Source organism: Erythrolamprus reginae, chromosome 3 (genome assembly GCF_031021105.1).
Source record: "Erythrolamprus reginae isolate rEryReg1 chromosome 3, rEryReg1.hap1, whole genome shotgun sequence".
In the NCBI taxonomy this organism is placed as follows: Eukaryota; Metazoa; Chordata; class Lepidosauria; order Squamata; family Dipsadidae; genus Erythrolamprus; species Erythrolamprus reginae.
Window position 1 is genome coordinate 21,570,979 of NC_091952.1, and position 72,089 is coordinate 21,643,067.

The following is a 72,089-nucleotide window of genomic DNA, read 5'->3' on the forward strand; positions in this document are numbered from 1 at the left end:
ACCCCTGGTGCCACCGAAAGAGCTGGCTCGAGAGCATGGCCAGCTGGCCATCGCTGCCAGTTTGATGAACGGGGGAAAATTCCCACTACCAGTTCTATAGAACTGATCCAAACCAGTAGGACCTCCACCCAAAAATTCTATCAATTGCTCTATCCATTATCCAAAGTTAAAATGCCAGCAATTGCTAACCTGGAACCTAATGGGCAATGAATAGAGAGACATCATCAGGAGTTACCTGGTGGTACCATATAATTTCCACTTTCCTAATGCTTACAATAACAAAAAATATACAGTCTCAAAATGGGTGAACAGTGCAGTCAGGCGGGAGGGAAAGCAAGTAGGATGCTTGGCTGCATAGCTAGAGGTATAACAAGCAGGAAGAGGGAGATTATGATCCCGCTATATAGAGTGCTGGTGAGACCACATTTGGAATACTGTGTTCAGTTCTGGATACCTCACCTACAAAAAGATATTGACAAAATTGAACGGGTCCAAAGACGGGCTACAACAATGGTGGAAGGTCTTAAGTATAAAACGTATCAGGAAAGACTTAATGAACTCCATCTGTATAGTCTGGAGGACAGAAGGAAAAGGGGGGACATTTAAATATGTCAAAGGGTTAAATAAGGTTCAGGAGGGAAGTGTTTTTAATAGGAAAGTGAACACAAGAACAAGGGGACACAATCTGAAGTTAGTTGGGGGAAAGATCAAAAGCAACATGAGAAAATATTATTTTACTGAAAGAGTAGTAGATCCTTGGAACAAACTTCCAGCAGACGTGGTAGATAAATCCATACTAACTGAATTTAAACATGCCTGGGATAAACATATATCCATCCTAAGATAAAATACAGAAAATAGTATAAGGGCAGACTAGATGGACCATGAGGTCTTTTTCTACCGTCAGACTTCTATGTTTCTATGTACATGCATATTAGATTATTTTTTTAGATTATTACAATATCATAATTCCAATTGTTGAATCTGGTCAACGCACCTCAAGAAGGATATAATGAAACTGAAAAAGGTGCAAAAAAGGGCAACAAGAATGATCAAGGAAATGGAGCACCTCCCTTATTATACCAGGTTGCAACGCCTTGGTCTCTTCAGCCTTGAAAGACGGCGTTTAAGGGGTGACTTGATCGAAGTGTATAAAATCATGTATGCAATAGAAAAGGTACATAGAGAAAAATTATTTCTCCATTATTAGAGAAAAATTAGAGAAAGATTATTTCTCTATTATTATTATTTTCTCTATCACACAATACTAGGACAAGGGGGCACTCCTTAAAAGTTCATAGGTAAGAAAGTGAGGACAAATCAAGGGAAATATTTCTTCACTCAGAGGATTGTTGGTTTATGGAATTCACTTCCAGAAGAGGTCATGACTGCTGTCAGCCTTGATAGCTTCAAGGCAGGATTAGACAGATTAATGGATGCCAAGTGTATCGGTGGTTATTGAAACGGACGTACATGTGCCACCTCTATGTTGATTGAGGCAGGCAGGATTCTCTTGAGTACCATTTGTTGGGAGTCAGGGGAAAGGGAGGGTCTTGCCTTCTCTTTCTGGTCAAGATCCCCATGGACAATTGGTGGGCCACTGTGTGACACAGAATGCTGGACTCGATGGGCTTTGGCCTGATTCAGCATGGCTCTTCTTATGTTCTTATTCTTTCAAGGAAGCCACTTGTGACTTATAGGCAGACTGCCCATGTTCAAATCCCAGTAAGGATACGACTAAGCAGGATGTTGGATTCTAAGGCCTCCAAGGTCCCTTCCAACTTTGTTATTCTAAATCAGTAGTCAAACTCATGTTGTCACGATGGCATCACATGATGTATTGGGGACTTTTTCCCCCTTTGCTAAACTGGGCATAGCTGTAGCCAGTGTATCATGCATCCAGCCTGCAGACCCTGAGATTGACAGTCCTGCACTAGATGATAGCCAAAATATAAAGAAAACTCTCTTTGCTTCCACTTGGTAGACTTGTGGATTTTTGTAAACCAGATATAATAGATCTAATTTAGAATATATTCCATAAATAATGTTGGCACTAAGTAATTAGTAATGAGTCATATGCTCTCACTAGGATATTATATAAAAGAAATCATTTATTTTTGATTCCTGGTTGAAATGTAAGATTTGTTGAGATTGATAAAATAAAAGGATAGAACTTCAAAGTTGTATAGAACTATTCAGGCATTACCTTTATCTTTTAAACACGATTCAAGAGTAGGAATATCAAGATACACTCTTGTTTTCTAGTGGTATTGATGCTATAAATAAACAGTTTCCATGCTCACGGATTGATTGTTTGCAGTAGAGAGCCTAGGAGTACAAAAAATCACTACCAATGAGTTGGAACAGTAATAGCGAAAAGTTGTTCTCTTTTCAAACAATTGTGTGGGGACAGTTCTTCATTTATCGAATTGGCACAACTTGGAGAGGAGGTGGTTCACTGTTTTCTTGAATGTTAGATTGAAAATGTGAAGATCAACCTGAACAGGGATTTAGTGACTTGCAATATAGTTAAGATGTTCCCTTTTTCCTGAAGTGCCAGCAATCTCATTTCGTAAATATTTTTTTATACTTCTTTGCATCAGGGTGGGCTGCTGGGGGTTCGCAGGGGTTTGGGAGAACATTTATTTATTTATTCATTTGTTCAATACACAAATACATAGGAAGAAAAATAGACATGTAGTAATATATATAGGGGTAGAGTGAACTTAGAGGAGAGGATATATGAAAGAAAGAAAATGTATATGATAAGTGAGAGAAAGGAAAGACAATTGGATAGGGGACAAAAGGCACTCCAGTGCACTTATGTACGCCCCTTACTGGCCTCTTAGGAACCTGGAGAGGTCAATCGTGGAGAGTCTAAGGGAGAAATGTTGGGGGTTGGGGGTTGACACAATTGAGTCTGGCAATGAGTTCCACGCTTAGATAACTCAATTGTTGAAATCATATTTTTTACAGTCAAGTTTGGAGCGTTTCGTATTAAGTTTGAATCTGTTGCATGCTCTTGTGTTATTGCGGTTGAAGCTGAAGAAGTCATTGACCGGTAGGACGTTGCAGCATATGATCTTGTGGGCAATACTCAAATCGTGTTTTAGGCGCCATAGTTCTAGGCTTTCTAGGCCCAGGATTGTTAGTCTATTTTCGTAGGATATTCTGTTTCGAGTAGAGGAGTGAAGGGCTCTTCTGGTGAAATATCTTTGGACATTTTCAAGGGTGTTGATGTCTGAGATGTGGTATGGGTTCCAGACAGATGAGCAGTAGTCTAGGATGGGTCTGGCAAAAGTTTTGTAGGTTTTGTTAGCTAAGATTCTGTGCAGTTCTGAGAACTCCCAAATCCCACTCCTGGCTGGCCCTGCCCCCTCACACTCACCCCTCCCAGGAGTCCCAAAGTGGCCCATTTTGGATGCAGATAAGTGCATAGCATGTATGCACTTATCAGGGAGGGTGAAAAACAGGCCTAAAGGAAGTTCAGGAAGGCTGAAAATGGGCCTGTTTCTGACCTCCAGAGATCTCCAGAGCCTGGGGTGGCCTTTTTCACCCTCCTGGAGGCTCGAGGAAAGCCTCCGGAGCCCAGCAGGGCAAAAACGCCCCCATCCATGGTTCAGAAGGCTGACTTAGCCATGTCCACCATGGCCATGCCCACTCAGCAACCAGGCAGAGAACCCCTTGCTAAAAATTTTTGAAGCCCACCCCTGCCTTGGATTGTTTAGAAAAATATTGGTCCTGTTCAGGCAGGGGTTCCCACTCACCGGTGCAATCCGAGTGCAGCTCCGGGTGTTTGGCGGGCAGGCAGGCATGTCCCGGTGAGATTTAGCTTCTGTGCATGCACAGGAAGCAAAAATCTCATGAGGGGACCATGCATGAAATTGGTTTTGATGATTTTTTGTTTCTGCACATGCGCAGGAAGCACAATTCTTATGAGGGGACCATGCGTGAAAGAGGTTTTGGTGATTTTTTTGTTTCCACGCATGCGCAGAAGCAAAAATTTGCTTAAATCTCATGCATACCTGCGTCCTCTCATGAGATTTTGCTTCCTGCACATGGGGAGAAGCAAAATCTCACCAGGATGTGTGCCCTACCCTGCCGGTCACCTGGAGATGCGTGCGCATTGCCGGTTTTACTACCGGTGCGCAGTGTGGCCCATATCAGCTAGTAACCCAATGCAGGTCCTGTTTAATCTCTCTCTCATTCATTTATTTTCCAACTTTAGAAGATTTGTTTGTTTGTTTGTTTGTTTGTTTGTTTGTTCGTTCGTTTATCTATCTATCTATCTATCTATCTATCTATCTATCTATCTATCTATCTATCTATCTATTTATTAGATTTGTATGCCGCCCCTCTCTGAAGACTCGGGGAGGCTAACAACAATAAAGAAGACAATGTAAACAAATCTAATATTAAAAATAATCTTAAAAACCCCAATTTAAGAAACCAATCATACAAACAAACATACCATGTATAAATTCTATAAGCCTAGGGGGAAGGGAAAAATTTCAATTCCCCCATGCCTGACGACAGAAGTGGGTTTTAAGGAGCTTGCGAAAGGCAAGGAGGGTGGGGGCAACTCTCATATCTGGGGGGAGCTGGTTCCAGAGGGTCGGGGCCATCACAGAGAAGGCTCTTCTCTTGGGTCCTGCCAAATGACATTGTTTAGTCGACTGGACCCAGAGAAGGCCAACTCTGTGGGACCTAACTGGTCGCTGGGGTTCGTGCGGCAGAAGGCGGTCCCAGAGATATACCTCAAAATGTTCATTTCTACTATGAATGGTCATCTAATCTTTATGGGGACATGTGATCATCTTTTGTGGCCTTTTTACAAGCAAAGTCAGTGGGGAAATCAGATTCATTGAGCAACCATGTTAATAACCTAACAACTGCAGTGATTCACTTAACAACTCTAGAGAGGAACTGAAGAGGCTTAAGTGCTTAACAGATTAAAGATGATCACATAAACCTAAAGTATCTACAAATAAAGTTTTGTTTTATTACACCTACATCACCAAAAATGGCAAGCCTACATAGCAAGTCTTCTATTACTTCATCAGTCTGTTGCAGAAAATAGTTCAGTCATTGCTTTTCTGTGAATAGCACAGTAAAAAATGTTCCTTTTCAAGTTTGTGCCTATTCTAACATTGAAGTGGTCGTCTAATTTTATAAGCTGGACTTAATGCTTTTATTGGGACTCCCTTTAGACTTCTTTTCTGTATATCATGTTTGGGAATAAATATAAATTTTATTTTACAAAATTTGATCTACAGTTGCGCAACATGCCTAGCCATCTGAAGCTTTAGTATAAAACAAGACATGGGAAAAAAGATTAAAGCAAAATCTCAAAGTGTTTATTTCATTTGAAAAAAAAGCTCAATCTGATCATAACAATTCAAATCAATTCAGCTCAGTCACTTAAACTGAATCACAAAGCTGAACCAATTCAGTTTGGACTTGGATTTCCAAATCTGTTGAGAAAAAGCCATTTTGGATGCTGAAGCATCCAAAATTATCCAAATTAATTTAGAGGCATCCAGTTTGATTTAGTCAGCTTGCCAATTCAATTCCAAATGCCAATTAGATTCAGAGATACATTTGAATTGCTTTTTTAATCAAATCTTCATCTATTCTCCTTGTGCAAACCTATGTTGCGGGCAAACTATCATCAGAGTGATTGGTATTTATTCTCTGAAGTGTAATTTAACCTGTCCTAAATTGAGATCCCAGCCTAGCTGCTAAACTATTATCTATCTATGTAATATTTAGACATGATGTGAATGATGCTTCTGTATCAATCTCTTGCATGATAAATGTTATGGACGATATCAAACCAATCTAATGTAGATTGGTAGATGGACTTTTGTTTCAAACTTCCCAATTTTAGGGTGTATTTGTGAGCATGTGCCTGCGTACCCTTTTGAATGGATACGCAGAGGGTATGTGTATGTTGTCAGAGTTGCGTTCAGAAGCTGCCCACCCAGAATCAGACACAATATCAGAAATTGGAGACGTTTCAGAATGAAGACAATACAGCAGGAATTATTGAGAAGACGTTTAATTCTTCTTTGTAGCAAAACTATACTCTCTATATTCTATTTATATAACGCCAACACTATCTTATTAGACGACGCTAACCACAAGCATAGACTAACCACAAACTAACTACAAACCCCACCTGTGAAAAGTTCATTACAGTATATACAGTTCTTAACCAATCAGGTCGTAGCACATTCTGCTGATCCACCATGACTCAGCATTCCTTTTAATTTATACCAATTACATTCTACTCCACTGTAACTGGACTATTACCTCAGATACTAATCCAGATGTGTGTGTGTGTATGTATGTGTGTGTATCTATAGATAGGTACAGATAAAGATAAAGATATGTGATGTTCATCCATCGTGTTCGAAGAGGACCTTGACATCTAACAGGTTCTGGGTTGTCTACAATTTGACCAGAGGTGGCTGGTAAGGCCTATACCAATGGTGGGTTGCGACCAGTTCAGTAGGCAACTCCGCACTGGTAGCGCCCACCAGATTGCACAATTTGCATGTGACCATTCTGGTGCCAGTCCTTCGGGTGTCACCATCTTTTTTCTTGAATTTTTGGTCCTTTTTGTTTCCTGCACATGTGCAGAAGCAAAATCTCATGAGGGAATACTTGCATGTGCGAGATTTCAGCTATTTTTTGCTTCTGTGCATGCGCAGAAGCAAAAAATTACCAAAATCTCTCTCATGTGCATGTCCCCTCATGAGATTTTGGCACATTTTTTTCTTTTTTGCACATGCGCAGAAGCAAAATCATGCTGGGAATGCATATACACATGCGCATGTTGAGCAGATAAGAGGAATCTACCCATGGCCCATATGGGCAAGAAATATTCTGCCACATGTTGGATAGATATATGTGGGCACCATTGTTGCTGTATTTGCAGTTCTGGCTTTTCAGAGTGCTCGCTTCTCTTCTACTATGGTTGTTCTTCTGTCCTCAGATATCTGGCAGGCTTGGTGGATCAGCATGCGGCATCTTGGTCGATATTGTACCAGGGTTTCCCAGGAGATGATGTCAATATCAAGAGACTTGAAGGAGGCTTACAGCAGGTCTTTGTATTGTTCCTTTGCCCCCCATGTGTTTGCTTTCCTTTAGACAGCTCACCATAGTGGAGCTGTTTAGGGGTGCAATGGTCTGGCATCCTAGCATGTCTGGGCTTTCATCAGCAGGGTGGGAGTTTGTTTGTTCATTTTTGTGCAATACACAATAATACACAATGAAGGTAATAGAGGATACCTTTGAGGAAAATATATTAGAGAAATAATAGAGGAGAGAATATAGGAATAAAATATATCAATGAGAGAAGAGAAGAAAAGATATAGGGATAGAAGAGAAGATATATGGGATATAGGAGAGTCAAGGGTCTGGCGAAAGTTTTGTAAGCTCTGGTAAGTACTGTAGTGTGAGATTGCCAGAGCATTAGCTACGTAGGATTAGATTAACAACTCTTGAAGCCTTTGTGGCAATGTTGTTGCAGTAGGTTTTGTAGGCTTGCTCTGGAGAGGACTTCGGTGTCTGGCACCTTATCCTGACACCAGATCCTCAGGATTCTACGGAGGCAGGTCATGTGGAAGTGATTCAATTGTCTAGCATGTTTACTGTATACAGTCCAAATCTCACTGGCATACGTCAGGGTAGTTAGCGCTACTGCTCAGTAGACTTTGAGTTTTGCGGCAAGGTTTATTCCATGATGATTCCACACATTGGTCAATAATCTGATAAATGAAATATTTGCCTTGGCGATTCTGCAGCTCAATGTCAATTGACACTGCATGGGAGAGGAGGCTGCCAAGGCATGTAAATTGATCCACTGTTTGCAGCTTTTGTCCCTTCACTGTGATGGTGGGCTCTTGGTATTTGGCTTTTGGAGTTGGCTGATGCATCACTTCGGTCTTCTTCATGTTGATAATGTTGCATGCTGCTGCAGGTTTGTCCACACTGACTTGCTTTTCCTGCTCTGTTTCTGCATTCAATAGATATAGACACACAGATATATATATATATATATATATATATATACATATACATATACAAATACATATACATACAGATACAGATACACATACAAATACACATATTTATTTATTTATTTATTTATTTATTGGATTTGTATGCCGCCCCTCTCCGGAGACTCAGGGCGGCTAACAGCAACAATTACATATACAGTAATACCTCGTCTTACGAACTTAATTGGTTCCGGAAGTAGGTTCGTAAGGCGAAAAGTTTGTAAGACGAAAGATTGTTACCCATAGGAAACAATGTAAAAGCGATTAATGCGTGCAAAGGGGAAAAAAATTGCAAAATGGCGCTCCGCTGGGCGCCGCCGCCCGGCTGTCACCTTTTAAAACAGCCATGGGGCTTCTCAGCATTCTCCCGAACCTGAACCTGAATTTTTCGGGTTTGGGAGGCCGCCGAGAAGCGCCGCCGCCCGGCTGTCACCTTCTGAAACAGCCGAGGGACTTCTCAGCATTCTCCCAAATGCCTTCCTCCAGGAAGGATGTCTTCGTAATGTCAAAGCTCCGCCCATGGAATTCCCTATTGGGATTCCCCACCTCCTTTCCGGCCTCCAGATCGGCCGAAAACGCCGCCGCCGATTGCAAAAACAGCGCTCCACCAGGCGGTGGCGCCTGGCTGTAACGTTCTGAAACAGCTGGGCACTTCTCGGCGGCCTCCAGAACCCAAACCCAAAAAGTTCGGGTTCAGGAGAACGCCGAGAAGCCCCCCGGCTGTTTTAAAAGGTGGCAACCAGGCGGCGGCCAGCAGAGCGCCATTTTGCGATCTGCAGTGGGTTCATAAGCCGAAAAAAGTTCGTAAGAAGAGGCAAAAAAATTTTGAACCCCGGGTTCGTATCACAAGGGGTTCGTATCACGAGGAACCACTGTACATATACATGTACATGTACATATACATATACAATCTTGAAAAGGATACACAAACACGTGTACACAAGCACATCCTAAAATTGGGATGTTTAAAACAAAATTCCTGACCTGATTATTCCGCATGTTGCTTGTTTAAAAGCACTTTTAGCAATGAATATTTCCTGAAAGGGGGAAAAAAGACCTTATTAATTTAGAATTGTACATAGATTATACTGAGCACGGATGTTAATTTTCTTTTCCTAATGTGAACTTGAAAAAAAAGCACTTTTGATTTCACTTTGGCTCTAAATGAGACAATAGAATAATAAAAACATTCTCCCTCTCACTCTGTCTCCGTGTCAATTACATTAGTGAATCAGAAGGCAGTGTTAAATAGCAATCAGCAACAATCAATTTGGATCTGTTCCTAACTACTATTAATTGAATTCCTACTTCTTAGAGGCTTTCTTTAATGAACTTTTAAATATTAAATGGTGAATTTTATTGATTGTTTAGGATCATTCAACTGTAAGATAGAGGTTCTTTTCCCTAGCGAGAACCACAGAGAAATATGCAGAGCATTTAGCAAGCTGTCAACTTGGTGGCTTTTAAGCCATTTTTTTTCCTCCACTGAAGTCTTTTGCAAAACTGACATAAATTTTATGCAATGTAAAAATTCAATACAGGTAGTTGACCAAATTTTTTATGGAACTGAACAAGCGGCAACGATAACTGGTCCTTGAAGCTGTCCCACCACCTTTCTTTTTCTTTCTTTCTTTCTTTCTTTCTTTCTTTCTTTCTTTCTTATTTTCTTTCTTTCTTTCTTTCTTTCTTTCTTACTTACTTACTTACTTACTTACTTACTTACTTACTTACTTACTTACTTACTTACTATTCTGTCGGGCTTTCTAGTAGAATCCTCCCAAAAATTCACAGCTACAAATTTCAGACACACACACGTTTGAAAATTCAAAACAATGTTCTTTATAATGAAAAGTCACTTAAACTAAGCCCTCTTTTGGTATAGCAAAGAGCACTTGTCTCCAAACAAACTGGTAATTTGTACAAGTCCCTTATCAGTTCTGTGATACTTAGTTTGCAGCTGTGAAGCAATTCACAGTCCTTCTTCTTTCACAAAGTGAAACACACTTTGCTCTGGTTTAGTTTCAAAGCGGGGAAAAATCAGCACACAAAAGGTCAAAGTTAGTAAAGCAGTCACGAAACACAACGATCAGATAATCCTCCACAATGGCCAAACCCACAGGCTGCTATTTATAGCAGCCTCACTAATTACCACAGCCCCACCCAACCGCAGGTGGCCTCATTTACTTTGATAATAATCTCTCAGTTGTTGTTGCCTATGCATCGCTCTCCGCATGCGTGGCTGTATCATTAACTCTTGTTCTGAATCCAAGGAGGAGCTAGATAATTGATCTCCTTCTGAGCTGTCTTCCATACTCTCCTCCACCCTGTCACTCATGTCTTCTTGGTCAGAGGAGCCTTCATCAGTAGATTCCACCGGGGGCAAAACAGTCCTGCAGCATGTGGATGTCTCCCCCACATCCACAGTTCTTGGGGCAGGAGCTGGGCCAGAGCTAACCACAACACTTACTTACTTACTTACTTACTTACTTACTTACTTACTTACTTACTGACTGACTGACTGACTGACTGACTGACTGACTGACTGACTGACTGACTGACTGACTGACTGACTGACTTATTTATTTATAGTTTTTTACAGCAATGGAAATACGTTGAAAATATGAAACTTAAGCATGCTTATATAGAAATAAGTCACACTGAAATCAATTATAATTGATTTTGTTTTACAATATTTATAAACAGACATCTATATTGAGTTAGATCTTTGGTTCATCTGGGTTAGTATTGTCAGTTGAAATTGGCAATGTTTTTTCTTTCCCCTGTACTTTCAGATGAGAATTTTCTACACTCCGCAAGGAAATATTAAGGAACGGTATGGACAGATATAGACATACACACTAACATGTCTATAAGACTGATGGTAGACCAATCAAGCAGAAAAGGTTCAACGTCAGTTTGGAGAAAAATGTAGCGAAAGGGGGACGAGTGACTGCATGCCTTCATATAACTTGCAGCAAGGGTGGAAGTGAGATATATCAAGGTTGTTATTCATGAGGAAGATAGAATTATTAAAAACAAAAAAGTGAGCAAGAAATAGAGCTTTCTCTGAAAATAACAATGTCAGACCCAAGAGATTATAAATTAAGCTTCAGGGTTTTGCCATTTGAATGGTGGTGTGTACAAGGTATGATTAATCTTACAGTGATGGCTGCCCATGTCATGTTTATATATATTTTTTGCAATTTATAATGACTAGTTGACTTTGGTCTGAACTGTGAAGGACAGGAGAGTGACAGCTTCCTTCAGTGCCAAAAAAGTAGCAACAAAACATAAGATTGAAGAAGACAGACCAGCAACCAAAGATACAGGAGGAATGCCTGCCATACCTCTGACTAACCTTGTTATTCCATAGGTTCAAATCTTAACTGTTTGCTTTAAATGAATTTAATTAATTAATAGTTGTATTCTTAGGGTCCTTATCTGCAAGAATGTTCAGGAGGCAGTTGCTATTCAGAGTGGATGTTATCACAGATCTAAAGGATTAAAGACTTTAAGAAAAACCCTTCCACCCTTCCACCTCTCACAATACTAAACAACACAGTATCAACAGTAGAGACCTTCAAATTTCTAGGTTCTATCATATCTCAAGACCTAAAATGGTCACCTAACATCAAAAACATCATCAAAAAAGCACAACAAAGAATGTTCTTTCTGCGCCAGTTCAGGAAGCTCAAACTGCCCAAGGAGCTGCTGATACAGTTCTACAGAGGAATCACTGAGTCTGTCATCTGCACCTCTATAACTGTCTGGTTTGGTGCTGCAACCCAACAGGACCGACACAGACTTCAGAGGACACTCAGAACTGCAGAAAAAACAATTGCTGCCAACCTGCCTTCCATTGAGGACCTGTATACTGCACGAGTCAAAAAGCGGAGAAAATATTTACTGACCCCTCACATTCTGGACACAAATTGTTTCAACTCCTATCCTCAAAACGTCGCTACAGAGCACTGCACACCAAGACAACTAGACACAAGAACAGTTTTTTCCCGAACGCCATCACTCTACTAAACAAATAATTCCCTCAACACTGTCAGACGTTCTACTAAATCTGCACTTCTATTCTACTAGTTTTTCTCATCATTCCTTTCACCCATTTCCTCCCATGTTGACTGTATGACTGTAACTTGTTGCTTATATCCTAAGATTTTTATTAATATTGCTTCTTCATTGCTTATTTGACCCCTATGACAATCATTAATTGTTGTACCACATGATTCTTGACAAATGTATATTTTATTTTATGTACGCTGAGAGCATATGCACCAAGACAAATTCCTTGTGTGTCCAATCACACTTGGCCAATAAAAATTCTATTCTATTCTATTCTATTCTATTCTATTCTATTCTAATTTATTCTATTCTAAATAAATAGTACATATCATTTTACTTCATAATTATTATGTTTTCATTGCTATAATACTTTATGCAAAGATTCATGGTATTCAGGGGTTATTTATTTTTCAAGCAGCCTATTTTGACATCATTATCCTGCGCAGTTTGCACCTCACTTTCAAAACCTACAGCAAGTGCAGCCTTTGTACACTGAAAGGTTAAACCATCATGATGTATTTTAACTGAAAAGCAAAAATAACAACTAATGAGAGTAATTCGGGAAACAGGAAAAAGGCATCATTCATCTGTAAGCAACTAGAAACCAATTATCCAGTACAAAATGTAGCTAATGTAATCAGATCCATGTCTGGTGTAAGGGTGTAAATCATCACTGCTGAAAGTGCATGGGCATGTGCTATCGCGCATGCACAAGTGTCTACACCTATAATTCAATGCCTGGGGAGGGTGAAAACAGCTTTATTTTTATTTATTTATTACTTAGATTTGTATGCCGCCCCTCTCCGAAGACTCCGGGCGGCTCACAACATGTAGAAACAAATCATAAGTGAACAGACAAATTTAAAAATATTTAAATATTTAAAAAACCCCATATGCTAACAGACGCACACCCAGACATACCATGCATAAATTAAACATGCCCAGGGGGAGATGTTTCAGTTCCCCCATGCCTGACGGCAAAGGTGGGTTTTAAGGAGTTTACGGAAGGCAGGAAGAGTAGGGGCAGTTCTAATCTCCGGGGGGAGTTGGTTCCAGAGGGCCGGTGCCGCCACAGAAAAGGCTCTTCCCCTGGGGCCCGCCAACCGACATTGTTTAGTTGACGGGACCCGGAGAAGGCCCACTCTGTGGGACCTAATCGGTCGCTGGGATTCGTGCGGCAGGAGACGGTCTTGGAGATATTCTGGTCCAATGCCATGAAGGGCTTTAAAGGTCATAACCAACACTTTGAATTGTGACCGGAAACTGATTGGCAGCCAATGCAGACTGCGGAGTGATGATGAAACATGGGCATACCTAGGTAAGCCCATGACTGCTCTCGCAGCTGCATTTTGCACGATCTGAAGTTTCCGAACACTTTTCAAAGGTAGCCCCATGTAGAGAGCATTACAGTAGTTGAACCTCGAGGTGATGAGGGCATGAGTGACTGTGAGCAATGAGTCCCGGTCCAGATAGGGCCGCAACTGGTGCACCAGGCGAACCTGGGCAAACGCCCCCCTCGCCACAGCTGAGAGATGTTGTTCTAATTTGAGCTGTGGATCGAGGAGGACGCCCAAGTTGCGGACCCTCTCTGAGGGGGTCAATAATTCCCCCCCCCCCAGGGTAATGGATGGACAGATGGGATTGTCCTTGGGAGGCAAAACCCACAGCCACTCCGTCTTATCCGGGTTGAGCTCGAGTCTGTTGACACCCATCCAGGCCCCAACAGCCTCCAGGCACCGGCACATCACTTCCACCGCTTCATTGACTGGGCATGGGGTGGAGATGTAAAGCTGGGTATCATCGGCATATTGATGATACCTCACCCCATGTCCTTGGATGATCTCACCCAGCGGTTTCATGTAGATATTAAATAGCAGGGGGGAGAGGACCGACCCCTGAGGCACCTCACAAGGGAGAGACCTCGGAGCGAACCTCTGACCCCCCACTAACACCGACTGCGACCGGACAGAGAGGTAGGAGGAGAACCACTGGAGAACAGTGCCTCCCACTCCCAACCCCTCCAGCCAGTGCAGAAGGATACCATGGTCGATGGTATCGAAAGCCGCTGAGAGGTCAAGGAGCACCAGGACAGAGGATAAACCCCTGTCCTGGGCCCGCCAGAGATCATCCATCAACGTGACCAAAGCAGTTTCCGTGCTGTAACCGGGCCTGAAACCCGACTGCTGGGGACCTAGATAATCGGCTTCTTCCAAGGACCGCTGGAGCTGGAGTGCCACCACCTTCTCAACAACCTTCCCCATAAAGGGAAGGTTGGAGACTGGACGATAGTTATTAAGCACAGCTGGGTCCAGGGAGGGCTTCTTGAGGAGGGGGCGCACAAGCGCTTCTTTATAGAGTGATGGAAAAACTCCCCTCCCCAAGGAAGCGTTGGTAATCTCCTGGGCCCAGCTCCGTGTCACCTCCCTGCTGGCCGAAACCAACCAGGAGGGACACGGATCCAGTAAACAGGTGGCGGAACTCACAGCTCCAATGGCCTTGTCCACTTCATCAGGTGTCACCAGATCAAACTCTTCCCAGACAGGTGGACAAGTACGTGCCCCAGTCACCTCGACTGACTCGTTGTCAGTCGACTCTGTTTTACAATTGGAGTCGAGCTTCCCCCATCCCCTGGAGGCCAGAAGTGGCCTGTTTCCAAACTTCTAGTGGGCCCAGTAGGCTTCTGTTTTGCCCTCCAAAGACTCCAAAGACTTCCCTGGAACCGGGGTAGGGTTAAAATGCCCACCCTCCCTAGAGGCGCTCTGGAAGTCAAAATATCTAATTAGACATTTGATTACCGCCGCAAAAAAATTGTTATGCTCAAAATTGGAAAAAGGATTCTATACCTACTACCACACACATTATAAACCAAATAATGGAATTGGCTGAAATGAATAGGTTGACTATGCGTATTAAAGACAGAGAGGACACAGTCTTCTATAAAGCTTGGGACAAATGCTATAGGTGGCTACGTAAAAGGAAAAAAAATTGGAATTAACCAGTTTTGTTCACATTACAAAGGGGAAATATCCTAAGATAAAAACAAAACATTTTTTTCCTTAATCCAGACATGTTATAATGTACATAAATTAAAATTGTCCATGAGTGGATCTGTAACACCCATCAAATGACCGTGGTACTTAGGTTCCTTGGGTTGTTTTACCATAGTTCTAGAATTGAAAAATATAGGTTGTATATTTTGTTATTCTTTTTAGCTCTTAAGAAATATAGAGTTAATTTTAGGAGAGCATGAAAAACACCAATATGGAAAACTGCAAATTGAATATTATATTGTTTATTTATAAAATATAATAAGGAAAGAAAGAGAGAGCAAGGTATCTCTTTAATCTTTTTCTCTTTTTTGTTCTTTTAATTTCATGTTTATGTATTTGCATTCCTTTTTTGTACTGTGCATTCTTTAATAAAAATTTTAAAAAACAATTAAAAACTCTTTAAGAGCCTCTGTGCAAGGCAAAAAACAGCTGGTCTGCACACACATGCATGTTGGAGCTGAGCTAGGGCAACAACTTGCGTGCCAGCAGATATGGCTCTGCGTGCTATACCATAGGTTTGCCATTATTGCTGTAAATGGTTGGACTGGCTGTTATTCATTCCGATGTGGAGATATAGGCGTAGCTAACTTACCTCCCAGGTTCGCCTGGTGCACCAGTTGCAGCCCTATTTGGACAGGGAGTCATTGCTCACAGTCGCTCATGCCCTCATCACCTCGAAGTTTGATTACTGCAATGCTGTCTACAAGGGGCTACCTTTGAAAAGTGTTTGGAAACTTCAGATCATGCAGAATGCGGCAGCGAGAGCCATCGTGGGGCTTCCCAGATTCGCCCACGTTTCTACAACACTCCATGGGCTGCACTGGCTGCCAATCATTTTCCGGTCGCAATTGAAAGTGTTGGTTATGACCTTTAAAGCCCTACATGGCATTGGACCAGAGTACCTCTGGAACTGCCTGCTACCGCACAAATCCCAGCGACCAATAAGGTCCCACAGAGTTGGCCTTCTTCGGGTCCCGTCGACTAAACAATGTTGTTTGGCGGGCCCCAGGGGAAGAGCCCTCTGGAATCAACTCCCCCCAGAGATTAGAACTGCCCCCACCCTCCTTGTCTTTTGTAAATTACTCAAGACCCACCTATATCGCCAGGCATGGGGGAACTGAGACACCTCCCCCAGGCTTTTATATTTTATGTTTGGTATGTATGTTTTGTTTGGTTTTAAATGATGGGGTTTTATATGTTTTTTTCTCTTTTAATATTAGATTTGTTCCACTGTAACATTGTTTTTATTATTGTTGTGAGCCGTCCCGAGTCTTTGGAGAGGGGCAGCATACAAATCTAATAAATTATTATTATTATTATTATTATTATTATTATTATTATTATTATTATTATTATCCCTTAGCAGCAGAAGTATCCCAGGATGGGGCTATAAAATGTTAAGATAGAGCTACTTACCTAGAGCTTTGAGCCTGATTAGTCTTGGTTGGAACAGTTTGAGGTTTACAGCATCTTCCCAAACTAGGTCCCTCCAAATATATTGGAGAATAATTTCATCTAACCTTATCCACTTATACTTCTATCAATATGGTAATTTGTGACTCTCAACATCCTGAAGAACCCAATATTACTTGAAATTAAAGAGATGGTTTTCCTTGCTGGGTAGAGTGATTATTGCAACTCGGTTTTAAAAGGCCTTCCACTTTATATTCATTTGAAATGGATTGCTGTATTTTGTTGGGAAACACCCAGCCAAATAGGAGTAGGAATCAAGCAGGGAATTAGCTTTGAATCTTTGCACAGTTGCAAGTGATCCAGGACTGAAATTTTACCTTGCTGTTCTCATAGGAACACAAGCAATCCTGGGTGATTCCTGTATTATAGACAAAATGCAATGAATAGATAGCTTGACGTTTACATATGTGAATCAAGTCATTTGCACCTGACCTATTTGAAGCACTTGTAATAAGGAACTTCAGGAGACTGGCATTTATATGTGCCAGCCCATATCAATTTAATGGTTGATAAAATGTCATTGACTTTCTTTGTAAATCTTAAGGGAAAAAAATAGAACAGAAATATATTGTAGGTTATAAAATATTTATCTCAGAGAAATAGTTCCATTACAAAACAGGACTAAATAATAGTGAGGAATCTCCCAGGCTTTTAAGAAAACATCTTTTGCTGGATCCAATCTGGGTCAGCCACCACTCTGAATAGAGTAGCACACAGTTTGCTAGAGAGAAGTTCCCTGAAAACAGGTTCCAGCACTAAAGCACATAAGCCGGGGTGGCGCAACAGGTAGAGTGCTGTACTGCAGCCCACTGAAGCTGACTGTAGATCTGCAGGTCAGCGGTTCAAATCTCATCACTGACTCAAGGTTGACTCAGCCTTCCATCCTTCCGAGGTGGGTAAAATGAGGACCCGGATTGTGGGGGCAATATGCTGGCTCTGTTAAAAAGTGCTATTGCTAACATGTTGTAAGCCGCCCTGAGTCTAAGGAGAAGGGCGGCATAAAACTTGAATGAATGAATGAATGAATGAATGAATGAATGAATGAATGAATAAATAAATAAATAAATAAATACTGGTGACCAACTGCAGCATTATTCTGGGACAGATATATTCATCTTTAGAACATCATTTATCTATGTATCTATCTATCTATCTATCTATCTATCTATCTATCTATCTATCTAACTAACTAACTATCTATCTATCATCTATTCTATATTCTATTCTATTCTACCCTATTCTATTTATATGCCACTCTGAGCATCTAACAATTGGAATAAATACAACAACAATAAAAACAGGTAAAATCTAATAATAAAAATCAATAATAACAATAATATAAAAAAACATACATACTTAAAATCAGCCTAATTCCAGGCCTGCCTGAAAAGCCAGGTCTTAACGGCTTTCCGGAAGACCGGTAGGGTGGAGAAAATGTGAATCTCTGGAGGCAGTTAGTTCCAAAGTGTTGGAGCCACCACAGAGAAGGCTCTTCCCTGGGTCCCACCAGCCAACATTGTTTGGCAGATGGAACCTGGAGAAGGCCAACTCTGTGGGCTCTTACAAGCCACAGCAAGGTATGAGGGAGGAGCCGGTCCTGTAAATAGTCTGGCCCTTAAAGGCGATAAGCAACACCTTGAATTGCGTTCGGAAACCAACTGGCGACCAATGAAGTGCACATAAAGTTGAAGTAATACGGGCATACCTTGGTTCTGCACCAGCTGAAGTCTCCAAACACTCTTTAAGGGCAGCCCCATGTAGGGTGCATTGCAATAGTCAAGATAGGAGGTGATGAGGGCGTGAGTGACTGTGCGGAGTACCTCCTGGTCAATGTAGGGCCGCAACTCGTAGACAAGATGGACTTGTGCAAAGGCCCCCTAGCCACAGCTGTGGATCTAGGATCAAGCAACTCTGGAAGCTGGAAAAGTCACTTCTGTCTTTCAAATGCAGGACCTAATGTCAAGACTACCAAATGGAGTTCTGTTGCAAGAAAATATCATGTTAACTTAGGGAAGAGCGTTTTAGTGGTAACTACGCAAACACTGCCTCTCTGGGTTATTGTTTCAGATAATTCCTTATATAAAGAGAAGAACAGAATGACTGCAGTTTAATGTTTCCAAATGTAAAATAATGCACTTGGGAAAAGGAATCCTCAATCTGAGTATTGCATTGGCAGTTCTGTGTTAGCAAAAAATTCAGAAGAGAAGGATTTAGGGGTAATGATTTCTGACAGTCTCAAAATGGGTGAGCAGTGTGGTCGGGCAGTAGGAAAAGCAAGTAGGATGCTTGGCTGCATAGCTAGAGGTATAACAAGCAGGAAGAGGGAGATTGTAATCCCCTTATATAGAGCGCTGGTGAGACCACATTTGGAATACTGTGTTCAGTTCTGGAGATCTCACCTACAAAAAGATATTGACAAAATTGAACGGGTCCAAAGACGAGCTACAAGAATGGTGGAAGGTCTTAAGCATAAAACGTATCAGGAAAGACTTAATGAACTCAATCTGTATAGTCTGGAGGACAGAAGGAAAAGGGGGGACATGATCGAAACATTTAAATATGTTAAAGGGTTAAATAAGGTTCAGGAGGGAAGTGTTTTTAATAGGAAAGTGAACACAAGAACAAGGGGACACAATCTGAAGTTAGTTGGGGGAAAGATCAAAAGCAACGTGAGAAAATATTATTTCACTGAAAGAGTAGCAGATCCTTGGAACAAACTTCCAGCAGACGTGGTTGGTAAATCCACAGTAACTGAATTTAAACATGCCTGGGATAAACATATATCCATTGAAAGATGAAATACAGGAAATAGTATAAGGGCAGACTAGATGGACCATGAGGTCTTTTTCTGCCGTCAGTCTTCTATGTTTCTATGACCACAGATAGAAATCAGTTTATTAATCAGATTAATGAATGGTGTTAAGTTGAGGACTACTTGTGTCAAAAGTTTGATGAACATGTCCATTTAGTTGATGGGATTCAAGTCTGACTTGAAGGCTATATTTATTTCAAGGATCAATATAAATAAAGTGTCCTGTGAATGACTAAGCTAAGCCATAGTGGTGGTGGTGGGAGGAAGGTTTTTATATCAGTGCAGCACTTTTATAAATTACACCATAAAAATAGTTACCCAAACCAAGATTAAATAATAATATTCTATTTTCCAACATTTCCCCAGTTTAATTTTTCATTAAGCATTTTCATTTATCAGGAACAAAGCTAAGATCAAAACAGTCAAAGGTGACAGGAGAGAATAATCATAGCAATTAAGAGATATTATGGTGAGCCTTTTTGTGGCGCACATTGGGTGCAATTAATTATTTCTGCGTTCAGAGTTCTGCAGCAATAAAACCGTCATTTTTGATGTGTTTTGCTGAAGGAGCCTTGGGTCTGGATCAAAGATCTATTTATTCAATGCTTGCAACAGAAACTTTAGTTTGTATCATTAAAGTTATCTTGTTAGCATAATAACATTTGCACACAACTTAAAAAAATGATGTATGGAGCTTTTTTCTGTGCACCAAACTGTGGAACTATGCAAAAGTAAAATGCAACTTAGCAATCAATCCACACCAGCACACAGATATAATTTTGAAATAGCAGGATTGTATTTGCGATCTAAGGCAATGGTGAAATCCTTTTTAAATTTTTACTACCGGTTTTGTGGGCATGGCTTGGTTGGCATGATGTGGCTTGGTGTCTGTGGCAGGTAAAAGATATTGCAAAATCTCCATTCCCTCCCCACTCGTGTGGGAAAGATACTGCCAAATTTCCATTCCCATCCCACTCCAGGGGAAGGCTACTACAAAATCCCCATTCCCTCTCCACTCCTGGTAGAAGGATACTGCCAAATCTCCACTCCCACCCCACTCATATGGGAAAGATACTGCCAAACCTCTATTCTTTCTTTGCTGGCACAATCTCTTAATACAAAGAATGAAAATAAGGATATGTTTTTAATCATTTCCCACCATCTTCTTACCAGCTCTTCCGCTGGAGATTAGTTTCTTAGACAATTTTTTCAATCCTTGTGTAGAAGACTAGATGGGCATATAACTGAAAACTAGGTTAAGCATATTGAAAAATACCAAAGGAACATTTGAAATTTCAGGATACTCTGTTTTTGATATCAAAGTGGACATTTTTGAACAAGAAATGGCCAAATCCTTCAAAAAAACACTAAGATAAACTTAATCAGAAGATATTACATTATTGTTTGTGGTTTTAAAATATCCAGTCTTTTTACTATGTTAATCAGCTCATCAATGCAATAATGTCTAAGATACTCCTTACTGCTTTTTAATGACCTTCCTGTTCTCATAATTATTCATGGAATATCTATATTCCATAAATCTAATGAACTGTGTGTTAATTATGATCCATAAAAAGTTATGCATGGACACTTTGTTAGTCCTAAAGTGCTGGTAAACTGCAGTTTCTATCTGCAGAAACTCCTGATTCTATACAACTGTGAGACTTCCACATGAGCGACAAAGATAATTAGGGGACTGGAGGCTAAAACATGGGCGGAGCTTTGACGTCATGAAGACGTCCTTCCTGGAGTTCAAGTTTCGGCCAGCCAGGAAGGACGTCTTCGTGACGTCAAAGCTCTGCCCATGAAATTCCCTATTGGGATTCCCCACCTCCGTTTGAGCCTCCCAACCGGCCCGACAGCTCCACAGCTCTTTTGAAAAGCTGACAGCTGGGCGGCGGGGCTTCTCAGCATCCTCCTGAACCCGAACGCCAACCCCGAACTTTTGCCAAACCTCCAGGTTCGGCATTTGGGAGAATGCCGAGAAGCCCCCCGGCTGTTTCAAAAGGTGACACCCAGCTGGCGGGGCTTCTCGGTGGCCACCCGAACCCGAACTTCTGGGTTCAGCATTTGGGTGGCGGGTTTGTAAGATGGAAAAAGTTCAGAAGAAGAGGCAAAAAAATTCTGAACCCAGGGTTCGTATCTCAGATTGTTCGTATGGCGAGGGGTTCGTATCACGAGGTACCACTGTAATTGGTTTAGAACCCTTTTGCAGCAATTACTGCCTCAATGTGGAGCGGCTTGGAAGCTATCAGCCTGTGGCACTGCTGCGGTGTTATGGAAGACAGGATGCTTCAATAGTGGCCTTCATCTCTTCTGCATTGTGCGGTTTCAAGGAATGTAATGAGAATTCCCTCCGGTACTAACCAACAAAATGGTATTCTGTGTTTATTCAGTCTAGCTGTTAGGAATTGATAGGATTTTCTTCTTTCCCTCACATGTCTCAGAATTTGTTTAAGGACCGTTATTTCTTTTCCTCTATATGATACCATATTGCCAGATTATATACTTCGTCTCTTGCTATCTTTTTAGTAAAGCGAACAGGGACTTCTCTTGGAAGTTTGTGTCTGTGGGCATAGCTTGTTGAGACTCGATACATTCCATCGATTTCCCTCAGGGCTCTCTGTGGGCTTGATTTTGTTATACCTGCAATAATTTGAGCCATAGTTTCAGGGAGAGTTTCTTCTAAGTTTTCTGGAACATTTTGGAAGCGTAAAACAAAAGCTGATTTCTCAAGCTCAAGGTTAATAACTGTGTCTTCTCCTCCACCTCATCTGCACCTTTATAACTGTCTGGTTTGGTGCTGCAACCCAACAGGACCGACACAGACTTCAGAGGATAATCAGAACTGCAGAAAAAATAACCCGCCTTCCATTGAGTACCTGTATACTGCACGAGTCAAAAAGAGGGCGGGGAAAATATTTACTGACCCCTCACGTCCTGGACACAAACTGTTTCAACTCCTACCCTCAAAATGTCGTTCCAGAGCACTGAACACCAAGACAACTAGACACAAGAACAATTTTTTCCCAAATGCCATCACTCTACTAAACAAATAATTCCCTCAACACTGTCAGACTTTTTACTAAATCTGCACTTCTATTCTACTAGTTTTTCTCATCATTCCTGTCATCCTCATCCTCCCACTTAGGACTGTATGACTGTAACCTGTTGCTTGTATCCTAAGATTTTTATTAATATTGATTGTTTCTTCATTGCTTATTTGAGCCCTATGACAATCATTAAGTGTTGTACCACATGATTCTTGACAAATGTATATTTTATTTTATGTATGCTGAGAGCATATGCACCAAGACAAATTCCTTGTGTGTCCAATCACACTTGGCCAATAAAATTCTATTCTATTGTATTCATTTGAGGTTTTTGTTATTATTTATAGTTTTGTTTTCTGAAATATTAAATGTACATTGTTCGGTTTCATGTCCTTCATCTTTTTCTTGGCAATTCCCCATAGATTCTCTATGGGGTTCACATCAGGCGAGTTTGCAGGCCAATCAAGCACAGTAATCCCACAGTCATTGAACCAGGTTTTGGTGCTTTTGGCAGTGTAGGCAGGTGTCACGTTCTGCTGGAAAATGAAGTCAGCATCCCCATAAAACTCATCTGTGGAAGGAAGCATGAAGTGCTCCAAAATCTCCTGGTAGATGGCTGCATTGACCCTGGACCAACACCAGCAGGTGACATGGCTCCCCAAATCAACAAAGACTGTGTAAACTTCACACTGGACTTCAAACATCTTGCAGTGTGTGCCTCTCCATTCTTCCTCCATATTCTGGGTTCCTCCATATTCTGGTTTCCAAATGAGATGAAAAAGTTTCACTTGACTTTTACATCTCATTTTCGCTTCAATTTTCACTCGATGCTCAAAAATTGAGCCTAATAGGCCAATAATCTTGCAGTGTGCCATGTTCTTATCTAGCGCATCACAAGAAATGGGCCTCATTCACTGTAGTCATAATAATTATACTTTAAAATATTCTTAGGGTTTGCAGAAATGTTTTCACAGAGAGGAATCTATTTTGATCAGCTATTCATGCAACGATTTAATCCCCAAATAATTCTACTTTATTTCTTTCAGCTGTACAATTTGGGATGTATGGTGTGGGAGTAGGAATGGCTTTCCAAAGAAAAATTGCAGACTACAGGAACCAGGAGTACTACTCAGTGACCATGGGGACACAGATAAACATCCAAGTGCTTCAAAGACCCTCTAAAAAGATGTAGATTACCAGCTGTCTGCAAGGAATATAAATCCTTCCACTCCCCACTATCCTTTCAGAAATGAAGAAGCTTCTTAGATGAGAAGCAAAATGTCTTCAAAAGGAAAAAAAATAAGAAAGTTGCCTCCTTAAAAAAATGGGTCTTTATCATTTTGTCTTTTTATCTTACTAGGACTTCTGCATTATTTTTATTTATTTATTTATTTTGTCCAATACACAATGAGGGTTTAGTGGGTATATATCTATATACACATAGTAAAATACATGATGAAGGTTATAGAGGAGATACTCATAGTAAAATATATCTATGAAAGAATAGAAAAGAAGATATAGGAATAGAACATATCAATGAAAGAATAGAAGAAGAGATATAGGAATAGAAGAAAGGAATAGGAGATATAGGAGAGCAATAGGACAGGGGACGGAAGGCACTCTAGTGCACTTGTACTCGCCCCTTACTGACCTCTTAGGAATCTGGAGAGGTCAACCGTAGATAATCTAAGGGTAAAGTGTTGGGGGTTTGGGGATGACACTATGGAGTCCGGTAATGAGTTCCACGCTTTGACAACTCGGTTACTGAAGTCATATTTTTTACAGTCAAGTTTGGAGCGGTTTATATTAAGTTTAAATCTGTTGTGTGCTCTTGTGTGCTCCATGAAACTGTGCTTGCCAAAATAAAAATAAGAATGAAATTTCTTTGGTCTGTGAAACAATTATTTTCAGCCAAGTTATCATTTGGCTATCTTAAAAGGGGGGGGGGGACAGTTTGGTCTAGTGGTCTTGAGCAGAGGTCTTCAAACTTGGCAACTTTAAGATTTTTGGACTTCAACTCCCTGAATTCTGGAAGTTGAAGTCCACAAGTCTTAAAGTTGCCAAGTTTGGAGACCCCTGGTCTAGAGGCACTAGGATAGAAACTGGAGGGCTAATGTTTTTGTAGGATCTAATCCTGCTTTACACACAAAGCCACTTTGACCAGTCTTTCTCAGCCTTAGGAAGCAGACAAGGAAACATCATTTTGAAAGTGTAAAAAAATAAAATAAAATAAATCCTGTGGGGACTAGTTGACAGCCTGAGAGGAAGAAGAGGAGCGTGAAAAACTGGTCATAAGTCACTTTTTTCAGTGCTGTTGGAACTTTGAAAAGTCACAAAACAAAGTAATGTAAGCCAAGGACTAGGATGTGCAATTTATGGCCGAGGAACCAAGATTGTTGTCAGTTTTGCCCTCTAAACAGGCAGGCACTTTGAGGACCCTATTCCTTTGGACCCTGACCTATGGTCCTTAGTGGCATATCCTGATGAGAGGCACTAATTCTATTTCCCACAGCCTTCACTTTATTTCTAGGGTTTCATATTGTCTGGATATGCATTCTGGTTGTGTTTTTCATCTTCACATGAACAATCAGGAAGGGAGAGTTATTAATGGCTGGTCAAAGAGTTTTTAACAAGGCGGCACAATCTGAGGTTAGTTGGGAGAAAGATCAGGACAACATGAGAAAATATTATTTTACTGAAAGAGTAGTAGATACTTGGAACAAACTTCCAGCAGACGTGGTTGGAAAATCCACAGTAACTGAATTTAAACATGCCTGGGATAAACATATATCCATCCTAAGATAAAATACAGGAAATAGGGCAGACTAGATTTTATTTATTTTATTTTATTTATTTATTTTGTCCAATACACAATGACAGTTTTAGTGGGTATATATCTATATATACATATTAAAATACATGATGAAGGTTATAGAGGAGATACTCATAGTAAAATATATCTAAGAAATAATAGAAAAGAAGATAAAGTAATAGAACATATCAATGAAAGAATAGAAGAAGAAATATAGGAATAGAAGAAAGGTATAGGAGATGCAGGAGAGCAATAGGACAGGGGACGGAAGGCACTCTAGTGCACTTGTACTCGCCCCTTACTGACCTCTTAGGAATCTGGATAGGTCAACCGTAGATAATCTAAAGGTAAAGTGTTGGGGATTTGGGGATGACACTATGGAGTCCGGTAATGAGTTCCACGCTTCGACAACTCGGTTACTGAAGTCATATTTTTTACAGTCAAGTTTGGAGCGGTTAATATTAAGTTTAAATCTGTTGTGTGCTCTTGTGTTGTTGTGGTTGAAGTTGAAGTAGTCGCCGACAGGCAGGACGTTGCAGCATATGATCTTGTGGGCAATACTTAGATCTTGTTTAAGGCGTCTTAGTTCTAAACTTTTTAGGCCCAGGATTGAAAATCTAGTCTCATAGGGTATTCTATTTCGAGTGGAGGAGTGAAGTATCTTTGGACATTTTCAAGGGTGTTAATGTCTGAGATGCGATATGGGTTCCAAACAGATGAGCTGTATTCGAGGATGGGTCTGGCAAAAGTTTTGTAAGCTCTGGTAAGTAGTGTGAGATTGCCAGAGCAGAAGCTAAGTAGGATTAGGTTTACAACTCTTGAAGCCTTCTTGGCTATATTGTTGCAGTGGGCTTTGGCACTTAGATGGACCAAGAGGTCTTTTTCTGCCTTCAATCTTCTATGTTTCTATGTTTCTAAGCGTTTTGGTGACCTGCGCTTCACTTGTGCATCTGGTGAAGGACACTTGAAGGCAACAGACATTCTGCAACTCCAGGTTTTAATTTACTTGTAATAGAATGGCTAACAATCCCTTGTAATTCAGACTTACTCTTTTATTTATTTGGCTCATGGAGGTCCAAGGAACTTCTACTTCATTTTAAAAAAGCCAGGAATAGCAAGGCTTGCTCACGTGACTAGTTATATTATGACTTTGTCCCTTCCTTTCTCTTCTGACAAATGCAAATTCAGAGGTTAAAACGTATATCTAATCACTCCTCATCTACACTTACACCTTGTAACCTGAAATAAATCTGTCAAGTACTGTATTTTGACACAAACAACTCAGCTATCTCTTGTTTTTCCAGCTATAAGTATTTACAAATTAGGAAGGGGGGGGACAAAACCCCCTAATTTTGGTTCTTCAGACACCATGAAAAAAATAGCATAAAGCTGAAAAAGTTTTACTTTTTTTTTAATGAATTTACTCTGGCAAATTAATTTGCACCTTACATGGTTTAAAAGGGGATTATTCACCTTTTTTCAAAGAAAAAAGAAAGCAATCTGTTCTGAGAAACCATAAAATTTGTTCCCCTTTCCCGCTAAAGGTAGAATAGGATGTAAAATGGATTAAAGTGTTCAGTATAAATCCTGACATTTAAACGACTGTGAAAAAAGAGCTTGCAAAATCGATGCATTTATAACTTTATTCCCTCACTCCTTGGGTGCAGTTAGAGAAACCATCTTTTTCGATGCTTGTAAAATGCAGAACAATTTACTTCTTTCGGCAGGTAAGGTCAACACAGGCCTAATCTGTTTAAAAGCACATAAATCTAGATTTCTTTCTACTTTAGTTATCCAAACAGATACCTATTTGCTCACAAATAAAGGTGAATGGACTATAACAATCTTTTCCATTTGCAGAATTGCCCACATATAGATTTCATGTAAATGGTCTAGAGACTCTAGCAATAAAACACCGCTATCCAAGCTATCCCTGCAAGGTTGACCAAGTGGTTAAATAATCCAGGGGTGAAATATTCCTGGTTCATTTGTGCCTGTAAGTTGCATGGGATGCAGAATAACAATGCGGACATAAGAGCTGTGATTAACGGGTCACTTTATTAATTGACAATTCAATGAAACTGATTATTATAAACCAGTAACCAGCACCTGCAGAGGCCAATCATAAAACGGGGCGGAAATTCCTTTTGGTAAACCTTCCTGGGCAACTATGGGCATAGCTCCTTGCTGATCAAGGTGAGGGGACAAACTCATGTACTAATCCACGCCCACAAAGCATGGGGAGGGGGCTCACCATCCAATCCCCATCCAAGAATAGAATTAGGTGAGTCCCAAGGGCAGCCCCCCTCCATTTGCTCAGGCTGTTCCTGACTGGAGTTCCTGGCGAGGGGCCACCCATCCTCTCTCAAAAGATGCCCTAAAGGAGAACACGCAGTTGCTACTGCTGCCCATTTCTGCCCTTTACCTGCCAAGCCCCAATGACCAAAGGGATAAGCCAATTAAAACCAGATGGAAACTAATCTGCCCTGCACCCCCTAACCAGTCCATCTTCACTCTGCAGTGTGAAGTAGGCAAAAAACAGGCGCAACAAACATTGAAACCGTAAAAAAATCCTACTTGGCCTTAGGCACACTATAAGATAGAGGAGGGCAGGTGGGTGTTCACTTTTTGAAAGGAGCTGGGGGGTGAAAAGGAGGCGCGATCTACGATGCGGCCCTATTTATAGGACTCGCCAGCCATGCCCCCGTCCCTGCCAAGGCCTTGTGAGGTCACCAAGGCTGAAAGGGAGATCTCTTGCAATCTTGCACGATCTCCCTTCCCCAGGCTGGTGACCACGCCAGAAGTCATGTTCTACCAGCCCGGACACAACTTTCGGCTGGTTGTTCAATTTTTAGAGAGATAGTCACGAAGGCAGCACGAGACTCCAACCATCCGCCCAGACACTGCCATTTGGGTACATTTACCCTCTGTTCATGCACAAAACATTTCTCTTCAATCAAAATCTTTCTCTCACACACACACACGCACGCACACACATACATGTGCGTGCACATACATACACACACACACACACACAAAGCATTTCTCCCCCCCTTTGATTGCCTCCTCCTCCTCCTTCCTTGGGACTTAATCTATAATTTTCCCGCACTGCTTCTTCCTTCCCATCCCTCCCTCCAGCAGTACCATCTCTCTCTCTCTCTCTCTCAATAAACACTCCTACACACACACACACACACAACTCACCCAGACTCAGATCATAATTGAATACATTGCATCTCCAACCTCCCCTTTTCCCAGTGGCTACTTGTTCTTTTTTTCTTTTCCTTCCCTTCCCCCCTTTGGGCTGCACCCGCAATTGCAAACCCATATATTATACCTCTTAAGAGAAGGGGGAAGCTGCATGAAATATAGCTATATGGGTATCAGCGTGGGGGGGAGGCTTTTTCCTCTCTTTTTCCTCCATTGCAAAAGAAGCAGGGTTTGAGAGTTGTACTAAGCCATCAGTTGCAAGCACCATTTTCCTGTGATAGGAGGCTCCTAAGAGAAAACCTTCTACCTATCAATGCATGACCAATGGGTTATATCCTTCATCGTGACCTCATGGTTTAAGCAGGCACAAAGACGAATATAAGCAGCGACGAGGTTAACTTCCTCGTATATAGATATTTGCAGGAGTCCAGGTTTTCTCATTCAGCATTTACCTTTGGTATCGAGAGCCATATCAGCCAGTCCAACTTTGTGCATGCACAGAGCAGTGAAAGGCTGCAAAAAAAATTACTACCACACTATGGGCGTGGTTTATTTTGTGGGTGTGGCTTGCTGGCCATATGACTAGATGGGAGTGGCTTGATGATCATGTGACCGGGGGTGGCTTAAAGGTCACCTGGCTTAAAACTGACTTAAAAGTGACCAACTTGACGTCACTCATGTCAAGGGTTAGGGTTAGGGTGCCTGGCCTCTCCTCACCTCAAAGAGATACAATTTCCCTTACTATTACTGAACATCCAAAATATACTATTTAATTCTATGTATATATGCCATATGTATACATACATATTAAACACAGGCATAAAAATATACATTATCTACTATGTAAACTGTATGTGTATGTACACACACACGTACAGCTCTTTTAAAATTATACACATTCAACCTCATTTAATGTGATAGGAAAAACATATCAAGAGCCCAGAAGGGGACCTGCGCACCTGACCATACCCATAGGAGGCCATCACTGGTACAGAGGGTAAAAGAATCCAACAGGTGGTGTCTGGGTGGGTGGAAGTGGAACTCATTACTGGACTCAATAGTGTCAACCCCTAACCCCCAACATTTCTCCCTTAGACTATCCATGATTGACCTCTCTAGGTTCCTAAGAGGTCAGTAAGGGGCGTACATAAGTGCACTAGTGTGCCTTTCGTCCCCTGTCCGGATTGCGCCTTTGCGACCTCTCCGAGGTGCTAGACCCCGTAGAGCTCCATGGTTCAATGAGGAGCTCCGGGAGTTGAAACGCCAGAAGAGACGTCTAGAGAAGCGATGGAGGAAGAGTAGGTCTGAATCCGACCGAACACTTGTAAGAGCTTTTATTAAGACTTACAAAGTGGCGCTCAAGGCGGCAAGATGCGCGTACCATGCCGCCTTGATTGCATCAGCGGAATCCCGCCCGGCCGCTCTGTTTAGGGTGACCCGCTCCCTTCTTAACCAGGGGGGAGTTGGGAGCCCTTACAGAGTAGTGCCGAGGACTTTAACACGTTTTTCGCTGATAAAGTCGCTCGGATCCGAGCCGACCTCGACTCCAATTGTAAAACAGAGTCGACTGACAACGAGTCAGTCGAGGTGACTGGGGCACGTACTTGTCCACCTGTCTGGGAAGAGTTTGATCTGGTGACACCTGATGAAGTGGACAAGGCCATTGGAGCTGTGAGTTCCGCCACCTGTTTACTGGATCCGTGTCCCTCCTGGTTGGTTTCGGCCAGCAGGGAGGTGACACGGAGCTGGGCCCAGGAGATTACCAACGCTTCCTTGGGGAGGGGAGTTTTTCCATCACTCTATAAAGAAGCGCTTGTGCGCCCCCTCCTCAAGAAGCCCTCCCTGGACCCAGCCGTACTTAACAACTATCGTCCAGTCTCCAACCTTCCCTTTATGGGGAAGGTTGTCGAGAAGGTGGTGGCACTCCAGCTCCAGCGGTCCTTGGAAGAAGCCAATTATCTAGGTCCCCAGTAGTCGGGTTTCAGGCCCAGTTACAGCACGGAAACCGCTTTGGTCGCGTTGATGGATGATCTCTGGCGGGCCCGGGACAGGGGTTTATCCTCTGTCCTGGTGCTCCTTGACCTCTCAGCGGCTTTCAATACCATCGACCATGGTATCCTTCTGCACCGGCTGGAGGGGTTGGGGGTGGGAGGCACTGTCCTTCAGTGGTTCTCCTCCTACCTCTCTGGCCGGTCGCAGTCGGTGTTAGTGGGGGGGCAGAGGTCGACTCCTAGGTTTCTCCATTGTGCGGTGCCTCAGGGGTCGGTCCTCTCCCCCCTGCTATTCAACATCTACATGAAACTGCTGGGCGAGATCATCCAAGGACATGGGGTGAGGTATCATCAATATGCGGATGATACCCAGCTTTACATCTCCACCCCATGCCCAGTCAACGAAGCAGTGGAAGTGATGTGCCGGTGCCTGGAGGCTGTTGGGGCCTGGATGGGTGTCAACAGACTCAAGCTCAACCCGGATAAGACGGAGTGGCTGTGGGTTTTGCCTCCCAAGGACAATCCCATCTGTCCGTCCATCACCCTGGGGGGGGGGGAAATTATTGACCCCCTCAGAGAGGGTCCGCAACTTGGGCGTCCTCCTCGATCCACAGCTCACATTAGAACAACATCTTTCAGCTGTGGCGAGGGGGGCGTTTGCCCAGGTTCGCCTGGTGCACCAGTTGCGGCCCTATTTGGACTGGGACTCATTGCTCACAGTCACTCATGCCCTCATCACCTCGAGGTTCGACTACTGTAATGCTCTCTACATGGGGCTACCTCTGAAAAGTGTTCGGAAACTTCAGATCGTGCAAAATGCAGCTGCGAGAGCAGTCATGGGCCTACCTAGGTATGCCCATGTTTCACCATCACTCCGCAGTCTGCATTGGCTGCCGATCAATTTCCGGTCACAATTCAAAGTGTTGGTTATGACCTTTAAAGCCCTTCATGGCATCGGACCAGAATATCTCCGAGACCGCCTCCTGCCGCACGAATCCCAGCGACCGATTAGGTCCCACAGAGTGGGCCTTCTCCGGGTCCCGTCAACTAAACAATGTCGGTTGGCGGGCCCCAGGGGAAGAGCCTTCTCTGTGGCGGCACCGGCCCTCTGGAACCAACTCCCCCCGGAGATTAGAACTGCCCCTACTCTTCCTGCCTTCCGTAAACTCCTTAAAACCCACCTTTGCCGTCAGGCATGGGGGAACTGAAACATCTCCCCCTGGGCACGTTTAATTTATGCATGGTATGTCTGTGTGTGTGTCTGTTAGCATACGGGGTTTTTAAATGTTTAAATATTTTTAAATTTGTCTGATTGCTTATGATTTGTTTCTACATGTTGTGAGCCACCCCGAGTCTTCGGAGAGGGGCGGCATACAAATCTAAGTAATAAATAAATAAATAATAAATAAATTAATCAATAGTCTGGAAAATAATTGTCCAATGGTCTGAAAAATAGACTCTACCAATGATTGCAGAAAGCGGGCATCAAGGACAGAATGTTTGTTCAAAAGAAGATTGGGTTAAGGACATTATCTCGACAATATTAGAGACAAAAGAAGACCTGTGTTTTCTCGTTTCTCTAATTTAACTCTATTTTCTTAAAGAACATGCATGCAGATATATACAAATAACTCTAGCAAACCATGTGACGGCTATGCAATTACGTCTGTAGTTAGTGAAGTTCATTATGAAGAGCTAATGATAAAATGTGATAATGAAGCAATTAACATTTTTCAGCATGTTTTAACTTACAGCCATTCTTTTTTCTTGAGAGTGGTGAAGAATACTACATAGGAATAAGTTATAAGGGTGTTCTGACTTCCAATTTTTTTTTTACATCAAGTATTTACAAATTTAGTAACTCTTTACCATTATAACATTATAAACAAATATTTCTTCAACTCATACCCTATCCCTAATGTATACGTAAATCCATAAAACAGTAAATCCAAAAAAGTATTCAATTTCAAATCCATAAAGTATTACCAGAAATTTGCAAAAAACAAAAGTCTTATTTCAATGCATACTGGTAGCGTGTGTCCAAATTTTAATCATGTGATTGTGGGTCTACTGCAACAATTATAAATGCAAGGGCTGATTGTAAGATACTTTCTCTAAGTGCAATTGTAACTTCAAATGTTCATTAAACAAATGTTGTAAATTGAGTACAGTGATCCCCCGGTTATTGCATCCTCGACCATTGTGAACAGGGTAATTCGCGATTTTTCAACCCGGAAGTCAAAACACCATCTGCGCATGCGTGCCCTTTTTTCTATGGGCACGCATGCGTAGATGGTGCCCGGCAGATCAGCTGCTGGGCGGCTTCCCTGAGTCTTCCCCCTCTTGCTGGCGGGAGGGCGAGCAGCGGGCATCAGCAAGGAGTTTCCCCACCGCCCACGCAAACTCCTCGCTGCTGCCCGCCCTTCGCCCGCCCACACCGTTCATTCTCGCCGCTTTGGAGCTGAGTCCTGAAGCGAATTCGCTTCAGGACTCAGCTCCAAAGCGGCCAGAGCGAGCGCGGACAAGCCGTTCGCTGGCGCTAGCTCTCGCCTGCCTGCCCGCTAGCGAGGAGCCGCCTGCCTGCCCGCTAGCGAGCAGCCGAAGATTGGGGGCGGGGCGGCTGTTTTAAAACGTCGCCACCGGCATGGGGGGCTTGCCAGCACCCCCCGGACCCCCAACCCGGGTTTGGGGGGCTGCTAGGAAGCCCCCCATGCCGGCGGGGACGTTTTAAAACACCCGCGCGACTTTCCAATGAGTCCCGAAGACAAACGCGTTGTCTTCGGGACTCATTGGAAAGTCACGCGGGTGTTTTAAAACGTCCCCACCAACATGGGGGGCTCGCTAGCACACCCCCGAACCCCCAACCCGGGTTAGGGGGGTGCTAGCGAGCCCCCCATGTCGGCGGGGACGTTTTAAAACACCCGCGCCGCCCCCAATCTTCGGCTCCTCGCTAGCGCTGCGGAAGTAAAAACACCATCTGCACATGCGCAGATGGTGTTTTTACTTCCGCAGCGCTACTTCGCGAAAACCCGCTCGTTGCGGGGGGTCCTGGAACGGAACCCTCGCAACGAGCGGGGGATCACTGTATTACTCATAAGAGACCACTAAGTATTTAGTGGTAGATGTCGCAACATATTTTTATTGGTATGTACAACTATATTGTAGCATTCACTAGGCTCCCAGCCAAAAACAAAATGCCAAAAAAAAACCACGCTAAAAAAGGTTGCAGGTTATATACCATCCAAAATGTTACATAGGAATAAAAAAAAATGGTGGAAATCATACTGTGAACTCTGCTGAAGTATCTGATGGTCTATGGCAGGACTGTCATATTCAAAGCCCATGAGCCAGATCCAGCCAGTGCTTAAATCTAGCCCATGGGGCTGGTCTGGAAATAACAAAGGACCAGCCCATGCAACCAAACCGGGGTGCAGCTATGTCTGTGTGGCCCCTATGTAACCCCTATTCAGCCTGGACAGCCTCCTGAAGCAATTTGCCAGATAAAATGGGATGTGGGGGCCATCTGCAGTCTCCCATGCCCCATTTTGGCTGAAAAAGTGCTGCAGGCTGAAAACAGGCCATGCAGGGATTGCACACAGTTCCCCTGCACCCCATTTTGGCCAACAAAGTGTTGCAAGTGCTTGTCCAGGCTGAAAACCAGCCCCATTCCCCACCCACCTGGCCCATGGAGGAGAACTGCAATGATGACCCAGCCCTTGAAGAAATCCAGTTGGACACCCCTGTCCTATGGGCTGACCTCTGGCTATCCAAATTTGGTAACTCTCTACTCACAGTATTGTATACATAAATACAATAATTTAACTATGCACCATTAAATATAATTGCACTACGCACCATTAATAATGACATTGTGCCCATATACTTCCCAAGGGAAAGACAGCAATCTTGTTTCTCTCCTACTTTATGTTTCCTTGCAAAAGGATCAAGTGATTGCAATTTTTCTGCTACTTTTGTTTCTGTTCCCTCCCTGCCACTCCAATTTGGCTTATGTCAGGGGTGTCAAACTTGTGTTGTTATGGTGGTGCCAATATTGGGAATTTCCCTTCCTTTGCTAAACTGAGCTTGGGCTTGACCAGCGGATAAAGAATCCAGTCTGCAGGCCATGAGTGTGACAGCCCTGGCTTATGTCATATGGTCTCTTTCTCTCCTTCTCTCTCCCCACAACTCTTTCTCTCTCTCTGTTTCTCTTTCTCTCTCTCTCTCTCTCCCTCCCTCCTTCTCTCTCTCTCTCTCTTTCTCTGTCTGTCTGTCTGTCTTTCTCTCTCTCTCCCTGTGGGTGTGTCTATACGTGGGTGGGTGTATTTACTTGCATCTTTGAGTCAATGTTGATATCTGGTACGTCCTGGACCCATCTCTACAGTTCTCTTGGCAAGGTTTTTTCAGAAGTGGGTTGCCATTTGCCGGCTTCATAGGGCTAAGAGAGAGGGACTGGTGCAAGGTCACCCAGCTAGCTTTGGACCAAAAGAGTTTCTGGCACACTGCCTTAACCCATATACAGTGGTACCTCTACTTAAGAACGCCTCTACTTAAGAACTTTTCTAGATAAGAACCGGGTGTTCAAGACTTTTTTGCCTCTTCTTAAGAACCACTTTCTACTTAAGAACCTGAGCCCAGAAAAATTTCCCTGGAAATTTGAGAGCGGCACAAAGACCTGGCCAGTTTCCTGGCATTCCCCCTTTAATCCCGGCCATCTCGGGCTTTTCTGGGCTGCCAGAGGAGCCTTTCAGTGGCGCTTAAGGAGGCTTTGGCAGTCCAGAACAAACAAAGAATTTTCCTTTCTCTGGGCACTTGGAGAGGGAATAAACCTCTGCCAGCATGCAGAGAAAAGAAACGTTACCTTCGCTCTGGGCAGCTGAGAAGTCACTACAGTGAAGGAAAGGTGCCGGCTACAAAGCGAGCGAGGGAGAGGAGAGGGGAGCCCTTCAACATGGGAAGGAAGAGGCAGCAGGTAGCAGCAGCAGCAGCCAGTGTATGGGAGGCAGGTATGGGAGGCAGGTATGGGAGCCTTAAAGTTTTGGATTTTTTTTATTCCCCTCACCTCACCTTCTTCCTTCGGCAGTGACTCACCTCCTCCTCTTCTTCCTCCTCCTCCTCCCACCCAAATTCTGAGCTTTTATTTCTTTCCTAATGGGTTTGTACACATTATTTGCTTTTACATTGATTCCTATGGGAAAAATTGCTTCTACTTAAGAACGTTTCTACTTAAGAACCTGGTCACGGAACGAATTAAGTTCTTAAGTAGAGGTGCCACTGTATTGAACTTATGCCTTCTATAAGTCATCCTATATGATGTTAACCCTCCACATTTTTAACCATAAAGATCTGAGAGAATCAGTGAAAGAGAAGAGATGATGTCTAGTGATGAATTTTATTTTAAATCAGAAGAAAATAAAGGCACACTTCTTATCTATGCTTGGTTTATTATATTTGGAGAGACCAATGCACTTAAGTAGCTGACAAATTCAATTTTCTCCCAGCTTTATTAGACAAATTGCTTCTTGCAAAGGAAAATGTCAAGTGTCATTGTTTCTGAATGATGAACATGACTTTTGAGCAAACCTTTGAGATGCTGGTGGGCAAACTATGTAGCTTTTATCATTCTGCCCTGCACCAGCAGTCCAGCAATAGGGAATTAGAGAGAGAAGAAGCTTGATCTTTGGCTCATATGGACAAAAGCAAACACAATGAGATATTTCTCCAACATACAACTCCTTTCAAGTACAGTTTTGTACAAAGGGATGCAATCTGTACTGACGTCAAGATGTCATTGGTTTATTTTAAATTTCCTATCAGAACTCAAGATTTCTAAGGCATCATAAGAGATCACTCTTAAAACAGGAGGAGGTACCCAATGTACCGGATGACTGTGGTCACTCAAATGGAAAACTACTAGGAGGCATGAAAATGATTAAGATGAGACTAGACAAGATATTTCGGACATTAAAAAACATAGATTGGGTCTGTAATAACCTTACAATGACAACTCAGAATAACAGAGTTGGAAGGGAACTTGGAGGTCCTCTAGTCCAACCCTGTGCTCATGCAGGAGAATCAGGGTTGGACTGCTGCCCGGATGTGGGGGAATGCCATGGGTAGCAAAAATGGAGCTCCACCCCCGAGCACCAAATTTGTACTAATTTGCATAAGCCACGCCCACAGTGTGGTAGTAAAAAAAATGTGATATCCCTTCACTGAGGAGACCATATATTATTCCAGGCAAGCGGCTATCCAATTTCTTCATAAAAGCCACTAATGATGGGGCATTCACAATTTCTATTAGTTAATAGGAGACATAATGTGGAGTTATTAGTTAATAGGAGACATAATTTCTATGTTAATAGAAACATAGGAGATTGACAGCAGAAAAAGACCTCATGGCCCATCTAGTCTGCCCTTATACTATTTCTTGTATTTTATCTTAGGATTGATATATGTTTATCCCAGGCATATTTAAATTCAGTTACTGTGGATTTACCGACTACGTCTGCTGGAAGTTTGTTCCAAGCATCTACTACTCTTTCAGTAAATTAATATTTTCTCACGTTACTTCTAATCTTTCCCCCAACTAACCTCAGATTGTGCCTCCTTGTTCTTGTGTTCTCTTTCCTATTGAAAACACTTCCCTCCTGAACCTTATTTAACCCTTTAACATATTTAAATGTTTCGATCATGTCCTCACTTTCCCTTCTGTCCTTCAGACTATACAGATTGAGTTCATTAACTCTTTCCTGATAGTTTTCACTGTCAGGACATTTCTCCTGAGTTCTAAATTGCTTCTCCCCTTGATTAATTACCATCCATTGGTCCTTGTCCTGCTTTCAGGTGCTTTGGAAAATAAGTTGACCCAATCAAATATTGGAATACTGCTATAATATTATCCCTAGTCATTTCAGTTCCCTGGTGCTATAGGCAGCTTGTGGGTGGAATTGGACCACAAAGACAATTTAAGACTCTTAGTATACTGATTACCTATTTGAGCCAAAATCCTTTTAAGGAACACTGTCTTTCTTTCTTTCTTTCTTTCTTTCTTTCTTTCTTTCTTTATTTCTTTATTTCTTTATTTGATTTGTATGCCGCCCCTCTCCGTAGACTCGGGGCAGCTCACAACAGCAATAGAACAATTCTTAACAAATCTAGTAATTTAAAAACATTTTTAAAAACCCCATTATTAATCAGACATATATACAAACATACCATAAATAAATTGCATAGGCCCGGGGGGAGATATCTCAATTCCCCTATGCAAGGTGGCAAAGGTGGGTTTTAAGGAGTTTATGGAAGTCAAGGAGGGTGGGGGCAGTTCTAATCTCCGTGGGGAGCTGGTTCCAGAGTGTCGGGGCCGCCACAGAGAAGGCTCTTCACCTGGGACCCACCAGACAACATTGTTTAGTCAACGGGACCCGGAGAAGGCCAACTCTTTGGGACCTAATCGGTCGCTGGGATTCATGCGGCAGAAGGCAGTGAGTTGGAGCACCACCACCTTCTCAACAACCTTCCCCATAAATGGAAGGTTGGAGACTGGCCGATAGTTATAAAGAATGGCTGGGTCCAGGGAAGGCTTCTTGAGGAGGGGGCGCACAAGTGCCTCCTTGTAGGAATCCGGGAAGGACCTCCTCCCCAAAGAAGTGTTGACAATGTCCTGGACCCAGCTCCATGTCACCTCCTTGCTGGCAGAAACAAGCCAGGAGGGACATGGATTCAGTAAACAGGTGGCGGAACTCACAGCTCCAATGGCCTTGTCTACTTCATCAGGTAAAGCTACCATGTTGTCAGGTCTAAGTAATAGACCCATTCTAAGCAAAACTCCAAGGCAGGTGAATCCCTCAAAGAACCGCTTTATTGAATATATCATGTTTGCACAAATCTCGTGAAAACTGACTCTGAAGTGTTCCATGGTTTTCACCTAGTTAAAGTTTTTTTCTCAACCCCAAACAATCAGTCAAATGGCCAATCATGACACCGTCTGGTGGCCCAGTGACATCACTCCTCCTTCCTCTGGCCAGGTCTGAGAATGTCCTTGGTCCCCAAGAGGAAGTATTTTATTTTGATTGCACAACCCCAGCTATCTCTAATCCCTCCTCCCTATCCCTCAGCTACATTTTGGCAGCACTGAAGCTCCAAAATGGCTTCGGCCAGGCCCACTTCAAGGTTATAATAATAACAACAATAATAATAACAGAGTTGGAAGGAACCATGGAGGTCTTCTAGTCCAACCCCCTTCTTAGGCAGGAAGCCCAACCCTACTTCAGACAAATGGTTATCCAGCATCTTCTTAAAAACGTCCAGTGTTGGAGCATTCACAACTTCTGGAGGCAAGCTGTTCCATTGATTAATTGTTCTAACTGTCAGGAAATTTCTCCTTAGTTCTAAGTTGCTTCTCTCCTTGATTAATTTCCAGCCATTGCTTCTTGTTCTACCTCAGGTGCTTTGGAGAACAGCCTGACTCTCTCTTCTTTGTGGCAACCCCTGAGATATTGGAACACTGCTCTCATGTCTACTTAATCCTTCTTTTTATTAAACTAGACATACCCAGTTCCTGCAACCATTCTTCATATGTTTTAGCCTCCCATCCCCTAATCATCTTTGGTGCTCTTCTCTGCACTCTTTTTAGAGTCTCAATACACATCCCGGGAAAAGATTGGGTGGAGCTCATAGATTCCTAGTCTCTACTGTGGCCATCGGCTTGTCACAAGCAACTGCAGCCCTAGATAGATACAGTAACTTGTATTTATTGTATTTGTTGTGTCTTTGGGATTCAGATGCATCAACCCCAGTGAGAGTAATCTAGATATGTAGGAAGAGATGCCTGCAGGCTTTCCAGATGATTTAGTAGGCTTCTTGCAGATTAAGTTCCTTGAGTCTCTACTGTGGCCATGGGCTTGTCACATGCAACTGCAGCCCTAGATAGATACAGTAACTTGTATTTATTGTATTTGTTGTATCTTCGGGATTCAGATGCATCAACCCTTTTCAGAGTAATCTAGATATGTAGGAAGAGATGCCTGCAGGCTTTCCAGATGATTTAGTAGGCTTCTTGCAGATTAGGTTCCTTGTATTTGTTCTTGCCTTCCTATCTTCTTCAAGATAAGGACTCACAGCACGCCCCTCTCTGCTTATCCATATCAGATGTACAGGTTCTATCTGACATAGACGTGTTGGAGATATCCCAAACCCATATATTATTCTGTAACTGAGCACCAGCAACTAGAATCAAACTGCTAATTGGTATATTTGCAGAAATGGGCCTCTACAAATGTCCATTTGCATTTTCACACTGATTTGTATTTTCACATTGGCCGTGAAGTTTCACATGCCTGAGTGCACACAAATACAACATCTTTCTTTTTTTTTTTTTTTTGGAGGAAGAAATTAATATATCAGTAGGACCCTAGATTAAAACATTTTCCTCCTACATCTAGTTTCCTGGACCTCTGCTAGACTCCCAGTTTTGGGAGAAGCCTTCCATCTAAAAAAATTGAGTCCTGATATCTTCAAACAACCAGGCGGCCAATTCCCTACTCCTCAAATGTATGTTTATCAAAGGCATTCATTTTAATTACATTTGTACTTCTCTTTCTGAAGGAGCCAGCAAGTCTTATTTGAAATATTATCCCATCCTTAAACCCATTCCTTTTCTTTTGTTTCCACTACGATTTTATTTCAAAATTTGCAGATCTCATTTTGTAAAGAATGAGGCAAGCTAATATGTATGGCTTCTTCTCCTCCAGATAAAACAAAGTATTAGAGTTGAATGCTTATCACTTCCCTTTAATAGTAGAAGAAAATGAATCCTCCCAATTCTATTTGCAAATGGCTCTGGCGGGAGAGGGGAAATAAAACTCCACTCGTTTTCTGAAAAGGATGTTAAAGCTGAGCTTACAATAATACCTTCATTTTTATGCTTATTCGAAGAAGGCACCCGTCTGCCTCAGCATTTGAAGTGAAGTGCTATAAGAAAGAGGCTCTGCCTCATAAACTATCACAGTAAGGTGGATTGGTCTTCAATTGTCTGCTTTTCCTTCCAGGCAAATAGTGCAGCTCTTGTGTGCAAGACCACTAAATGGGAAGGAGGGAAAAGGTGTGTATCTTTTTTGGGGGGAGGAAAGGGGTGGAGGGAATGGTAAGTAAATATACTATGACATTAGCTTTACTCTATAAATATCCCTGATGGGATAATTTGATCAGATTATCTTCAAATTGAATTTTTTTCACAACCCTTTTCACTAGCAGAGCCTGCGTTGTGTTGTTATGAACCATCACAGGGCTGGCATTTAAATTTTATCTGAATTGATGTAGATTTATCTTTCTGTCTGATTCTCTTTCTCTCTTATCTATCTATCTATCTATCTATCTATCTATCTATCTATCTATCTATCTAACTACCTACCTACCTACCTACCTATCATCTCTCTCTCACACACACACCTATCTATCATCTTTCTCACACATAAACACATATCCATCCATCCATCCATCCATCCATCCATCCATCCATCCATCCATCCATCCATCCATCTATCTATCTATCTATCTATCTATCTATCTATCTATCTATCTGATTATCTATCTATCTATCTTGCAAACACACACACATATACACATCCATCATCCATCCATCCATCCATCTATCTATCTATCTATCTATCTTGTAAACACACACACACATCCATCACCCATCCATCCATCTATCATCTATTTATTATGCCTTTGATCCAGTGTTAATTTGTGCAGTTTTCTTGGCACGATTTTTCAGCTGTGGTTCGCCTTTGCCTGTTTCCTAAAGCTGAAAGTACGTGACTGACTCAGTTGGCTTTATTTATTTATTTATTTTTATTTATTTTGTCCAATACAAATTGAAAGTTAAAGAGAATAAAAACATGAAGTAGTAAAGAAGAAAAGATATGAGAATAGAATACATCAATGAAGTAGTAGAAGAAAAGATATGAGAATAGAATACATCAATGAAGAATAGAGGAAAAGATATATGAATGGAAGAATATATATATAAAGTATAGGAGGGGCAATTGGACAGGGGACGGAAGGCACTCTAGTGCACTTATGCTCGCCCCTTACTGACCTTTAAGGAACCTGGGGAGGTCAATTGTGGATAGTCTAAGGGGAAAATGTTGGGGGTTGAGGGTTGACACCACCGAGTCTGGTAATGCGATCCAAGCTTTGACAACTCAATTGCTAAAGTCATATTTTTTACAGTCACCTAAAGTTGGATTACAACTCATGGTTTCCCAGTTTCTGGCCTGATGCTTTAACTACTGCACCAAACAGGCTCTCTTTTTTACATTTCATTTCCACCTTAACTCCACTGCTATTTTCTATACTTTCTATGCTAGGAAATGCATGAGGAATTTGCTAGTATTTTGTGTGCGGTCAAAATAATCTGATCAAATAATATAATCTCCCTTGTAATATTTATTTATTTATTTATTTATTCAATTTTTATGCCACTCTTCTCTTAGACTGAGGGCAGCTTACAACATGTTAGCAATAGCACTTTTTTAACAGAGCTAGGCTATTGCCCCCACAATCCGGGTCCTCATTTTACCCACCTCGGAAGGATGGAAGGCTCAGTCAACCTTGAGCCAGTGATGAGATTTGAACTGCTGACCTTCAGATCTACAAGTCAGCTTCAGTGGCCTGCAGTACAGCACTCTACCTGCTGGGCCACCCCAGCTCATTTGCTTGGGTTATTGTTATTATTGATTGATTCAGCCTGTTTGAATTATTACTATATCTCAGATTCTATATGGTGTTATAATTCTTTTACAGATTCACTGGAATTATTTCTATAAATTTCAATAAAATGCAGGTAAATCCACTCTTGATCATAGGACTTTTAGTTTGAGAAAAGGCACAACAGTGGAATGAATTATAAGAAAGTGATCAAAACTCAGCTTGGGAAGGAAACAAATGAAATAAGGAAATCACTAAACTGGTTGCAGTAAACAAGAGAAAAAAGCACAGCAAAATAGCTAGTTTTATTGAGAAAAGCAACCTGTCTCATAGTGCTCTGATGTAACATTTAAGAGTGCTATGGAATCTTTGGTGCTCTCTGAGCTTGGTTGTTTGCCTGCGGATGTTACTTAACTAGGTACCATCTTCAAAGTTAGTTGTTTAAGATTTAAGAGAGCATATAAAATAGCCATCCCCATGGAAACTGCTACGAGAGAGACTATTAAAGCTGTAGTTGGGATACAAACACAAATGTGAATCAGCTGTAATATGTCAAAATGAACTATGTTATCATTATGGCAGAAATTCACAACTACCAACAAAATGCAGATTTAAAGGAGAAACTTGTAGAAAAAGGAAAAGCAATATAGTGTGGCATATTCTCAGAGTTTACCGCTCATAAAACCCCCCCAAATCATTTGATAAATAACTTAAGCCACTGTTTTAAAAGAGTGCAGTTATACTTCTGCAGTATATGTGAAGAATTTGATAATGAAAGTGGAACAAGGAAAGGTAATCTGGAAATCCATAGCATAAAAGGTAAAATCTGTTCAGCGATAATGGGAGACTGTAGAAATGAATGGTGAAATTACGTCAATGTAATTGGATGCTGGACCTTTTGAATCAGTGATATTGTAGCATAAATTGGGCATTTTAGAGATATTAAATTAAAGTAATTAGAAATACAATATATATGTAGATTGTTCTGAGTTTTGCCCCGTGTAATATTTTGAGTGTCTATGCGATGTTTTGGTGAAATTACATTCACCATCATCAGGCTGAATTTATAAGCTTCGTGCTGCTGTAAATATGGAATGTTTGCAACTGCCATTTGTTCCTCATATATAGTGTTGGGGGTGGAGATTTGGTTTGAATGTAGCAAATAGATTGGGTGACTATGTTTTAGTGGTTTGATTGGTTGGTGGAATCACAATTACTTGAAGGATTGACATGGTGATGATTATGATATGTTTTTTTGTTTAAGGCTGGTTTCCAAATCTCTGGTTGGCGGGACGTGTCATTCCTTTTGTTCATGCAGAGGGGGTGTTTTTCTACCTCTATGGCTTCCATAATAATTCTTCTGTATAAATTTTCTGTTTTGGAAAGTAATTTAGTTTTTTCAAAGTCAATTTCGTGCCCTGTTTTTTTAATGTGCTGGACAAGGGAGGAAGTTTTTTCTTCTTTTTTAACTGCATTCTTATGTTCTGCAATGCGTGCATTTGCTCTTCGATTAGTTTGTCCAATGTATGTGGCTGCACATGTTTTGCAAGGGATTTCATAGATTCCTTGGTTTTCGAGTTGGATTTTATCTTTTGGGTTTCTTAGGATGTTTGATATTTTTTGGTTAGTGACAAATGAAGTTTTGATATTATGTTTGTGTAGAATTTTACTAATTTTATCTGTGGTGCCCTTGATGTAAGGGAGGAGGGTGGTACCATTATCCTGTTCTTGGTCTTGATTTTTTGGGGGTGTCTCTTTTTTGATTAGGTTTTTAATTGTTTTTCTTTCGAATCCATTAGAAATTAATACATCTTTGAGTTTGTTCAATTCAGTTTTTAAAAACTGAAAATCTACGAAAACACACACACACACACACACACACACACGTATATTTTCATGGGTATATGTATGTAGATTGTTCTGAGTTCGGGTTTTGCCCCGTGTAATATTTTGAGTGTCTATGCGACATTTCGGTGAAATCACATTCACCATCATCAGGCTGAAGTTATAAGCTTCGTGCTGCTGTAAATATAGGATACATATATATATTCTATAATATATATATATGTATACAAATAGTAAAATACATGATGAAGGTTATAGAGGAGATACTCATAGTAAAATATATCTATGAAAGAATAGAAAAGAAGATAGAATATATCAATGAAGAATAGAAGAGATATAGGAATAGAAGAAAGGAATAGAAGATATAGGAGAGCAATAGGACAGGGGACGGAAGGCACTCTAGTGCACTTGTACTCGCCCCTTACTGACCTCTTAGGAATCTGGATAGGTCAACCGTAGATAATCTAAGGGTAAAGTGTTGGGGGTTTGGGGATGACACTATGGAGTCTGGTAATGAGTTCCACACTTCGACAACTCGGTTACTGAAGTCATATAAACCTGTGTTTCTCAATCTTGGCAACTTTAAGATGCATGGATTTCAACTGCCAGAATGTTTCAGCCAGATATGTTGGTTGGAGAATTCTGGGACTTGCAATCCACATATCTTAAAATTGTTAAGGTTGACAAACACTGCTCTAAAGATTTGGAAAAGAACCATGGACCTTAGTCTACAAGGTTATCCAGATGTCCAGGGCTACTTAGAAGACAGAATTCATGAGAAAAGTCTACAAAACCTGAAGAACTCTTACCAAAAAGCCAATGCAATCCTAAATTACATCAGCAGAAGGATGCAATCAAATCAAGATAATGCTGTTCTATAAAACTTTACTTAGACCATACCTAAAGTACTGCCTCCAATTTTGGTCACCACACTATTAAAAAGATGTTGAGACTGTAGAAGAAGAGCAGAGGAGAGCAACCAGGATGATTAGGGAAACTGGAGACTAAAACATATGAAGAACGGTTACAGGAACTGGTAATGGCTGGTCTAGAGAAGAGAAGGATCAGAGGAGACATAATAGCAGTGTTCTAATATTTGAGGGGCTGCCACAGAGAGGAGGGGGTCAAGCTATTTTTCAAAACACTTGAAGGCTAGACAAGGAATAATGGATGGAAACAGATGAAGGAGAGAGTCAACCTGGAAATAAGAACAATGAGAACAATCAATCAATGGAAAGCTTGCCTTCAGAAGTTGTGGAAGCTTCATCAATTGAGACTTTCAAGAAGAGATTGGGCTGCCATTTATCAGAAGTGGTGTAGGATCTCCTGCTTGAGCAGGGGGTTGGACTAGATGACCTATAAAGTCCCTTCCAACTCTGTTAATCTGAGGAAAAATATTATATTCATACCATTGTCCCATAAGACTTAGAGCAAGTGTAGAGAGAGAATTCAAAGACATTGCAAGGCTATAAAATATGACATAGGGTCTATGATCCTATTTTAGGATTAATTGCAGCAGATTCTTGCTAAATTTAACCACGTGCTATATCTCTTGAACACTCAACTACCAATGGGATGAATGTGGCAGTGGACAAAACAGTATCACAGAAATTGTGACAACAGACTAGCACTACTAGATAATGTGTGCATTTAGCAGTGAAATTGCATTATGATGACTCACAATATGGCATCAATATGGTAATTACATCATATATAATGAAAAACAGGAGTGAACTCCTGATTTGCATTTGCATCAAGCTCACAGCTGCAGAGAATAATTATGTGCAAATAGAAAGGAAGCATTAACAGTTAACTGTTCCAACCAGTATTTGCACAGAAGGGAATCAATCCCCATCACTGATCACCAGTCACTGCTATAAATCTTTAATCCCCCAAAAGGGAGTTTGGTGGAAGCCCCTGGACTTTGCTTCTGGGAAGTTTGTTTGCAAAATGTGTACAGGGATTGTACACATGGACATACAATCATGGAGAAGAATGCAATTTTCCATGTTTATTTCTATAGGATTAAAAATGAAAAAGCCACATGAGATTGGGATCCCTTTAACATGTTTTTTTCCCCTTACAGTAGTGGAGACTCTAGATCAACTAGATGTTGAAGTCTCAAAAATCAGGGTAAAGATTGGAGAAGGAGACCTCAACAATCTTCGATATGCTGATGATACAACTCTCCTCTCAGAAACCAAAGTAGGCTTGGAACACTGGATCAAGAAAATCAAAGCAAAAAGTAAGAATTTTGGTCTCTTTCTGAACATAACCACTGCAAAAAGTAAGTTTTTTGGTCTCTTTCTCATGACCACTGCAAGGAATGGAAAAGCATCAAAATAGAAACTGAGCTTATTTGCTCTCGCCAGGCAGCCATACCCTTACTGGGATTTGAACTTGGGCCTCTGCCTTGTATGGCAGTGGCATTAGCCCCTAGGCTACAGGCTCATCTCCTTATCATATACAACAATATATATATAATTGTACTAAAAATGTGAATTCCAGGTATAGTTATAAATGAAGAGGCAATAGCCATCACAATCTCCAGAACTCTTAAAATTTATTTAAAACTACTAAGTACTGTACTAGCTTAGTAATTTTTACTCCATGTAAGTTTCAGAGATTCCTGGTGACGTTTCGACGAGGTCCCACTTGTCATCTTCAGACTGGTGCATTTGGCCTTGTGCTAAGGTGAACACGTTCATCCTAGCACAAGGCCAAAAGCACCAGTCTGAAGATGATGAGTGGGACCTTGTCGAAACGTCGCCAGGAATCTCAATGACATCAATGACCCCAGGTGTTACCCCACTGACTCTCCAGGAAGTTTCAACACAGCTTGCAGCTGCTGAGCCAGCAGTCCACACCCACCCACCAGTATTTATAGAGGGAAGGCAGCTCTGGTCTCGCAATGTTCACCCTAGAACAAGGACAGAAGCACCAGCCTGAAGATGATGAGTGGGACCTCATCGAAACATCACCAGAAATCTCTGGAACCTACACAGGAAGAAACCCAATATGCCAAGATCTTCATACCTGTACCCGTGAAAATCTATGAAAACAAAATCTACTAAAACAAATATGTATGTGCCTTGTGCACCAGTTGCGACCGTATTTGGACCAGGAGTCACTGCTCACGGTCACTCATGCCCTCGAGGCTTGACTACTGTAACGCTCTCTACATGGGGCTACCTTTGAAAAATGTTCGGAAACTTCAGATCGTGCAGAATGCAGCTGCGAGAGCAATCATGGGCTTTCCCAAATATGCCCATGTTACACCAACACTCCGCAGTCTGTATTGGTTGCCGATCAGTTTCCGGTCACAATTCAAAGTGTTGGTTATGACCTATAAAGCCCTTCATGGCACCGGACCAGATTACCTCAGGGACCGCCTTCTGCTGCACGAATCCCAGCGACCAGTTAGGTCCCACAGAGTGGATCTTCTCTGGGTCCCGTCAACTAAGCAATGTCGCCTGGCGGGATCCAGGGGAAGAACCTTCTCTGTGGCGGCCCCGGCCCTCTGGAACCAACTCCCCCCAGAGATTAGAACTGCCCCCACCCTCCTTGCCTTTCGTAAACAACTTAAAACCCACCTCTGCCACCAGGCATGGGGGAATTGAGATCCTCTTTCCCCCTACGCCTTTACAATTCTATGCATGGTATGTATGTATGTATGTTTGGTTTTTATATTAATAGATTTTTAATCATCAATACCAAATTACTATGGTACACTGTTTTATTATCGCTGTTAGCCGCCCCGAGTCTCTGGAGAGGGGCGGCATACAAATCCAATAAATAAATAAATAAATAAATAAATAAATAAATAAATAAATAAATAAATAAATAAATAAATAAATTTGTGTGCATATATATGCTAAATTAATTGAATAAAGGGAACTAGGAAGAAAAGAAGCAATTTTTCAGATTGCTGTGTTGCCAATGACATGCTACATTGGTTAATATCAGCTGGACAGCAGATTATATGGTGGAATTACCCCCTTTTTCAAATTATTTTGGGTAGAGTTGTATGAAGTATGAAAGGGCAATTTGATTCTTTGACTGAATCACCACTTTGAAGCCAACTCACAGATCTAATCAGAGATAGGCTTTGAAGCAACAAATCAAATTAGGTGGCTGTTAAAAGTCTTTGAAGACTTCTGAGGGGCCTTTGGAGACTTGATCACTTTTCCTTTGCTTTAGGAATTCTGACACGCAAAATACAATATTACAACTTCTATTCATTTTTTTCTCTCTTAACGACTCTGTGTAATCCCTTTATTCAATGTGGAGTCAGGGTGACTTGAACAGAGATGAATGATTCCTAACTAGATATTTTCTCTTTACGCCCTGATAGAGAAACATCTGCTGCTGCCTAGGATTGAATTCTCAACCTTCTGAGTGGGAGGTGAATATTTTCATAGGGGTCACCGCAGTGCTCTACAACTTCTATTCAATGTAGGGAGAAAAATGGAGAGGGGTGTTGAAAGATGTGATGGTGTCTCTAAACATTCATTACCCAGAGTTATATTGCCTTATTAAACTTATAAAAACTATTTTGGTCTGGCAAGGTGACCTTATTGTAGGCTTCATCTCAATTTTTGGCTTCTTTGTGGCCACATAAAAATACCAACAAGACAACAATTACATGACGGGATCCAGGGGAAGAGCCTTCTCTGTGGCAGCTCCGACCCTCTGGAATCAGCTCCCTCCAGAGATTAGAACTGCCCCCACCCTCCTTGCCTTTCATAAACTCCTTAAAACCCACCTGTGTCGTCAAGCGTGGGGGAACTGAAACATCTCCCCCTTCCTATGTAGTTTTTTGTATATGATATGACTGTATGTATGTTTTTATATATTGGGGTTTCTTGTTTTTTAGGCATTTATTTATTTGCTTGCTTGCTTGCTTGCTTGCTTGCTTGCTTGCTTGCTTGCTTGCTTGCTTGCTTGCTTGCTTGCTTGCTTGCTTGCTTGCTTGCTTGCTTATTTATTTATTAAATTTGTATGCTGCCCCTCTCCATAGACTCGGGGCGGCTCACAGTAGTGATAGAAACAATGTACAATACAAATCTAATAATACGAAGTTAAAAACCCATAATTTAAAAAACATGCACACAACATACCATACATAAATTATATAGGCCTGGGGAAGATATTTCAATTCCCCCATGCCTGATGGCAGAGGTGGGTTTTGAGAAGTTTACGAAAGGAAAAGGAGGGTGGGGGCAATTCAGATCTCTGGGGGGAGTTGGTTCCAGAGGGCCGAGGCCGCCACAGAGAAGGCTCTTCCCCTGGGTCCCGCCAAATCACATTTTTAAATGTATTATTGCTAGTTTAGATTCTAACTATTATATTTGTCATTATATATTGTTTTTAGTATTGCTGTAAGCTGCCCCGAGTCTATGGAGAGGGGCGGCATAAAAATCTAATTATTATTATTATTAATAATAATAATAATAATAATAATAATAATAATAATAATAATAATATAGGGATTAATTTGGACTGGTTAACCTACTTACAAATCAATTCTAAATATGTCGACCATAAAAAAAGACTTGGTTTCCAAAAAATTAATACAATTGACTTAATTCTCCATGGCCCAACTGTAAAAATGATTTCTAAATTATACAATTACTTATTAGTGCACGATAATTTTGAAGAGCAAGTTAAAGGTTGCATGATCGCCTGGTGCCAGAATTTTGGTTATACCATTAATCTTGCAGAATGGGAAAAAACGTGGACTACAAATTATAAGATGACCCTGGCAATGTCATATAAAGAAAACCAACTGGAAATGTTTTATCGATGGCACCTTCCTCCAGCCAGGTTATCGAAAATGTTCTCTAACTTATCTTCCAAATGCTGGAAATGCAAAACCAAACCAGGAACATACTATCATTTATGGTGGACCTGTACCAAGTCTTATCGATAGACCTCGCATTTAAACCTGAATTATTCCTTTTAGGGATATTTAGACAAAAACTTACACCTCAAGAAAAACATCTCATCTTACAGATATTAGGGGCTGCCAGAATTTCCTATGCCCAAGTTTGGAAGCAGATAACCCCCTCGATTATAACAGTTATTTTTAAAATTATGGAATGCGCTGATATGACCAAAATTACTATGGAAATTCAAAATAAAAAAGAATCCAATTTTTATAAGATCTGGGATAAATGGTATTGATGGACCGCAGAAAAAAAATACCAATCTTTTATCACTTAAAATCACCCTTCATCTTCGAACATTCTAAATGAAAATATTAGATACCAAGATAACGAATCCAAGTACCGAAAATAATTAATTTGACTTCGCAGACAAAATCCTTGCAACTAGTGATGGGCGAACCAAACCTGCAAAATTTGGGTCCATACCGAATTTTGCGGTGCTTTGTATGCCGAACACGAACCCAAAATTTTTTGAAACTTGGGCAAAGTTCGGGGTCACGTTCGCTGTTCGGAGCTTTGATGTCACTGGCAGGATACTAAGGATGCCAAGGTGATCATTTCCTGGATTCCATAGAATCCAGGAAGTGATCACCTTGGCGTTCTTAGAAACCTGCCGGTGACGTCAAAGCTCCGCCACCGGAATCTCTTCGTGGGAGGGATTCCCCAGCTCCTTCAAAAGGAGGGCTTCACATAAAAATAAACATTGTTATTTTTATGAAAAAGGACGCCGCAGCGGCGCTGCAAGCAAAGGGTGGTCCTTTCACGTAAAAATAAACATGTTTATTCCATGGAATCCAGGAAGTGATCACCTTGGCATCCTTAGCAGCCTGCCGGTATACGTGACATCAAAGCTCCACCCCCAGAATCTCTTGGTGGGATTCCCCGTTCAGGTTCGGGTTCAGTTTGGGTTTGGCCGAATTTTGCGTAAAGTTCGTCCGCACTTGCCAAACCTGAACACCGTTGGGTTCGCCCATCACTACTTGTAACATAACTTTTTTCCCCCTCACTTTTCTCTCTATACTAATTTGAAATGAGAACTAAATCACATCTTTTTAATACAATCATTTATTATTCTTTCAATTCTATACCGAAGCTTTACATTTCTTTATTATATACTCCAACTACTTCATTCTACTAATATGTCGCATATCCTGAAATCATCTGCGACTTTGCAAATCCCTCTCATCCCCCTTCCTATTTCCTATTCCCTCTTATACTTACCTACTCTTTACTTCTTATTCCCAATTTCCCCCCCTTTTTTGGGTCTTCTATAAGAATATTTATTAGCATGGATTATGTATATACACTTTATACATTCTCTTTATAGTATGAAATGTAATATTATAAAACAAATACTCAAAGATATTGTTAATTTTCTGTATACCTCAATTATTATTACTTTTTGCATTACAGTGTATTTATTTGTTTACCTTTGTACATCCTTTTCACTCCTTGGACCTTTTTTCCCCACTTCCCCTCCCTCTTTTCTTTTGTAAAACTCAATAAACTATTTTTTTTTTTAAACCCAACTATTCCTTATCTTGAGCTAATAGGATTTTATACTGCTCTGCTGGTCCTAAAATCATAAGTTTAAAACAGATCTTGCAGCTCTGAATATTGTTGAAGCCCAGTAACATGCAGTAAAAGACAGTTTTAAATTCCACATGACTTTTAAATTAAATTCTTTTAAATTCTACATGACTGGTGCAAATTGAAATATAGTATTTCCCCATTACAGTGAGTGATCTGGGCCAAATTTACACTGACTGGTCCAAATATTTACTTATTTAACATCTGAGAGAACAGCATAGCTACGAATAGCTCCAGTTCTATTCAAGATCTGAACTCCAAATACGAACTGAATAATAAAATTATCACAGATAATCCCCACTTGGTTAAAGACCTTGGTATACTAATAACAAAAGATTTAAGTGCCAAAGCCTACTGCAACAATATAGCCAAGAAGGCTTCAAGAGTTGTAAACCTAATCTTACCTAGCTTCTGCTCTGGCAATCTCACACTACTTACCAGAGTTTACAAAACTTTTGCCAGACCCATCCTCGAATACAGCTCATCTGTTTGGAACCCATATCGCATCCCAGACATTAACACCCTTGAAAATGTCCAAAAATAGTTCACCAGAAGAGCCCTTCACTCCTCCACTCGAAATAGAATACCCTATGAGACTAGACTTTCAATCCTGGGCCTAGAAAGTTTAGAACTAAGACGCCTTAAACAAGATCTAAGTATTGCCCACAAGATCATATGCTGCAACGTCCTGCCTGTCGGTAACTACTTCAGCTTCAACCACAACAACACAAGAGCACACAACAGATTTAAACTTAATATTAACCACTCCAAACTTGACTGTAAAAAATATGACTTCAGTAACCGAGTTGTCGAAGCATGGAACTCATTACCAGACTCCATAGTGTCATCCCCAAACCCCCAACACTTTACCCTTAGATTATCTACGGTTGACCTATCCAGTTTCCTAAGAGGTCAGTAAGGGGCGAGTACAAGTGCACTAGAGTGCCTTCCATCCCCTGTCCTATTGCTCTCCTATGTCTCCTATACCTTTCTTCTATTCCTATATCTCTTCTTCTATTCTTTCATTGATATGTTCTATTACTATACCTTCTTTTCTATTATTTCTTAGATATATTTTACTATGAGTATCTCCTCTATAATCTTCATTATGTATTTTACTATGTGTATATAGATATATACCCACTAAAACCCTCATTGTGTATTGGACAAAATAAATAAATAAAATAAAATAAAATAAGATTCTTTCTCTATGTCTTCTTATCTCTGTGGTTTTCTTGATCACTTTGACACTCTGGTTCTTTTGTTTCTGTTAATTTATGTCCCTGAGAGAAGCCAAGCTTTCAAGCTCTATTTCAAGGAGCTCCTATTCATTTCTTGTTCCATATGCCACCCAGAGTCTGCTGGAATAGAGGCAAAGTGAATAAAGATAAAACCTAGCCATGGCTTACAACTGGCACATTTAAAGGAAAAAAACCCTGAAGGTTTGATTTTGACTGCTCAAGTGCAAGCTATTTGAACTAATGCAATCAAAGCCAGAATTGAAAAATCATTAAATGATTCAAAGTGCAGAGTGGGCAAGGAAGCAAGAAACAATACAGTGTCAAGTTTCAAAAGGCGCTTTTGCTGTTGCAACTATTATCGCTTCTCAGCTTCCAATGAACTATAGGGGGAGGGAAGGAGCAGATAAAACTTAAGTTCCAGACTACTTCAGCTTCAACCGCAACAACACAAGAGCACGCAACAGATTCAAACTTAATATTAACCGCTCCAAACTTGACTGTAAAAAATATGACTTTAACAATCGAGTTGTCGAAGCGTGGAACTCATTACCGGACTCAATAGTGTCAACCCCTAACCCCCAACATTTCTCCCACAGACTATACACGATTGACCTCTCCAGGTTTCTAAGAGGTCAGTAAGGGGTGTACATAAGTGCACTAGTGTGCTTTTCGTCCCCTGTCCAATTGTCTTTCCTTTATCTCATATATCATATATATTTTATTCCTTTCATATATCTTGTCCTCTATTTTTACATATTATCTTTATATATATTACTTCATGTGTATTCTCTTCCATATGTATTGTGTATTGGACAAATGAATGAATGGATGGGTGGATGGATGGATAGATAGATAGATAGATAGATAGATAGATAGATAGATAGATAGATAGATAGATAGATACATCAAGATGCCAGCCATGAGAACCAAGGACACTTCAACAGGTGCTTGTCAGAGTCAAAAGACTTTCTCATAGCATAGGAGACAATGTGGTGTAGTCTAATAGGAGAAGGGAGAATATGAACAGTAACTATGTGGGTTTATGCAGGAAATAGTTAGCTCTGGTTTTGCCCTCATCTTTGCTAATATGATGTACTCAATAAAAAGTTTGGCATAAAGAGATTGGATCATCTTAGTCATTTTTTGGCAACAAAAGAGGAATAATTCTCTGAAGTGACAGCACAATATAGAACTGGGGTGTCAAACTCAAGGCCCCCGGGCTGGATCCAGCCCATGGGATACTTAGATCTGCAGGGCCACCCTGGGAACATCAAAGGACCAGCCTGAAGTGCTTCTGGTGGCAAAAATGGGCTCCCGAGCTCTGCAGAAGACGCAGAGTGGAACAAATGCTAGGCACCTCCTTCTGCGGTACCATGGACTCCTGTACGGACCCGAATTGTGCAGTGTTCGGTATGCCGAACACGAACACGATTTTTTTTCAAACTTCGGGCAAAGTTTGGGGTCGTGTTCGGCGTTCGGAGCTTTGATGTCACCGGCAGGTTGCTAAGGATGCCAAGGTGATCATTTCCTGGATTCCATGAAATCCAGGAAGTGATCACCTTGGCGTCCTTAGCAACCTGCCGGTGACGTCAAAAGTTCACCCCTGGAATCTCTTCGTGGGAGGGATTCCCCATTCGGGTTCGGGTTCGGCCGAATTTTGCGTAAAGTTCGTCCGAACTTGCCGAACCCGAACACCGTTGGGTTCGCACATTACTAGTCTTAATATAAGATCTTACCAATGTTCAGTCAGTTTTTAGTTTTCTTATAAGCAATAGAATTTTGTCTTTGCCTTTACCTGGGATATACGAGAGTCGCCCAGAAAGTAATGCACCACATTTTTTTCCTTCAACAATTATTTATTGAACACAATGAAACTTACACACAAGAAAGAATGATGTTTCTTCTATACTCCCTATTTTTCCATGTAATTTCCATCCTGTTCTATGGCCTTCCTCCAGCGAGACATACGGGCGTATATGCCCTGTCGGTACCACTCCTTGTTCTAATGGCCTCACCCTTTGTTCTTCTGTTCTGTTCCTCTAATGGCCTCATCCTTTGTGCCCAGTGGCTAACTGTACTTCTGTCAACTGCAGATTCTCCATAAACTGTACACAAACGTTTGTGAATATTCCTAACAGGTTTTTGTCTCCACAGTGAGAAATTCAATGACGACACTCTGCTTGTAATGTACAGTAATACCTTGTCTTACGAACTTAATTGGTTCCAGGACGAGGTTCATAAGGTGAAAAGTTCGTAAGATGAAACAATGTTTCCCATAGGAATCAATGGAAAAGCCAATAATGCGTGCAAGCCCATTAGGAAAATCCAAAACATTAAGGCTTTAAAAAAAAAAAGCTGCTGGCAGACGAAGCTGAGGCGAAGGAGTGGGGGGAGTGACAATGAGAGGTGGCAAGAGGTGGCAGTCCCAATGAAGCAAGGCGAAAAGAGCCTCTCTTGAGCTCCATGGGTCTTTCCCTCCTGTTTTTGCCCACCCCGTTCTGCTCATTTCCCCCACACCTTTCTCCTCTCTTGAGCTCCATGGGTCCCTCCCGTTTTTGTCCACCCCACTCTCCTCATCTTCCCCACACCTTTCTCCTCCATTGAGCTCCATGAGTCTTTTCTTCCTGTTTTTGTCCCCCCTACTCTGCCCATTTTTTCGATCCTGGGATTCCCCTCCTGGGATTTCCCTACAGCATCACGTTTTTGTGGAAATCAGGAGGTGGGGTTTCCCATGGAGAGGAGCCTCAGGGGATCCCAGGAATGCAAAAACTGGCACTTGGCTTGCAACTAAAGTCTGGAGGCGGGGCATCCCAGCGGCGGCAGGTTCGTAAGGTGAAAAAAGTTCGTAAGAAGAGGCAAAAAATATTCTGAACCCTGGGTTCGTATCTCGAAAAGTTAATATGACGAGGGGTTCGCATCACGAGGTACCACTGTACATCACTTACAGACACCATTTCAAAACACTGCTGCAGCTATGCTATCTGTCTGAAGAAATGCAAAATTTACACACACACTCCTGACAATTCAAGTATCTAAAGTTTTGCATTTGTACTTTTACTGTAGGCAGAGATAAAAAAGGTGGTTCATTACTTTCTGGGCAACCCTCATTTATTCATCCTTGCAACCTAGCTTACGATCCTGGGATTTCTCCAATGTTTCCATCCAAATATTAACCAGGTCTGACCCTGGTTTTGAGATCTTCAATTTCAATTAAATGTTGCCATCTGTTTTAACATCCTAGGCATATGGAAGCTATTGTTCCATAAATTGCAAGTTGTAAAAACAATGATATCTAAATTATTGAGTCATGTGAGGTTAGGATGGCATTTATGGTTCACAAACAGCTTGTCACATTTATTCATTGCAACATTAACCAGGTTAAGCATTGCTTAAACAGTGTGACAACATAATTTTTAATGGGGGCCTTTTTATGTTGTTGAAATCACTATATTTATGTTTGTGTTTTCCTACTATAAAATCCCTGCTTAACAAGCTAGTCTTGTTAAGAATGATATCCATCTGGGCTTCATGTAAACCCACAGCTGTCCTTTATTCCATCTCAGAAAGAATTGTCTTGCTAATAGAGAATAGTTTCTAAATTGTCAAATAAATAATATTAGAAAATTGCTGAAGGAGCAAAGGCAGAATGAAGTATTGCTACTCCAATCTCTTAAAATGTACAGCTATTGTCATCTAGCATATTTTTGGCAGTCTGCATCCTAGCAATATATTTATTAGGTACATAAAACCTGATCTTTACTAATAAACCTGCAATACTTTTTTACAGTATGTTCTTTCTTGAGATCATCATAACATAGATGGCCATTTCAGTCCTAAAATAATAAAATAAAATCTGGATATGATCAATATAACACAAAATGTTATAGGTCTCTTATTTACTAAGATATTAATTCTACATGATGAGATTTTATTACAAGCAATGACAATAGTATTTTATACACTACAAATCCTGCAGTTCATCATATTTTTAAACAAGATGTAGCACATTCAAAACTTGCAGAAGTCAGCAAACATTTAGTAAATTATACTAAATACATTTTAGCAGTTAACATAAATTATAATAAATGCATGGATCAAAATTATACTCCACATTGTACCATGAAATTGTTTTCCCCCTTTTGCTTATTCCCTTGGAAAAAGGAACCAACATAGCCAAATTGCAAGAATTGGGTGTGCCTTGCCTAGGGAAAAGAAGGACTAGAGGCAACATGACAGCAGTGTTCCAATATTTGAGGGGCTGCAAGAGTGTGGGAGCCTATTCTCCAAAGCACGAGAAGACACTATGTTGTGAGCACTCCTTGTCCACCTTTATAATGTCAGATTCTGGGGAGGATGAGCCAGGCCCCTCTGGATACCCTGGGCTAGGGGGGTTGCCAGCTGATGCATAAAGTGAGAGTGAGGGAGAAATTGAATGTGAAGAACCACCAGAGGGGGCTGATATACCAGTGGGGGAGTGGTCCCAGTCAGAAGATGAAGAAGACATTAGAGTGGATGACCCACTCTTAGATGCTAGATACAGGAGGTTACTGAGAAGACAACAAAACTTGTAAGGTAAAAGGAGATAAGCTTGCAGCTTTACCTCTTAGGGGTTTGATACCATTCCCAACAAATATAAAAGCAAAGGAAATTCAGGGTGCGGTTTCAATGTTGCTTCATGGACGCTCTGTTAGAGTTGGGGTGCTCAAAAATGCCCCCCCAACCCCCCCCACCCCCCCCCCCCCCGATTTCTGCCTTGCTAAAAACTCTTTGCCAGATGCTGAATGACTGTTTGACAATTGGTGAGCTGACTTTTATCCTTATGTTTCATTCCATTTGTTATCTCACTGGAATGCAATTAGGCCAAATTTGGCACCTTTCCAGGACTCTAATCTGATCCTTTTGCCGCAGAGAAAAAAATACTCCCTGAATATTTTAAAGCACTGCCTTCTGCTTCATGCTGTGTTTCCAAAATAGCGTGATTTAAAGCTGAAAATAGTGGGCCAATGGTTTCATCTGAAATCCTGGGAATAGAATATATTACAAGAAACAATGGATGGAAAGTAATCAAAGAGAGAAGCAAACTAGAACTAAGGAGAAATTTTCTAAGAGCGAGAACCATTAACCAGTGGGATGTCAGTAGGTTGCTTTCAAAAGTTGTGGTGGTCCAACACTGGAAGCTTTTAAAGAGAGACTGGACAGCCATTTCTCTGAAATGGTATAGGATTTATTTATTGTTAGAGTTGAAAGTGACCTTGCAGGTTATCTAGTTCAGCCCCATGCACAAGCAGGAGTCCTACAACATCCCATTCAGATGGCAGTCCAATCTCTTCTTGAATGAGTCGAGTGTTGGGGCTTTCACCACCTCCGCTGGCAGGCCGTTCCATTGGTTGATCGCCCTCACCATCAGAAAGTTCTTCCTTATGTCCAGGTTGAATCTCTCCTTGGTGAGTTTCCATCCATTGCTCCTGGTCTGACCCTGGAAAATAGTGTGTGACCCACTCCTCTCTGTGGCAACCCCTCAAGTACCTATATCATGTCCCCCCCCCCAGCCCTTTTTTTTGCTAGACTATCCGTGCCCAGTTCCAGCAACCTCTCTTCATATGTCTTGGTTTCCAGTCCATTTATCATTTTGGTTGCTCTCTTCTGTACCCTTTCCAGAGTTTCTATGTCCCTTTTGTAGTAAGGTGACCAGAATTGAATGCCAGGTGTCGTCTGAACAGGGCAGTATATAGTGGTATTAGTACAGTGGTACCTCGGTTCTCGAATGCCTTGATTTACATTTCGGATACCGAACAAAATTTTCTGCAAAAATTTGCTTCAGTATCCGAACAAAAATTCAGATACAAACAGAAAATTTTGTTTACTATCTGAAATGTAAGATCTGAGGGGACGAGGTGAGAGGGAATGGGAGTCGGAATCCCGACATGCCCCTCCTGGCTGCCCTCTTAATAGCCTCCCAGTCTCTACCATGTAACTGCTCCATGCTGCAGGAAGGGTAGGGCTGGCTGCAATACCGGCAGCTTCGGTGGGCTACTTTCCTCAGCGGTTCAGTTGGTTACATCCAGGCTTCCCTTCGAGGAGCAGCAGCAGCATCAGGAATGTCATGTGATGAAGGAAAGCTGCCATAGCCGCCGCCGCCGGGAAAGAAAAAGTTGGTGCAGCTGCCTGGAGGTAACCAACTGAACCGCGCAACGTTCCAGATGCTGCTGCTGCTCCTCGAAGGGAAGCCGCTGGAGCCGCCGCCGCCGGGAAAGAAAAATTGGTGCAGCTGCTTGGAGGTAACCAACTGAACCACTGAGGAAAGTAGCCCACCGAAGCTGCCGGTATTGCAGCCAGCCCTACCCTTCCTGCAGCGTGGAGCAGTTACAAGGTAGAGACTGGAAGGCTGTTAAGAGGGCGGCCAGGAGTGGCGTGTCGGGATTCCGACTCACATTCCCTCTCACCCCGTCCCCTCAGATCTTTATCCCATAGGAAATAGAGGAAATACTGTAGATTTAATTGGTTCCCAGCAAGTCAATGGGCTGGGAACCAATTAAATCCATTTCCATTATTTCATATGGGATAAATTAATTCGGTTCTCGACCAAATCGGTTCTTGACCACACTTCTGGAACGGATTGTGGTTGAGAACCGAGGTACCACTGTACTTCTCTAGTCTTGGAGTGTATCCCTCTGTTGATGCAGCATAAGACTGTGTTGGCTTTTTTTGCTGCCACTGTACATTGCTGGCTCATATTTAGGATGTCCTGCTTTCTGCAAGGGTTTGGACTAGAAGACCTCCAAGGTACCTTCCAAGGAAGCAGGAGATGTTTTATCTTCTAAACATTTTCCAATATTTCTTGGATAATAGCCATGACCTTCAGTTGAGTATGCTGTTCCCTGTATCATTCCACTGAGTTGCTTGGCTTTGCATCAGACACTCTTCCTGTTTCTCTGTATTCTTCTTGGATCAACTCTTTATTGCCACCCACACATTAATATTATTTTTTGCCCATTTTATAAACACTGCAAGGAGAAGGTAGGGATGTTTCAGCTCTCTTCTTCAAGCAGTAGTGAAACTCTGAATCTCAGAAGGGAAGGAGAAATGCTGCTCATTTAGGACAGTGGATATAACAACAACAACAACAACAACAACAACAGCAACAACAACATATTATTGTCCTTAATAGTATTTGATCCAATTCTGTTGGTTCTTTATAGAAACCATAAATCTTTCTCATACTTTGATTGTATTTGCAAAAGCTAAACATTTTTGATCCACCATGCAAGTTGAAGCACCTGCACAGCTGGTATTGCAGGAAGTTTATCAGTGAAATAAACCAACATGCATTTTACATTCTAACCCAAGACTCTGTTCTACTGATTATGCTTGAAACTGCAAGCATAACTCCATAAACTGCTTAGTTTAGTTCTGTACAAACAGATTTATCATTTCATTACCTTGCATGAAAACTGTACCTGTACTTCTGCTAGATAAACAGATTGTTAGGAAGCTGTAAAATAATTATGATCTCCTATCAGCTTGAATAATATGAAAATGATTAAATAGCTATGCATGGCTGAAGTTTAAGGAGATAGGGTATTGTTTTTATTTGCAATATGATTGCCCATCTCATGACTCAAAGCTACAGGTACTAATTTGTCAAATGCTGTTATTATCCTACTGCCTTGACTGTTTTGTCTCCAACTTGAGGAACCAAATAAAAAAATACTGATCTTTTAGCCAGTCTGATTCTGATTGTTGTTTCCGTTCCAGAAATAGTTCCTATTCGATCCAAATGTCTGAACAGTTCAATTCAATTGTTCCCATCAGAATTTTTCTGTTTGATTCCAATGAGCCTGGATGCTAAAGATTTATGGGCACCTGCGTGAAAGCCATCTCAGCTGCTCTGAATTTAATGAAATCAATTTTAGCTGGCCTGAATTTAAGGAAAGGCATATCAATTGGTGTTAAGTTAATTATCTGAATATTTGCACCACCTGACAAAATTTGGACTGGCTGGTTATGATATTTCAGGGAAGCAGTTGGATGATATCAAATCCAGCACAGAATGAAATAAGTTGAAAGAGGCATTTTAAAAATAAAATTGAGATGATAATAGCAGGATTTCTAAGAAGTCAACTTGAATAATATAAAATAATGGTCACTACTTTAATTTTAATATTAAATTCCAATTAAAATCCAGAAGAAGATAGGACATTCAGTTCCTATCCAGAAAACTAACCAAAAATATTTCCCACGTGGGACCAGAAGACTTTAATGCAAATAAGAAGCATTTTTTTTCTAGAATTTGGAACTTCAGTTGCAAAATCCATAATTGAGATCATGCTTAGAACACCTGTGATCCAGCCAGCCTGATAATGCACAACAAAAGTATGTTCCAAAGTATTTCTACAGAATCAGAATAGAGTGGAAGGGACTTAGGAGGTCTTCTAGTCCAGCCCCCTGCTCAAACAGAAGATTCTCTACCACTTCTCACAAGTGACCACCCAGTCTCTTCTTAAAACTACCAGTGATGAAGCACCCACAATGTCTGAAGGCAAGTTGTTCTACTGGTTAATTGTCTTCACTGCTAGAAAATCTAACTGTTGTGAGCAAACCTTTCTTTGAAATGCTATTAAATGGCTTGAATTTTCTTAAACCAACCAATCTCATTACATTTTGATGTTTTTTGTCTGAACATGTGCAAGATTTGGGACAACAAAAAAGCAAAATCTATCAATTTTATTTATTGATTGATTGATTGGATTTGTATGCCGCCCCTCTCCGGAGACTCGGGGTGGCTAACAGCAATAATAAGACAGTGTATAACAATAATCCAATACTAAAAACAATTAAAACCCATTATAATAAAAAACCAAACATACAGACAGACATACCATGCATAAAATTGTAAAGGCCTAGGGGGAAAGGGTATCTTAATTCCCCCATGCCTTGCAGCAGAGGTGGGTTTTAAGTAGCTTACAAAAGACAAGGAGGGTGGGGGTAATTCTAATCTCTGGGGGGAGTTGGTTCCAGAGGGCCGGTGCCGCCACAGAGAAGGCTCTTCCCCTGGGTCCTACCAAGCAGCATTGTTTAGTTGACAGGACCCGGAGAAGACCCACTCTGTGGGACCTAACTGGTCGCTGGGATTCGTGCAGCAGAAGGCGGTCCCCAACATAATCTGGTCCGGTGCCATGAAGGGCTTTATAGGTCATAACCAACACTTTGAATTGTGACCGGAAACTGATCGGCAACCAATGAAGACTGCGGAATGTTGGTGTAACATGGGCATATTTGGGAAAGCCCATGACTGCTCTCGCAGCTGCATTCTGCACAATCTGAAGTTTCCGAAGACTTTTCAAAGGTAGCCCCATGTAGAGAGCGTTACAGTAGTCGAGCCTCGAGGTGATGAGGGCATGAGTGACTGTGAGCAGTGACTCCCGGTCCAAATAGGGCCGCAACTGGTGCACCAGGTGAACCTGGGCAAATGCCCCCCTCGCCACAGCTGAAAGATGTTTCTCTAATGAGAGCTGTGGATCGAGGAGGACGCCCAAGTTGCGGACCCTCTCTGAGGGGGTCAATGATTCTCCCCCCAGGGTAATGGACGGACAGATGGGATTGTCCTTGGGAGGCAAGACCCACAGCCACTCCATCTTGTCTGGGTTGAGTTTGAGTTTGTTGACACCCATCCAGGCCCCAACAGCCTCCAGGCACCATCACATCACTTCCACTGCTTCGTTGACTGGACATGGGGTGGAGATGTATAACTGGGTATTAATGGCCTATTGATGATACCTCACCCCATGCCCTTTATCATGTGAGAATGCAAAAGTCCTGTGAGCTTTACTGGCCTTGGTAATATTCAGGCCAGACATTTAAATCCGTGCTAGGAATATTTGCAAGATCCTTACAGATTACTAATAATTATAATTCAGGGCAATCATCTGGATACCCTCAATCTACCCCAAAAAGTTCAATGAAAGCATGAATTGCTCATCTTTAATGCAACTATACCTATGGTATGAAGGTCAGCAGTTCAAATCTCATCACCGGCTCAAGGTTGACTCAGCCTTCTATCCTTCCGAGGTGGGTAAAATGAGGACCCGGGTTGTGGGGGCAATAGCATAGCTCTGTTAAAAAGTGCTATTGCTAACATGTTGTAAGCCGCCCTGAGTCTAAGGAGAAGGGCGGCATAAAAATTGAATAAATGAATGAATGAATGAATGAATGAATGAATGAATGAATGAATGAATAAACAAACAAACAAACAAACAAATAAATAAATAAATAAATAAATTTGTTTTCCAGTCTTAGAAACCAAATGAATTTACAACTGATGTGAAATAGCTGGGAAATAATCTTTGCAAAAAAAAGGGGGGACATTTAAGTTCTACAGAATTATTTTCCTTACAGATCTCTATTGTGCAAACTTTGCTGGGAGCTTAAAACATTCTACCATGAACTTTAAGAAGCATTTTCTTTGCTTGATTACACTTGGCAAAATGTCTATTGGTTCACTGCACATAAACTGCAGTCAGCTGAGACGTTACTTAATTATTGGTTGTTCATCTTCATTGTCTGAGGTTTTGTCAATGTTTGGTATCCATCTTTTAATCTCTTCTTCTTTCATGATATTATTCAATGTTACATCACGGCAATGAACACTGTACAAACACCAGCTGTTTGTTTGTATAATAACTGAAGGATCTAAATACGTTTCTATCTGTTGCTGAAGCAGGCAGATATTTCCCTGGAGCGTTAAAAGACTAATCCAGCATTTTTTGTGCCTTGTGGCTCCAGATTATTTTGAGACAGCAAATTGGATCATTTACAGATAACATTCTAAATTCTGTTCACATTCCTTATGAGAAAGTGATAACTGAAACTATCCTTTATAGGGAGCAAAAATAAAACCCTAGCCCTTTTCTAGATACCAAAATAGATGCTCATTTCAAATGGTTGAAATGGGACCAGGTTTATTTTCTGTGACATTTCTATAATTGGACATTTACCATAACAACTAAAAATACAAGAATTCACTTTATTATAGGATATGTATTTGGGAATGAGTCATTTAAACATTCCATTCAATCCCATTTTAGAAGACTGACGGCAGAAATTTTTGTTACATCTTTCACCATTCCTAATTTGTTTGATTACTTCTCAAAATCATTTTAGGAATTTTTTTATAGATGACACATCACACAAAGAACAGTATGGTATTTTGGGCCATACTCATGTCTTACAACAAGTCATGTTGTTATTTTTCTGTTTTGGTTCAGTATATTTATGAACCCAGCAATTGAAGTCTGTCAAAACACAGTTTACTTTATGCACTTTACAGTTTAGCATTATATATGGACCTAATGTGAAAATAGATGGATCTAGCCAAGGCAATGTAGTAAATGAAATTTGAGCATCCTAAAATAAAGAGCTCTCTCTCGCTCTCTCCCCTCCCACTCCCTCCCCTCCCTCCCTATGTGTGATAAAATATGTCAACAAAAGTTTTCTTTTTTTATTCCTGAGTGACATAACCAGTAAATTTCTTTATATAAAAGCAACCCCCCACCTTTCTATCCCATATGGCTAACAGCAATTAAAATCAGTATAAAATATAAATACAAATGTGTGGGAAGCATCAAAGGTTAAAAAATGATGCAATATGTTTTTTAAAAAATATCTCAAAAAGGCAAAACAAGTAACATGATCTTTAAATAAAAAAAGTATTTCCTAGGAATCCCACAGGTGCTATTCAAAGGCAACTGGACTTTCTTGGGTTTTCCTTGAAAACATTTTGCTGCTTATTTATGAAGTTTCCCCAGAACTTCAGAACTAAAGAAGCTTCTTGGATAATGAAGTTATATGTTTTCTGGGGTGGGAATGGAGGGAACCAAAAAAAAAACCAGTTGCCTTTTGAAAAGCACCTTTGGGACAATCATGAATGGGTGATTGAGAATCTCCATAGAGATATTTCCTGGGAACAAATGAGATCCAACAGAAGACTGTCTCCTTGACCCATTGGTGGAAGACCATAGAAACATAGAAACATAGAACATTGACGGCAGAAAAAGACCTCATGGTCCATCTAGTCTGCCCTTATACTATTTCCTGTATTTTATCTTACAATGGATATATGTTTATCCCAGGCATGTTTAAATTCAGTTACTGTGGATTTACCAACCACGTCTGCTGGAAGTTTGTTCCAAGGATCTACTACTCTTTCAGTGAAATAATATTTTCTCATGTTGCTTTTGATCTTTCCCCCAACTAACTTCAGATTGTGTCCCCTTGTTTTTGTGTTCACTTTCCTATTAAAAACACTTCCCTCCTGAAACTTATTTAACCTTTTAACATATTTCAATGTTTCGATCATGTCCCCCCTTTTCCTTCTGTCCTCCAGACTATACAGATTGGGTTAATTAAGTCTTTCCTGATACGTTTTATGCTTAAGACCTTCCACCATTCTTGTAGCCCGTCTTTGGACCCATTCAATTTTGTCAATATCTTTTTGTAGGTGAGGTCTCCAGAACTGAACACAGTATTCCAAATGTGGTCTCACCAGCGCTCTATATAAGGGGATCACAATCTCCCTCTTCCTGCTTGTTATACCTCTAGCTATGCAGCCAAGCATCCTACTTGCTTTTCCTACTGCCCGACCACACTGCTCACCCATTTTGAGACTGTCAGAAATCACTACCCCTAAATCCTTCTCTTCTGAAGTTTTTCCTAACACAGAACTGCCAATGCAATACTCCGATTGAGGATTCCTTTTCCCCAAGTGCATTATTTTACATTTGGAAACATTAAACTGCACTTTCCATTGCTTTGACCATTTATCTAGTAAAGCTAAATCTATGAAAGTACCAACCCAGACTTCTATCCTTGTAGGTAGGGTCTCTGGAAATCCCTTTTCTTATGGAGCCAAATGTATTTCTGTCATAGAAAGACTTTGCAGTCTGAATTTATAGTATGAAAAGAAGGGTGAAAGAGAATGTTCTGAACTTAGTACTTTACTATTTGGGAAAAAAACCCCACTGTTTTCTTTATCTTTTCTTTATCTCAGCATATAGACTTCTTAAGGAGCAGGTTTTTCACATAATGTGTACAAAATATGTTCATATGTGCCTCAAGTGAGAACATGTGGTACTAGGATATGATACTTCTGTGGTGTCAGCTGGCTCTCAGTAAACGAAGCCTGAGCTAATTGCTCTGTGGGTAGCAAACAATCAATCATAATATGTTGGCTGGTTATGTAAAGGGAACTTTTTGGGTGATGCAGAAAACATTTGTGCTTTTTTCTTTTTCCCCCATTTCTGCATAGTTATTTCCATAATTGTTGTTTCCACCAGCCCATTTGGGTTAGAAAAAGCAGGCATACCATCTTTTATTGCTTGGCTCTATCAAAATGTTGTTTTGTTTTTAATTCACCTCCTTTCAGCACATCTGTTCCTTGTAAAATAATGCCAACACTCCAAGTTAATCTGTAATTTTTCATCTTGCAGGAAGAGTTGCTCATTTATTTCTTTGGAGAATACCTGAATTGGAATTTCTCAGCAATTTTTTTTTAGAAAAAGTTTTTATTCCCCCATATAATCCATTTTAGTTGAATGAGCCTAATTCACATCAAACAATTCTGATTTCTTGTCCATGGAGATTCTTAATCATCACTTTGAAAAAAGTACAAAGGGGAACATCTAAGAAGATTAAAGGCCTGGAAACTATAACATATGAAGAACGGTTGCAGGATTTGAGTTTGGTTAATTTAGGGGACAAGAAAGGCTAGGGGGGACATAATACTAGCAACATAATAGGGTCAATTTATTTTCCAAAGCACCAGAAGTCAGGACAAGAAAAAAAAATGGATGGAAACTAATCAACTGATCAATAAAGATCAGCTTCCTAACAGGACAATTAACCAGTGGAACAGCTTGCCTTCAGAATCTGTGGATGCTTCGTTACTGTTCTGTCTGGGTCACTCTGGAAGCCAATACCAACCCAAAAAGAGAAGCCAGACACACCGATAAAAGGCAAAGGCAGTTTATAAAATTCAAGAAAAACACAGGTAACAGAAAATGTCCTTATAAACAGGAAAACGCTGTATCTGCAAATATATCCATGAAGACAAAAGCCCATGCAGCAATACAGGATTCTTGCTGCCAAGACAAGGCTGTAGATAGCAGACCTACACCTCCCATGGGTCTTCCAAACTGCTGGGCCACAAGCCAGGAACAGAGACGTCGAGAACAAAGCAGGACACTGTAACTCCAATTGATAACACTCCACATGGCTTCAAGGGCTTGCCTGCCTTTTAAACCCTGCTAAGGAGGACCACACCCAAGCCCAGCTGTTCCTAATTCAGTGCTGATAATACTTCTTTAATTGCTCCTTTCTTTGATCTGACCGTCTCTGTCGCATGTCAATGATGGCTTGTGCTTCATCACCTAATGACTCCAAGCTACTGGCTGGGGAGAGCCCCCCCCCCCCTGGGCTCTCATGCTGTTCTCCTTCATCCCATTCCTGACTTTCCTCTCCCCCGTCCGACTGTTCAGCCCCCTCCTCTTCGCTGTCATCCTCCTCCGGGCATGGAGCCAGCAGAGACACAGCCGGTCCCTGAGCAGCCTCAGGCTGAACCACAACAGTTACTGGGAGTTTTTAAGAAGAGACTGAACCATCATTTGTTTGAAATAGTACAGGACAGTGGTGGCGAACCATTTTTTCCTTGGGTGCCAAAACTGTGTTCGTACATGCTGTCATGTATACACGAGTGCCCACACCCATAGTTTAATGCCTGGGGAGGGCAAAAATGCCCCCCCTGCTTTCCTGGAGGCCCTCTGGTGGGCCCATTAGGCCAATTTTTCACCCTACCTAGGCTCCAGAGGCTTTCCTAGAATCTGGGGAGGGTTAAAATGTTCTCCCTCATCCCCCTAGAGACCCTCCAAAAGCCGAAAATGCCCTTCCAGAGCCTCCGTGTAAGCCAAAAAACAGCTGTCTGGCAGGCACATGTGTGCTGGAGTTGAGCTAGGGCAACGGCTCGTGTGCCAGTAGATATGGCTCAGTGTGCCACTTGTGGCACGCGTGCCATAGGTTTGCCATCACTGGTATAGGATGTCCTGCTTGAGCAGGAAGCAGGACTTCAAAACCTCCAAGGTCCCTTTTAGCTTTATTCTAATTCTGATCCAGGTCATGGTTCTCCCTAAAAGTGGTTTTCCCCCCAAAAGCCTGTGGGAGTTTATTGGGGGGGGGGGGGGTTCCTTGAAAATTATTATTATTATTATTATTATTATTATTATTATTATTATTATTATTATTTGATTTGTATTTCCTTGAAAATGTTTCAGTTCTCATCCAAGAATCTTCTTCAGAACTTGGTGAAATGTTTTCAAGGCAACAAACAAAAATGTCCCATTGCCTTAAAAAAAAAACCCCAACCCACCACTTTGGAGATGTTTCTGATATCTTCTACATGTACATATTGACTGTGATGGTCAAGAGTTCTCACGGGAAATTTTACTACTTGTCAACTTCTACTTAAGGAGTGGTGTTCTGATATGTATTCTTCATAGAGAGCATCTGAATGTAAGTATCTTTGTGTGAGTATCAGCCTTCCATCCTTCCAAGGTCAGTAAAATGAGAACCCATGGTAAACTGTCCAGAGAGTAAAGCACTATGGGGCAGTACTTCAGCTTCAACCACAACAACACAAGAGCACACAACAGATTTAAACTTAATATTAACCACTCCAAACTTGACTGTAAAAAATAAGACTTCAGTAACCGAGTTGTCGAAGCGTGGAACTCATTACCGGACTCCGTAGTGTCATCCCCAAACCCCCAACACTTTACCCTTAGATTATCTATGGTTGACCAATCCAGATTCCTAAGAGGTCAGTAAGGGGCGAGTACAAGTGCACTAGAGTGCCTTCCGTCCCTTGTCCTATTGCTCTCCTATATCTCCTATACCTTTCTTCTATTCCTATATCTCTTCTTCTGTTCTTTCATTGATAGGTTCTATTACTATATCTTCTTTTCTATTATTTCTTAGATATATTTTACTATGAGTATCTCCTCTATAACCTTCATCACGTATTTTACTATGTGTATATAGATATATACCCACTAAAACCCTCATTGTGCATTGGACAAAATAAATAAATAAACAAACAAACAAACAAATAAATAAAGTATGTAAGGCTAAGTGTTATTATTATTGATGTCTTTTTGCTGACTTTAAGGAAGCTCAGAAACAATTACCAATGTGGTTTTATATTACCATCATTACCATGTTCTTTGATTTAAAAATATCAAAAGAAACTGAAGGATAATAATAATAATGCCATGAGAGACAAGATGTCCAACAGTGCTAGAGATGGGGTTGCAAGAATATTGATGTTCATAAAGAGCATATTAGAGAATCAAGCTGTTAGACAGTAAGACCCTGTCTTGGATTTGTGGAGAAGGAAAAAAGGAGCAGATCCTGCTTATTTTTAAAGAGCTGTCAACTATAATTACTACCTAGGTAGATTATATGAGTTGGATTTTTTTTTTTAAATGATAAGAGCAAGAGAGAAATCAACAACGAGTATAAACCTTGCGTATTCCTTGTAACTTGTGATAACATTGGCTATTGATTCCTTCCTGGAGAGATAATCTAAAGTTACATATTGTTTTTATGGTTCAATTTCAACTTAGGCCAGTCAATGATGAAAAGTATTGCAGGAAATAAATATTTGAGTCACGGGTATCCCAATTTTTTTTACAACTGAGTCATTTATCTGATTAGCATTGTGCCAATAATTTCTTTACATTTTTTCTAATGTTGTTACTCAATTTGATATGAAACAAGCCAGCAAAATAACACACCCCATTTTGAATAATTTCTCGGCGGAAAGGCTCAGTGGTTAAATATGTTGAGCTTGTCAGTTGGAAAGCAGGCAGTTCAGGTGCAAGACCCAAGCTCTATGTGATGGGGTAAGCTCCTGTTACTTGCTACAGCTCCTGACTAAATAATAATAATAATAATAATAATAATAATAATAATAATAATAATAATAATTTATTAGATTTGTATGCTGCCCCTCTCCGAAGACTCGAATTGAGCCCTCGATTTGTGTTGCTAAGAAAGACATTTGTTAAGTGAGTTTTGTCCCACTTTACAACATTTCTTGCCAATAACAATGTTACAATGAAACAAATCTAATTTTAAAACCATCTAAAAACCTAATAGCACTTCTAAAGCATGTGAATGTGAGTAGATAAAAAGGTACCACTTCCATGGGGAAGTAATAATGTTCTGTGCACCTCAGCATGTAGTTATGATGGCCACATGACCACCAAAGTTTCTTCAGACAACACTGGCTCCCTCAAGTAAGAAATAGAGATGAGCACCTCCCTCTAGAGTTTAATACAACTGGATGAGGAAACCTTTATTCTCAATGGAAGAGAAAAACGGGGTAGAATTCCCATAGTAAGAGAATAAGGTTCTTATATTGGGGAGGAAGACTGGCATATCAGATTATTTATCTATCTATCTATCTATCTATCTATCTATCTATCTATCTATCTATCTATCTATCTATCTATCTATCTATCTATTTATTATGCCGCCCTTCTCCTTAGACTCAGGGCGGCTTACAACATGTTAGCAATAGCACTTTTTTAACAGAGCTAGACTATTGCCCCCACAATCCGGGTCCTCATTTTACCCACCTCAGAAGGATGGAAGGCTGAGTCAACCTTGAGCCGGTGATGAGATTTGAACCGCTGACCTTCAGATCTGCAAGTCAGCTTCAGTGGCCTGCAGTACAGCACTATACCTGCTGCGCCACCCCGGCTCATATAATAATTATAATAATTACACACTATCTGAATTGCCTGCACATAAACAATACTGTTTCTATTCTGTAAGATTAGTGGTGGTGCAGTGGTTAGAATGTTGACAGGTGCAAGATTTGATAGGGCATTTCATATATTAACTATTTGTTGTCTGTTTAACAAGAACATAGTTCTTGTCACGGGTTAAGACACTTTTAACTGACTGTGAGGCAGATTTTGACACAGCTGAATTAAAGACAAATCCAGTTTTGTCATAGGATCAGAGGTTTTTTTGCAAATGCTGAGGCTGATGCATCTTCAAATGAAAAGGGACTGATGTGAGGTTCATTCAAAGCTCTGATAGAGATTTAAGGGCACACACACTAACCGCTCTTTGGGGGTTAGGGCAGATAGTATCTTAGGCTAAGTAGATGGCTCCATCTAGCTTTAGCATATTAGCTGTGCATGGTTTTCTTTTACTGTATATCTGCATTCTAATAGGTTTTCCATTATTACTCTACTTTTTGATAAAAGCCTACCTGGCGGAGCAGGCAACAATATTATTAAGCTACATGGCAGAATTCCAGGATTTCCATGAAGAGTCATTGCTGTAAAATTGCTGGGTTTGGACTTAGAGCAAATAAGTGAGTCAGCTAATTTGGAAGAGAAATCTGCAGAATTTATATCTGGGCAAAAAAAAGAAAAAGATGCAGTTTAAAGCAAGTTAGAGCAGGATCTTTTGAAAGAAACATTTCGGTCAAGAAAGAAAGTCAAAAATCAGATTTACTGAGACCTATACTAGGGTTTTCATTTCAGAAACATCTGTATTCAGAAATCAGTGGGAAATGTTTTGTTTTCTGGATATTTTACTGCTTGCTAGTGTTGGAAGAAATATCCATTTGGTTCAGTTCCAAGCTGAGAGAAAGGTTCTGGAGACAAAATGGAGACTGGAGGCTGATTGGAAAGAGAATCCATTTATTGATGAAGCAGAAGCACCAAGTACATACCTTTTCATACCTTCTCTTGGGCTTCACACTTCAGCTTCGTATTCCTGTGCAAGAATATCTTCCATTGGTTTTTGTCAGACTCTCATGGGGCCTTTGTAGGGATTATGTAGGGGTTATAGCTGGTTCTATAGGTTGTCTGAGCTAGGTTTGCTTACAGTTTTTGAGGTGATGCAATTTCCATAGGAGACTGTACAATGTAGTATACACTGTATCTTAGCGGGTTAATCCTATTAAGTCCTGAAGGGACAGGTTGTTTGTTTGTTTGTTTGTTTGTTTGTTTGTTTGTTTGTTTGCTGCCCCTTCGCCAAGGACTCGGGGTGGCTAATCCCTTCACCCTGGAGCTGAAGGCCTTTTGTTTTGGCTTAGTTTTTTAGAATAGAATAGAATAGAATTTTATTGGCCAAGTGTGATTGGAC